We start from the raw sequence: 72,089 nt of genomic DNA on the forward strand, positions 1-72,089 counted from the left end.
CTAAGTATTTTATTCTTTTGTGGCTTTTGTAAGTGGGAATGTGTTCTTGATTTGGCTCTCAGCTTGAATGTTATTGGTGTATAGAAATGCTACTGATTTTTGTACATTGATTTTGCATCCTGAAACTTTACCAAAGTCATTTATGAGCTCTAGGGCCTTTTGGCACAGTCTTTAGGGTTTTCTAGGCATAGAATCATATCATCAGCAAAGATAGCTTGACTTCTTCTTTTCCTATTTGAATGCCTTTTATTTATTTCTCTTGCCTGATTTCTCTGGCTAGGACTTCCAGTGCTATGTTAAATGGGGATGGTGGGGACTCTTAATTTCTATATTATGGGTCTGCTTCTCGTAGGCATTGGAACTTATAACTCAAGCCAACCAACTAAGATAAAGGAATATTAGAGGGCATGTGCAGAGGATAAATAATCTGTGAACGATTAATGACTGCATGAAATATCGATGGGTGAGCCAGTGAACAGCACTCAAACTCACCTGAGTATTTGTGAGAGTAAACAGCTTACATAATCTCAAAAAAAAAAAAAAGGCAAAGAGCTAACTAACTGACACATTCTGCTCTTCCTGAAAATTTTAAACTTAAATCAGAAGCATGGAAAACTATTGCTTAAATCTTTACCTTATACCATGGTTAACAAAGTATAAAACGCCCGATTCTTTCCCAGGATAGTGGAGAGTTTCACAGTTCCCTTTTTTCTTTCATGCTGTAGCAACACCAATTATCACCTGCTGGACTCTTAATGGGGTGTGTGTGTGTGTGTGTGTGTGTGTGTGTGTGTGGTCACCGGAAGCTTTTGAAACAGGTAGTGGGGTATTGAATGTTTTTTTGCCATAGCAGTGTAAAAACAGAACAGCCACATGATGGAGGTTGTTTATTTATTTTTCTCAAGAACAACTTACCTTCTGACTAGCTGTGATCTTCAAGTGAGTTATTTAACTGCTCTGAGCCTCAGTTTTTATCTCTATAAATCTGAGAGTAATGGTTTTATCTCTCAGTGTTTTTGTGAGGATTAAATCATATGCTCTCTGTGAGTGCCCAGCGTAGACCCTCCATCGGAAAGGTTTCCAGTGAGTCTTTCTGTTCAGGACATTCATAACAAAAGCCTCCGAGCAGAGAACGAGCCCCTGGGGAGTGCCCACACAGTCAACCCCAACAGCCCAGTCTCTGAACCGTAGCCTCAGGAATGGGGATGCTGAGGTTCTGCCTTCTGGCAGTGGCACAAACAGACCCTCCAGAGACAGCGGCTGTGCACCTGTTGATTTGGGTTAACTACCCTGGGGGATTTCTCTTCCTCCAAGAATAAGAAGTATCACACTGCTGCTCAGGGTGTTAATTTCTGCCAGGGAATAAGTGAAGAAAAATTATTTGGCCACAACCCTGATTCTGATGTCTATTTGCTAGGGGCCATTTCCCTTTGGGAAGTGGGCTGGTAAGCCTGGATTTTCTAAAGTAGTTCAGGTCAAAGCTATTCCTTCTCTATGAGTCATTAACCCTGTTGAGGTAATAAGTATTTATTGGGCACAATCTTGTTGCCATGGGCAGCGTTAGGCTCTGGGAATGTGATGATGATCAAGATACACCTCAAGTAGCTGACAGTCTAGTGAGGGAGATGGATAAGTAGATGGACAATTAAATACATTCTTCTAAGTTCTGCTACAGCCAGGGAAAACTCAGGATCCCATGGGAGTTCATGGGAAGGGCAATAAAACCACTTTGGGAAAGTTTGGGAAGGCTTTTTGAAAGAGTGCTATGGTCCGCATGTTTGTGTCTCTTCAGAATTCATAAGTTGAAGTCTTTTTTTGTTAAAATTTTTTTTTTAACTTTTATTTTAAATTCAGGGGTAAATGCACATGTTTGTTACAGAGGTAAACTTGTTCCACAGGAGTTTGTTGTACAGATTATTTCATCACGCAGGTATTAAGCTTAGTACCCATTAGTTATTTTTCCTGAGTCTCTCCCTCCTCCCACCCTCCACACTAGGGTAGTTCCCAGTGTGTGTTGTTCCCCTGTATGTGTCCATGTGTTCTCATCATTTAGCTCCCACTTATAAGTGAGAACATGTGGTACTTGGTTTTCTGTTCCTGAATTAGTTTGCTAAGGATAATGGCCTCCAGCTTCATCCATATTCCTGCAAAGGACATGATCTCATTCTTTTTTATGGCTGTATAGTATTCCATGGTGTATATGTACCACATTTTCTTTATCCAGTCTACCATTAATGAGCATTTAGGTTGATTCCATGTCTTTGCTATTGTGAGTACTGCTGCAATGAACATACACGTGCATGTGTCTTTATAATAGAACAGTTTATATTTCTTTGGGTGTATACCCAATAATGAGAGGAAGTCAAATATATGTTGAAATCTTAATCCCCAAAGCATTAAGAAGTGGATCCTCTAGGAGATGATTAGGTCAGGAAGGCAGAGCCTTCATAAATGGGATTAGTTCCCTTATAAGTGAGGTCTGAAGTAGACCCCTCATCCTTTCCACCATGTAAGGACATAGCCAGAAGGCACTGTTGGTGAATCAGGAAGGGGGCTTTCACCAGACGTTGAATCTTCCAGCACACTGACCTTGGACTTCCCAATCTCCAGAACTGTGAGCAACAAGTTTCTATAGTTTCTAAGCAATCCAGTTTATGGTATTTTTTTAAAAATAGTAGCCCAAACTGATTAAGACAAAGAGGTAAGTTCAATTTGAGACACGAAGGATAAATAGGAGTAGCCAGAACAACAAGGGTGGGGATGACAATTCAAGCAAAGGGAATGGGCTGTGCAAAATCCCCGAAGCAGGTGCACACAGCAGGTTTAGAGGCTTTCCAGTGCTCATCGTGACCAGAGTGCCGCTGGAAAGCCTCAGAGAGGTGGGTCAGGAAAGCAAGGTCACAGACTGAAAAGCTTTGTTTTCCGTACTAGGGAGTTTGGATTTATTCCATGAATTGTTTCAGATATTCCAACAGTTTTGGGCCCAGTCTGCATCTCTGAGACAATTTCACACATCTAGAAGTTGTACACATCTTCCCTTTTGAAATGCACGGTCACTATATCTGCCTGCTCAGGAATGGTTGTGCTCTTGATGCAGAAACAAGATATCCTAGGCACACACTATTCACGTTTTTGAAGGCAGTCCCTTATAGATGTGCTCCATGGTCAGAACAATGCATCCCAAAATTCGATTTGGAGAAACTGACATCTATATACATAGCATGAAAAAAATCCTGCTGCTCCTGCTACTACCAATGATGTTACCTATCCTCCCATCTCTGAATTTTCAAGAGTTTAAAATGTGGCAAGTGCTCATTTCCTAGACCTCAAACTCAGGTTTGCAAAATAAAAGACAATTATCTTTTTATTTCCATAACTGAATTTGATTTCTACCTCCAGCTCCATGTCACTGACAATGAATGTTTAATCTTAGCCGTTTTAGGAAAACTAATTAATTCAACATTTTTCTCAATCAGATCACAGCTCCCCCTTTTCCTCCTCCCTCCACAATTGTATTTAATTTCGAGGAGACTTGACTACCAGGAAGCCGTTGGGAATTGTTTCTGATTCTTGGCCATCACGTCTTCTCTTCTGCATCTCTACCACATCCTCACTCCCATTGGCTCTGTTGTCAATGCCCATTTTGCTGACCTCCTTTGCGATATCCAAGTTTTCATCTTTTCCCTGGTGGTTAGTCCATAAAGTTCACTTTGCAGCCTCACAAGACAACAAGGGGACATTAGGGCTCATCAACCCTAAAAATCGAATGGGAGTCCAGGTGCAGTGGCTCACGCCTGTAATCCCAGCATTTTGGGAGGCCGAGGCAGGCAGATCACTTGAGGCCAGGAGTTTGAGACCAGCCTGGTCAACATGGCAAAAACCTGTTTCTACTAAAAACACAAAAATTAGCCAGGCATGATGCCACACACCTGTAATCCCAGATACTCAGGGGGCTGAGGCACGAGAATTGAGAATTGCTTGATCCTGGGGGGTGGAGGTTGCAGTGAACTGAGATGGTGCCACTGCACTCCAGCCTGGGTGACAGAGTGAGATTCTGTCTCAAAAAAAAAAAAAAAAAAAAAAAAAAACATTAAATGGGAAGCATCTGACCTACTTTTTTTTACTGCATGGGGCCTGGGAGGTCAAGCCTGTTTCCCCGGACCCTTCAGGCCAATTCTCCATCACTGTGGCTCCATGGTAGGATACAGATGGAGAATTCCCAGACCTTGCTTATTTGCCTCAGCCCTGCTAAGCAGGTAAGTGTGGGTTCCTTCTGCTCTTGGGCTTATGGTTCTTCCCAGCACCATGGACTTGACCCCAGAGGATCAGGACACAGAGGCTTCTCTCAGACCACTCCTAGTTTCACCCTCTTTCTACTTAAGAGATTTTAATCTAATATGAGTGGAGGTAAAAGCTGGCTCTGACTGGTCATGAAATCTTTTTGCTTAACTAAACTTTAGGCCCTGAGTCTTACTAGGCTCTGCTTTGGAATTCCAAAATCCCTTTCCTGTCAAACTTTTGTCTCTGCCATAAGTTCAAATGTTCATTTGGAAAAGGAAATCTAAGCATGATTTTTTTTTTCTTTTTCCTTTTTGCTGATGTAACACCCTTCCCCAACGGCAGTTGGAATAGAATGGCCTCCCCATTGGTCAAGGAAAGGTAGGCATAAAGCAGTCCCCAGGCAAAACTCTCATAGGTGATCTCTAATAGAATATCCCTCTACAAAAGAGTTACTCATTGAGAATTGTAAAACAAGAGGCACTCACGAATATTAGACTGGACTGCAGCATGGAGAAGACAAGCTGAGTGTTGTCCATGGCCTAGAATGCTAGGTGTAAGGGAACCATTTACTTTCTTCTCTGCTCAAGAGGCATTATCAGAATGTAAGTGATTGAAATGCTTGGAATACTCTGCCTGATAAGAATGTCTTTGTATACCACGTGGGTGCTCCACGTCTATATGACTGACCCTCATAGAAATCCTGGACATCAAGGCTTGGGTGAGCTTCCATGGCTGGTAATATTTTGTGCATAGGCACGTATCATTGCAGAGACAATTAAGCCCTGTCTGTGTTTTTCCACTGAGAGAGGACAACTGGAAGCTCATGTCTGGTTTCTCTTGTACGCCACCCTATGCCATTTTTATTTTATTTTTGCAGATTTTGAATCTGAATCCTTACAGTGTAATAAACCATAGCCATGAATATAACAGCTTTTCTGAGTTTTGTGAGTCCTTCTAGTGAATCACTGAACCTGAGGGTGGTCCTGGGGACCCTCACCACAACTGAGAACCCGCAAAGAGAGAGATGCCACCTCTTGCCAAGTCTCAGTCTCCCTGGCCTTTAAACATTTATTCCAGTTGGCTTTAGGCTGGTTCTTCTTCACGTTACCGCTTCTGGGAAGTTAAATTTTCCTTGTGATCTCTGAGGTCCCTGACTCTTGGACCACTGGCATAACTTCACATCCTTGTTGTTGAAGCATTCCATTCTCTGGCCACAGACGGCTCTGACTTCCTCATTGTCAACGACTCAGCTTCCATTCACTTCACCAATCCAGTCCTGTTGTCACCTCCTATACCTTGTTCCTCCCCATCACTTGGGATGACCCAACCTGCAAAATCTATATGCTCAGAAGTCTAGCTCTGCAACCCTTTTGGGTCACACATTCATGGGCCTGAGTCTTAGAGTCAGAGAAGTCCACAGTAATCTGACTTTTCTGAATTGCAGTTACTCTTCTGCAAAGTGAGAGAGTACTAAATGAGACCCTACATGTAAAGCTGTTAGCATGATGCCTGGTGCATAAATACCAAGGGTTACAATGAGAGCTACTGTTATCAAGTCTGTGATGGTTGATTTCATGTGTTAACCTGACAGGACTACGGGATGCCCACATATCTGGCTAAACATTATCTCTGAGTGTGTCTGTGAGGGAAGAGATTAGCATTTGAGTTGGTAGGCTGAGTAAAGCAGAAGACCCCTCCCAATGTGGGGAGGGGAGGCATGGCTCATCCTGTTGGCCCAGAAAGAACAAAAAGGCAGAGGAAGGTTGAACTCTCCCTCTCTTTCTGCCTGAGACATTGGTCTTGTGCACTTGGACTGGGACACGATCAGTGCTCAGACCTTTGGACACGGACTGGAATTTACACCATTGGTTTTCCTGGGTCTTTGAAGATGGCCAATCATGGGACTTCTCAGCCACTAATTGTGTGAGCCAGTTCTTTACAATAACGTCATAATAAATCATATATATACATGATATATTATAAATGTTCTTTATTATAAATGTTCTTAATTATAAACATTCTTCTCTCTATATATATCTGTATCTATATCAATATCTATCTATATCTATTGATTCTGTTTCTCTGGGGAACCCTGATTTATATCTAGTCAAAACCTACAAATACAAAACCTTATACCGAAATATGTGTTCTGATGTAACTGGCACGTGATTTTACAGGCTGTCAGACCTCACTTGGCCTTGCCCTTCTCCCCTTCCTCAGCTAGATTTAATCACCCGTCCCTGCAAGGGCACTCTCATCCATGCCCCCATCTCCTCTGTCTCCTTGTCCTCCTTCCACAGCTGTGCCTCCCTTCCATCCCCAATGCTATGTCAATCCAACTGATTCTTTTCTCCCTCTGTGCCTTCCAATGCTGCAGAAAAATCACATAACCATGCTGAATTGGTTCCATTACAAATTTATGAGCTTCCCAGCCTCAGCTGTGCTGCCAACCCTGCTCAGTCATCTTCTAATCATCTCTTGTTGACTTTCTCTCCCTTTCCTTTCTGTGGCTGCCCTGACCTCCCCTTGCTTCACCCAACCCACCATCACCCCCTATTCCCAGCCGAGGCTCTGCAGAGAATATGGAGGTCATCAGAAGTGATTTATTTCATGTATGTCCCTTCTAAGTTTTTACTTCTAAATTTGTCTATATTTTTACTTCCTTCATCATTATATCTGAAATTATTCTACTCTCACATCTTCACTGTCTCTTTCTTTCTCCGGGCTTTCGCCCAGCACATACAATTATGTATTCATTTCCCCTTTCACATGCTTTTCCCCCATTTCTTTCTACTTTGCTTCCTTTTCAAAGATCTGCCTTGTAGGTTCCTCTCTTAATCACTCGTCCACTGGTCCTTCACCTTTGCAGCCCAGTGGAATCCTATGGGGGAGCTTTAAAAAAAATCTCCATGATTGGGTGTGCATTGTGGCTCAGGCCTATAATCCCGGCACTTTGGGAGGCCAAGGAGGGTGGATCACTTGAGGTCAGGAGATCGAGACCAGCCTGGCCAACATGATGAAACGTCGTCTCTACTAAAAATACAAAAAATTAGCCAGGCATGGTGGCGCGTGCCTGTAATCCCAGCTACTGGGGAGGCTGAGGCAGGAGAATCACTTAAAATCCGGAAGGTGGAGGTTGCAGTGAGCTGAGATTGTGCCAGTGCACTCCAGCCTGGGTGACTCTGTCAAAAAAAAAAAAAAAAAAAAATCCCCATGATTATTCCTTATCCCAGGACAATTAAACCAGAATCTGTAGGTTTGGGGCCCAGGCGTTTGCATTTTCAAAATCTTCCCAAGTATCTCTAATGTGCAGCCATGGCTGAGAGCCACTGCTCCCTCTGCTTGTATTCAAATCTCAGCCTATGTCAATCCATCTTCTTTTTGCCACCTCCATACTGAAAATGAACTTCCTAAAGTCACCAAGGATTTCCTCATTCTGAAATTCTGCCACCACCTTCAGGCCTCAGGCTATTCAACAGTTATGAAGCATGTGATTCTTAATACACATTTTCAACCTTGTGGACTTCCAAGGCAATGTTCTGTCCCAGCTCTCTTCCCACTTAGATTTCTCTTTCATTGCCTCATTTGGCTTCTTTTCCTCTCTTGGTGTCTCTGTGCTAACCCACTTTATTTCACTTTACACTTTCTTCGGCAGCAGTGCCATCCACTCCCATCCCTTTCTTCTCTTGCCTTCTCTGTTCCTTTTCTATCAATGTGCTCAGCATTCCTCCTGCTCCCACTAAATTGGCCAAGCTACCAATACTTGGAGGCATCACTGACATTTTTCTACAATCCCCGAGGGCGGAGATCAGTGGGAAGAAGGCTCTCTCAGAGAGATGTGTGGTTTTATCCTTGGGGATAAAGAGAGCCCTGTTAAATCAGGGCAGAAGGTGACACAGAGCTGCCAGGGTGCTGGGGGTAGGGAGGGCATAGGGAGTATTGCTTAGTGGGTACAGAGTTTCTGTTTTGGGTGATAAAAACTTTTGGAAAGAGATAGTGGTGAGGGTTGCACAACATTGTCAATATACTTAATGCCACTGGCTTGTACACTTAAAAATGGTAAAAATGGCAAACTTTATATTATGTATATTTTACCACAATTAAAAACAAATTAAGAAAAGAAACTTGCAATGACAAGAGCTGGCCATGTGAAGACGGAGGGGAGGTGACGTTCCTACCAGAGCAAACAGCTGGTGCAAAGACCCCAAGGCAGGAATGAGCTTGGTTATTTTGTGGCTCTCTATTGTTCGGTACAGGATAACTCTCATGAGGTGTTAAAGATAAGTTTCTTTGTCCTAAAAAGACTCCAGAAAGGAAGTTGACTTTTAGTGCTGGTAGGGGAGTGAAGGGGTCTAAATGCAATGGTGAACTTGGGGATTTTAAAGACCTCTGACTGCATTCCTCAGGAAAGCCAAGGGGCTTGTGGAGTTGCTGGTTTGCCTCTGCTATCAGGCTGTGAGCATCCTAGGACCACCCAAGTCTGTGCCATTTCAGTTCTGTCTCCTAAATCTATGTCTACTTGTTGAACAATGAGCTAGGGTTAAAGTACTAAACCAAGAGGCAGCAGAAATGGATTACAAATGGGCTTGGGCTATAATCCCAAAAGACACAATCCTGAATGCCGTAAATCTGATGGTTGAAACCCTGAACATCACAATCCTGAAAGATCAAAATCCCAAAAACATGATTCTTAAAAAATTAATTTAAAAAATTATTTAAAAGATATTTATCAGGCCGTGCACAGTGGCTCATGCCTGTAATCCCAGCATTTTGGGAGGCCAAGGCGGTGGATCATGAGGTTAGGAGTTGGAGACCAGCCTGGCCAACATGGTGAAAACCCATCCCTACTAAAAATACAAAAATTAGCCAGGCATAGTGGTGGGTGCGTGTAATCCCAGCCACTCAGGAGGCCGAGGCAGGAGAATCGCTTGAACCTGGGAGGCGGAGGTTGCAGTGAGCCGAGATGGCGCCACTGCACTCCAGCCTGGGTGACTGAGCAAGACTCTGTCTCGAAAAAAAAAAAGAAAAAAGATATTTATTTACATTTTTAAAAAGAGGATGTATTTAAGAAACACAAAAACACAACAGAACACTTCACAGGCCACTCGATACAACAAAATAGACAACAGCAACATACATATTATTGCAAGCACAAACACCCAGGCTTACTAACTACAGTCACATGAATATGACATGAGCAGCAGATGAACCATATTCATAAAGAATCATGTCAAAAAGTGAAATATATAGATACATATTACTATGGATGGTGTTGCGTGCATCCAGCTTTATACCTGTGTTCACCTGAAATACCGTGACAAGCAACCTAAGTCTTTCAATGAAATCCATCAAAAACAGTGATGAGTCACCATTGCCTATGCAATCACCCAAAGGGCAAAGATCTTGAGAAATTTTGCCTTTCACAAATGAAGATGCACATAGAGGACATCTCTTCATTTACTGAGGAAGTTTCAACGTTATTAATTACAGGCATGACGCTGACACACAAAGTCAATGTTGCGATGATGCACTTTGGTGGAGTCAAATTTCTGACGTTCCAGGCAGCAGAAGAAAAGTCTGTCCCAGCTCTCAGTTTGCTGTCTACATTTTTCTCTCTGGACCCCCAGCCAACTGCCTGGTGCCTGCCAGCACTGAGGGCAGATCTTCCCCCACCCGTTCCACTCAGATTCACACACTATTCTCCTCTGGAAACACCCTTACAGACTCACCCAAAATAATGCTTTATCTGGATTCTAGGTATTCCTTAATTCAATCAAGTTGACACCTAAAATTAGGTTGACAAATCCACCCCTTGTCAACTTGGCGACTGTATGCATCTCTTTAAACCATACTTAATTTGCAAATAAAGACAATAGCAAGGTGTCAGTTCCACCTAATGTGAAGCCACTAACATAATGCAACTATCCCTAATACAACTGAAAGCACACTAATCCCTTCCCCAGAATTTGGCTTTCAGGATTTAAGCATTGGGAATTCTGTCTTTAGCGACTGTATTAGTCTGTTTTCACACTGCTATAAAGATACTACCCAAGTCTGGGTGATTTATAAAGGAAAAAGGTTTAATTGACTCACAGTTGTGCATGGCTGGGGAGGCCTCAGGGAACTCACAATCACGGCAGAAGAGTGGGGGAGCAGGCACATCTTACACGGTGGCAAGTGAGAGAGAGCCTGTGAAAAGGGAACTGTCAAACACTTATAAAGCCTCCGATCTCGTGAGAACTCACTCACTGTCATGAGCACAACATGGGGGAAACCACCTCCATGATCCAATCAATTCCCACCAGGTTCTTCCCTCAACACGTGGGGATTATGGGGATTACAATTCGAGATGAGATTTGGGTGGGGACACAGAGCCAAACCACATCAGAGATTATGATTGGCGCCAATTCAAATTCTAGCTCCACCATTAACTAGTTGCATGTTTATGGATAAATGGCTCAGTCTAACTGAGCCTCAGTTTCCTACTCCATAAAATGTAGGATTTGGATGATATTAAGGATAATAAATATATGGCACACACATTCTCTCCCACACACCAGGCAGCAGGGCCAGATGTTGATGTGTGGGCACTCCAGACTAATTGGCCCTCATCCAACCAATATTACTTACAAAGTTGTTCAATATTTATTTATCTAGGGAGGATAGAGAAGTTGAAAGAAAAAAAATTTGTATTGGCCAGGAGCAGTGGCTCACGCCTGTAATCCCAGCACTTTGGGAGGCCGAGGCAGGTGGATCACGAGCCCAGGAGATCAAGACCATCCTGACTAACATGGTGAAACCCTGTCTCCACTAAAAATACAAAAAATTAGCCGGGCGTGGTAGCTGGTGCCTGTAGTCCCAGCTACTCGGGAGGCTGAGGCAGGAGAATGGTGTGAACCCGGGAAGCGGAGCTTGCAGTGAGCTGAGATCGCACCACTGCACTCCAGCCTGGGTGACAGAGCAAGACTCCATCTCAAAAAAAAAAATTGTATTAATAAAAATTATATTTGCTAGTTTACTTCAACAAGGCTAATCAGAGTCACTGAAAAACTCCCTAAAATATTCCCTTTTTTGTGTGTTCTTGTTCTCTCCCCTGATTTCTTTAGTCCATTTCTTGGGAGTTATATTACAACCTTTGAAATGTATTTAATAAAACAAATTTCTTCTTCTGGGCAAAAGGCACTATATCATGAAATATTTCAATTGAGAATTTTAACAAAGTGGGACTTCATGAGCAAGTTGCAAAAGACATAAGCAGAGATGTGCTTTTAAAAGTTTCACTTCAGAGTGCTGTCTGCTTTGGTGGGAGTGGAACAAATTACATTTAACTAGTCTATCCCAGTGATGTTTTAGTGTTTCTTTCACATCAACATTTTCCAGCAGCTGCCCCAGAGGCTTGAGTTCCTGCAGCTGTCCAGGGCAGACATTACTAATGGAGCACAGCACTCCTTCCTGAAGAGCCTGGATGCAACCCCAGCTTCCCTGGCACCTGCTTCCAGTTATAGACCCTGCTGGCCATCCTTGGGCTGGGTTGACTCTGCAATTCCTTGCAGCTTCAATGTTTTAGGAGTCTGTGATGTTAAACTTTACATGATAATCTGAGTAACCATTTGTCTGGGACCTGAGAAACTGACATGTAAATTTGATTTTAAACATGTTTAAATGAATGTTTGTACAGAAGAAAAGGATGTGGAAAACTGAAAAAAATCTCTGTTAGGTATTTTCCAGGAAGTAACAATTGAAGACAATTTTATGAAAATAATCTGGACTAATGTCAAGCTATGTTGAGGGCAATTTAAGACCTAGAATTGGGAGGATGGGCCTAGAACCTGGATGGAAAGAGAGATCTTGTTTTTCAGAGATAAAACAGCATTGGATTGGGGGTGGAAGATGAGCTAAGAAGATCAACTGCAAAAACTTTATTTTTGTGAGCTGCATCCAGTGCCAATCTGAATTTAGCTAAAATTTGAAACAGCCAATGCTGTTGCAGAGTCACTTTTGTGCTCCATGTCTAATGAGGAATGTACTGATGGGAGATGAGCATTGCTTTACAGATCATCAGACACAGTTTTGAGTTCTGGCTTCTGTAATTATTTGTTGTGGGACCTTGAAGTAAAGTAATTTATCTCGACTGTTTGCTTATCTGTGCAGTGACGATACTATCACTTACCTTTTCATGTAATAAGGTTTAAATAACATCTTGTTGGCAAATCACCTAATTGAGTCTAGGAAGAAGCATTACAAATTGTCATCCAATGGTATTTACAAGTTGAGTGATTGAATCATACTTGATTAAGGAGAGCTTCATATCTACTTTCCAGTAGGGATTCTGGTAAAAGCACCATGGGGGGGACCAACAAATTTGGAACTGGAAACTGGGTCTGTGAATGTGAAATACGAATCGGCTGGACAACCCAGTAGAAAAGGGGGCCAAGAACAACAAGAAATCAACCACAAATTAATCAAGGAAGTGAAAATGGATACAATACTTTGTGTCTTTCAAATTGGGGAATATCTGTAGTCTCACTGCTAGGGGGATTATAAATCAGTATGGCCATTTGGGAAGGTGGTTTGGCAGTTTATCAAAGTTCCTTTCAGCATTGTGCCTCTCTCTCCACATAGGATGGTTCTGCCCTATACGAAGCACCAAGAGCTCAGAAACAACCTCAGGAAGAGAGAGGGAGCCCTTGCTCCAATTTATTTATTCTTAATTTATCAATTTCTGTCATATTACATATGTATTCCATTATGTCGTTTATTGGCTGCCTCACCTATTGGAATGTAAATTCACCGGAATGAACTTTACTGGAATGTAAGAGAAGACAGGGATTTCATCTCTCAGGTCCATAGGCATATGAACGTGAAGTTCAGAATATGAATACATAAAAAGATCCCACAAGGTTCTAGAAAGACCTGTATGCAATTGTTCTGCATTTTCAGTCAACAGTTGGCTTGGAGGTCTAGCCATATTGGTACTTATATATCTACCTAATTCTATTTAACTTTTGATTCTGTCAACATTGCTGTATTGGAGGGGTAGAAAACTCAAATTCTACATCCATTATGTGGGAAACCTAAATGTGATGCCCAGGAGAAAGGTGTGTTACAATCAAATATCGTGCCTGCCTAATTATATGGCCACTTCAAACATTGTACATGCCAAGTAAAATCAGCAAACAGCACACACACCTGAGCTATATTTTGCCTAAGAACCAGCACTTGGTGAACTTTGCTACTGTCTTCTCATGTATTTGTAATCTTCTGTGGGTAACCATTGGTGTTTTAAGTTACTTCCTCTTTCCCTCCCAAGTTGGTACTGACTTGGGTTACATACTTTGGGATAAACTTGAGAACACAGGAGATGGAAAAAGGAAAATCAAAATGTTAGTTGTGTTACCTTAAAGCTGATTGGAGAAAGAGGCTTTAGAACTGTGGCCAAATGGACTTACTAACCCCTACCTCCTAAAATTGGCAGACTCCTGGGCATAGTCATGAGTACCACTGCTTGGCTCTACCCTGTGGGCTGGACTGTTACCACCTGGCAGGTAAGGAGATAGGGGCATACTTCCTACAGCTGATAGACCTGATCAGACAGGGGCAAGGGCTGAGTCTTTAGTATAGTTACTTCTCTAGTTACTTCTCTCAAATGCACTTATCTTACTGTTCTTTTTTTTTTTTTTTTTCACTTATAAGTTGCTGCTCTTCTTATGCAGAGAAATCATGAGGTAGAGAAAAAGGCCAGGAGTGTTATTCTCATAAAAATTCCTCCCCATAGAACTATAAGACTAGTGGGGAGCTTGATTCTTTTAATAGTAACCAGTATTTTCTGTCTGGAAACATGTTCTTATCTCTCTGTCTTTTTAATACAGCACCTTAACTAAGAAAGCTCTTGCCCTTGGTCTCTGTTCACTTATTTTTCCAGCTATGTAACAAAAATCTTTTCATTGGTAGCTTCCACTATGCCTACAGGTCACACATTCTTTCTTCTAAGATAGCTTTGATTACTATTTCTAGTCTATCGGTTCTGATCTATTATCTTATTTATTATCATTTCTCTTATGGTTTTAAACTCTTGATTTTTAAAATATGTTGACTTTTGGCCGGGTGCGGTGGCTCATGCCTGTAATTCCAGCAGGTTGGGAGTCTGAGGCAGGAGGATTTCTTGAGGCCAGGAGTTTGAGACTAGCCTGGAAATGTAGCAAGACCCCATCTCTACAAAAAAATTAAAAAATTGCCAGGCATGGTGGCACATGACTGTAGCCCCAGCTACTCAGGAGGCTGAAGTGGGAGGATCACCTGAGCCTAGGAATTTGAGGCTGCAGTGTGCTATGATCATGACACTGCACTCCAGCCTGGATAACAGGGCAACAGAGTGAGGCTCTGTCTTTTGATGAAACACAAAACAAAAAAACTAAAATATGTTTACTTTCCATAGTTCATTTTTCCTTCCCATAACTTTATTTCCCTTATAAAACCTTTGTCTCTAGCCCAGATCTCTATCCTAGGCTTCAGATCCATACATTCAACTGTTGTCAAGTTTTGTGTATCAAAAAGAAGTTCTTATCTTCCCCTCAAAACCTTTTCTACCACCTGACAGCCTAGCTAACCTTTAGCTCATGTGGAGGTTAAAATCATACTGACTTCATAGGGTTCATTGGAAAGATTAGATCAGATAATGAAAGTGATTGTTGCTTAGACGTCAAGAAAAATAAGGACGTTAACATCCCACTGCAGAATTTAAATCTGCACCAAAAACCACAATGCACAGTTGTTATCTGTGACTTCTTCACTATTCTATGTTAGATTTGCTGTTTTCCTTTTTTCTTCATAGCTAAAAAAAGGTCACAAAGCAAGGAAAATTTCAGTTTTTTACATGTGTTTTAAAACATCTACATTCTTTATCATACTCAATTTATAGTTTAGGGGGATATAAAATTCTAGGCAATAAGTTTTCCCTCAGAATTTGTAAGGCTTTGATTCATTATATTCTAGCATCTAATGTTGCTCATAAGAGATTGTGTTTCTGATTTCTTATTCTTAGTATATGACCTATTAATTTTTCCTCTGTGGTTACTTTTAGAACCTTTTGTAAAAATCCCTGGGGTTCTGAAATTTCAAAGTGATGTGCCTTGTGTGACTTTTTAGTATTCATCATGAGTAACATTTTATGGGCTCCTTCCATCTGGAGTTAGGCCTTTCAATTCTGAAGAATGCTTTCCTATTATTTCCCTCAATGACTTCCTTTTCTTTATTTTCTTTGCTGTTTTAAGTCCAAGTATTTAGATATTGCAATTTCTTAAAAATACTTTTTTCTTTTCTCCACTATTTTCTACCTCCTGATCTTTTCACCTATATATTGGATATTCCCTCAACTTCATATTCTATTATCGAATTTTAGTTATCAAATACTTTACTTTTTTTTTCTTTTTTTATTTTATTATTATTATACTTTAAGTTTTAGGGTACATGTGCACAATGTGCAGGTTAGTTACATATGTATACATGTGCCATGCTGCTGTGCTGCACCCATTAACTCATCATTTAGCATTAGGTATATCTCCTAAAGCTATCCCTCCCCCCTCCCCCCACCCCACCACAGTCCCCAGAGTGTGATGTTCCCCTTCCTGTGTCCATGTGTTCTCATTGTTCAATTCCCACCTATGAGTGAGAACATGCAGTGTTTGGTTTTTTGTCCTTGTGATAGTTTACTGAGAATGATGATTTCCAATTCCATCCATGTCCCTACAAAGGACATGAACTCTACATTTTTTGTGGCTGCATAGTATTCCATGGTGTATAGGTGCCACATTTTCTTAATCTAGTCTATCATTGTTGGACATTCGGGTTGGTTCCAAGTCTTTGCTATTGTGAATAGTGCCGCAATAAACATACGTGTGCATGTGTCTTTATAGCAGCATGATTTATAGTCCTTTGGGTATATACCCAGTAATGGGATGGCTGGGTCAAATGGTATTTCTAGTTCTAGATCCCTGAGGAATTGCCACACTGACTTCCACAATGGTCGAACTAGTTTACAGTCCCACCAACAGTGTAAAAGTGTTCCTATTTCTCCACATCCTCTCCAGCACCTGTTGTTTCCTGACTTTTTAATGATTACTATTCTAACTTATGTGAGATGGTATCTCATTGTGGTTTTGGTTTGCATTTCTCTGATGGCTGGTGATGGTGAGCATTTTTTCATGTGTTTTTTGGCTGCATAAATGTCTTCTTTTGAGAAGTGTCTGTTCATGTCCTTCGCCCACTTTTTGATGGGGTTGTTTGTTTTTTTCTTGTAAATTTGTTTGAGTTCATTGTAGATTCTGGATATTAGCCCTTTGTCAGATGAGTAGGTTGTGAAAATTTTCTCCCATTTTGTGGGTTGCCTGTTCACTCTGATGGTAGTTTCTTTTGCTGTGCAGAAGCTCTTTAGTTTAATTAGATCCCATTTGTCAATTTTGGCTTTGTTGCCATTTCTTTTGGTGTTTTAGAATGATTGTATATCTAGAAAACCCCATTGTCTCAGCCCAAAATCTCCTTAAGCTGATAAGCAACTTCAGCAAAGTCTCAGGATACAAAATCAATGTACAAAAATCACAAGCATTCTTATACACCAATAACAGACAAACAGAGAGCCAAATCATGAGTGAACTCCCATTCACAATTGCTTCAAAGAGAATAAAATACCTAGGAATCCAACTTACAAGGGACGTGAAGGATCTCTTCAAGGAGAACTACAAACCACTGCTCAATGAAATAAAAGAGGATACAAACAAATGGAAGAACATTCCATGCTCATGGGTAGGAAGAATCAATATTGTGAAAATGGCCATACTGCCCAAGGTAATTTATAGATTCAATGCTATCCCCATCAAGCTACCAATGACTCTCTTCACAGAACTGGAAAAAACTACTTTAAAGTAGTCAATCCTAAGCCAAAAGAACAAAGCTGGAAGCATCATGCTACCTGACTTCAAACTATACTACAAGCCTACAGTAACCAAAACAGCATGGTACTGGTACCAAAACAGAGATATAGATCAATGGAACAGAACAGAGCCCTCAGAAATAACGCCACATATCTACAACTATCTGATCTTTGACAAACTTGAGAAAAACAAGCAATGGGGAAAGGATTACCTATTTAATAAATGGTGCTGGGAAAACTGGCTAGCCATATGTAGAAAGCTGAAACTGTATCCCTTCCTTACACCTTATACAAAAATTAATTCAAGATGGATTAAAGACTTAAACTTTAGACCTAAAACCATAAAAACCCTAGAAGAAAACCTAGGCATTACCATTCAGGACATAAGCATGGGCAAGGACTTCAAATACTTTAATTTCTAAAAGTTCTTTCCTTGTTCTTGGACAATTCTTTTGTGTGGAATGTTGTTCCTTTTGCAATTCACAGTCCAGGCAGGTGAAATATCTCCTTTCATTCTACTAAAGACGCTGATACAGATCCAGATAAAGATGTAGATCTTTCCTTTGCTCCTGGAGTCATTTCTGCATAACCCAGGTCCCTTATTTATACTAGTTTCATTTTCTCTCTGTCGATTAGAGGACATTTCAAGTGTCTGGTTATCCTTTGCTGGCCATTTTCTTTCCTGTGGCAAAATATACAGCATACAAAATTTATCATTTGAATCATTTTTGAGTAGACAGTTCAGTGGTGATAAGTACATTCACATTGTTGTGTAATCATCACTGCCATGCATCTCCAGAACTTTTTCATCATCTCAAACTGAAACTCAGTACCCATTAAACTCTAACTCCCCATTCCCCCCTCCCTGCAGCCCCTGGTAAACATGATTCCTCTTTCTCGAAGAATTTAACTATTTGAAGTACCTCATATAAGTGGAATCATCCAATAGTTATCCTTTTTGTGTCTGGCTTATTTCACTCAGCAAAATGTTTTTAAGGATTACCCATGCTGTAGCAAGTATCAGAAATTCATTCTTTTACAAGGCTGAATAATATTCCATCATATGTCTGGACCATAAGTTGTTTATCCATTCATCCATTGATGGGCATGGGTTGCTGCCACCTTTCGATTATTGTGAATAATATTGTAATGAAAATGGGTGTACAAAGATCAGTTCAAGTCCCTGATTTCAATTCTTTTGGTTTACATTTTTTTTTGGAAATGGGGTCTCTCTATTGCCCAGGCTAGAGTGCAATGGCTCTTCACAGGCATGATCATAGTGCGCCATAGCTTCAAACTCCTGGGTTCAAGCGATCCTTCTGCCTGAGCCTCCTGAGTAGCTGGGACAATAGTCATGTGCCACTGCTCTTGGCTCTTTCAGTTTACTTTTTAAAGTGAGACGATAAAAATTTATGAGAGGCCGTGTGTATGCATGTGCACAGATTGTCAGGGAGCTCACAGTCGATGAGTGGGTTTTCAAACAAACCATTCATTAGAGGATCCCAGGAAGAGAATATCTATTTCAAAGTCCTATTCATTAGGCTCATGCTTTCTCCTCTATATTTAGCAGAGATAGCTGAACGTTTACAGTATACAGCACAGCACTCAGGGGAGTGCCTGGAACTTGCTGAATGAATGGTATGTGGGTGTCATTCTTTCTCAACTTTCTCATATAATTTCCCCATATTCTGATATTTCACTGATAGTTTTAGTTGCAATTTGGGAAGTCAGGAATGGGATGGGGAGCAGGGAGCAGTCAAGTTATACATTTGTGCTCAATCTGCCTTGATACTTAGAAATTCCTTTGACACATTGCCTTTAGCTGGCCCTGGGAGCAGAGACCACATTTTATATGCACAAGCTACTTAGACAACTGTGTGGTTATTCCTGGAGTAAGTAAATGATAACAGAGCTGCCTGCAGGACATGAGGTGGGTGTGAGGGATGGGGAACTGAGAGGGAAGAGGCCTCAGGGAGGCTGGGCTTCTTGCTTGGGGGTCTCTCCTCCTCTTGTCTCCTGTTTTCAGATGCTCTGGTCTGACCCTTTCATGGGGCAAGCTCCCTAGTACTGTAGGTTTCATGTGGAAAAGGTAATGATTTATTGTGATGGTAGTTGAAAAGTAAGGCTAACCTCGGCCGGGCATGGTGGCTCATGCTTGTAATCCCAGCACTTTGGGAGGGTGAGACGGGTGGATCACCTGAGGTCAGGAGTTCGAGATCAGCCTGGCCAACATGGTGAAACCCTGTCTCCACTAAAAATACAAAAATTAGCCAGGCGGGTGGTGCACGCCTGTAATCCCAGCTACTTGGAAGGCTGAGTCAGGAGAATCGCTTGAACCTGGGAGGCAGAGGTTGCAGTGAGCCAAGATCGCAGCATTGCACTCCCGCCTGGGCAACAGAGCCAGACTCCATTCCAAGGAAAAAAAAAAAAAAAGTAAGGCTAACCTCCATGTGAGGTTTTCTCACAGACAGAGCCATGGTGCCATTATTATCTCCATTCCAGAGTTTGAACAAAGCACAAGGATAAAGTCAGGAGGGAAAAATGAAGTCTGAGCAGCTGGTGTTTGCTTCAGCCTCTTCCGGAGCCGCTTCTGAGCCATCAGGGAATAGGAAGGAGCTATTGCCATTCCCTGCACGGCCCCAGTGCGAGCCTGGGCTGTGACGCACAGATATGGAGGGACATTGTCGCTGGCTTCTAAGTGATATTCTTCTTCCTTCTAATCTCCCTATTCTGCTGCTGGGAAATTTATGTAAAATCAACGCATAGCTACTTAAGTTTTGCTCCCATTGATGTTATTGTTATTTATTTATTTACTCCACACATTCCTAGATGGATTATGTAAGATTTGACAGTTTCTTTCTTGAAGTCTTGCACTTTTATCTGCAGAATGCCATCTGCCATCATCAGAGAGCAGTGGATGTGGATGTGTCTCAGGAATTAGTTGATGTCCTGTGAACTAGATTTGCATAAGCTTCTGCAGCCTCTGCTAACGAGTGTAAGATGGTTACCAGGGCCTGCTATTATGGAGAGTGATTATTAAACATGCAGAAGTCTCAAGCTGGGCGCAGTGGCTCACACCTGTAATCCCAGCACTTTGGGAGGCTGAGGCAGGCGGATCACCTGAGGTCGGGAGTTCGAGACCAGCCTGACCAACATGGAGAAACCTCATCTCTACTAAAAATAAAAAAATAGCCAGGCATGGTGGTGCATGCCTTTAATCCCAACTACTCAGGAGGCTGAGGCAGGAGAATTGCTTGAACCTGGGAGGCAGGGGTTGTGGTGAGCCAAGATCATGGCATTGTATTACAGCCTAGGCAATAAGAGCGAAACTCCGTTCCAAAAACAAAACAAAACAACAACAACAACAACAAAAAGCATGCAGAAGTCTCATACTGTCTTAACGTGTGACAGAATTGAAACCAACTGTGCAAACATGCAGAAAAACGTTTGCCTCCTTAATGTTTTGTAAACAACTAGAAATCTGACATTTCTTCAAGGAAAGTCCCTCCTGCCCCACCTTTTATATAATTCTTGACAAGAGTTTTTTAAACATTTTCTTTTTATTTTTTATGGAGATAAAATTTACCAACAGTCAATACACAGATCTGAACATCGCATTTGAATTTACCAACAGTCAATGCACACATCTGAAACTTTGATGCTTTTAACAGATGTATCCATTCATGTAGTCAACCAACACCCATCAAGACACAGAACAATTCTTTGCCCCAGCAAGTTCCTTGTGCCCCATTCCAGTCAATCACCATGCCTTGCAAGCAATCACCACCTGCTTTGTATCACCCTGTTCCTGGACAGAGCAAGTTCCTACTGTCCAATAATGAGATGCAGACAGACTGGGAAAGAAGGGAGTTGATTTCTGCAACTGGCGACAGGGAGAAGTTCAGAGTAACTCACCAGACCAACTCAAAGTTGAAGGTTTTATTCTAGTGCTTATATACATTTAAAGTTTTATGCCTATGTGTGGAAATGCACCTACAAGTAGAAGTGTTTCATTCCATCTATATCTAATCTTTAACTAGGGTCTAGGGTTTGGAAAGCTTTCTCTAGAACCTTGGAAGGTTTTTAAATCTTAAATGGGCCCTGCAACGAAGTGTATGTGTAAGAATGCTATTCTTACTTGATCAGACTTTAGGGTCTGAGAAACCCCAGGTGGGGTCTTAATGGGGTTGATTTACATTCCAGGCCTTGTACTCAGGTACCAGTTTCTCCAGGTCTTTAATGTCTAACTTATACACTCATAAGAATTACAGTAAAGGGTTAGTGGAAACTGTCTGTTCTGGCTGCTCATGGAAACCTGGCCTGCCAAACCCTAGAGATTCGTGTTGCTGCCTGACCCTAGAGATTCGTGTCACCAGTTCTAAAACTTCACATAAATGCAATTGTCCATTGTCATCAGGCACTGTGCATTTCTTTTCTTTTCTTTTTTTTTTTTTTTTTTTGAGACAGAGTCTGGCTCTGTTGCCCAGGCTGGAGTGCAGTGGCGCAATCTCAGCTCACTGCAAGCTCCGCCTCCCGGGTTCACGCCATTCTCCTGCCTCAGCCTCCCGAGTAGCTGGGACTACAGGTGACTGCCACCACGCCCAGTTAGCTTTTTTGTATTTTTAGTAGAGACGGGTTTTCACCAAGTTAGCCAGGATGGTCTCGATCTCCTGACCTCATGATCAACCCGCCTCAGCCTCCCAAGGTGCTGAGATTACAGGTGTGAGCCACCGTGCCTGGGCCAGGCACCGTGCATTTCTTTGTGTCTGGCTTCTTTTCTCATCCATGTAATTGTATACTAGTAGTTTGTTCTTTTTATTCCTTAGTAGTATCATACAATACTTTCAATTTCATAATATTTTTTATACATTTCCCAGTTGATGGACTTTTAGGTTGTTTCCAGTTTGGGGTTCTCATGAGTGAAGCTGATAAAACACTTATACAAGTGTGTTTGTGGATATGTGTTTTCACTTGCCTTGGGTAAATATTTACAAGCTAAATAGCTGTGTCATAGGGTAAATGTAAGTTCACAATTCTTGTCACATTTATTTCTAATTGTTTTATCATTCTTTTTGTCATTGTAAATAGGATTTCCAACCCCTTCCATTTTCTAAATGTTTTTTTCTGGTTTATAAGACAGAGAATGATTTTTAAAATATTTGGTGATTAGAGTCTTTGTTAGTTGCTTTTATTGGTTCTTTTTTTATTGTCTTTTTATTTTTGAAATCCAAGTACTACCTGAATAGTCTCATCATAAAGGATTCAAACATTGAAAAGATGTAAGAAAGTCAAATACAAATGCAACCCTTCACCTTCACTCCAGCTCCTACTTTACCCCTGGAGATACTGAATAGTAACAATACAATGGGTTGCTTTCAGATTTTTTTTAAAGCACTTCAATGTGTGGTTTTGTAGGATATAAACAGCACAGGGTACCACACCTAGACATTGTAGATTTGTGTAGGCTGGAGTGCAGTGGCACGATCTCGGCTCACTGCAAGCTCCGCCTCCCAGATTCACGCCATTCTCCTGCCTCAGCCTCCCCAGGAGCTGGGACTAAAGGCGCACGCTGCCATGCCCAGCTAATTTTTGTATTTTTAGTAGAGACGGGGTTTCACTGTGTTAGCTAGGATGGTCTTGATTTCCTGACCTTGTGATCCACCCGCCTTGGCCTCCCAAAGTGCTGGGATTACAGGCGTGAGCCACCGCACCCAGCCGAAGATTCTTAAGTGTACATATTTGTACACACACATTATGTAAGTATTTATTTAGTGGTGATTTCTACATGTCCTGCTCTAGTTGCTGTGGAAGCAGCTGTGACCAAGGGAGACACAGTGCCTGCTCTCATGTGGCTTACATTCTAATGGAGGAGCGCAGACTGTGAATAAGGAAACATTTAAACAAGATCATATTTATTGAATTAAATGTTTAGTAGAAAATAGATAAACTCCTATGCTAGAAAATTACTACTTTTGGCCGGGTGCAGTGGCTCACACCTTTAATCCTAGCACTTTGGGAGGCTGAGGCAGGCAGATCACCTGAGGTCAGGAGTTTGAGACCAGCCTGGCCAACCCTGTCTCTACTAAAAATACAAAAACTAGCCAGGTGTGTTGGCACATGCCTGTAATCCCAGTTACGTGGGAGGCTGAGGCAGGAGAATTGCTTGAACCCAGGAGGTGGAGGTTGCAGTGAGCCGAGATTGCACCACTGCACTCCAGCCCGACAGAGTGCAATTCTGTCTCAAAAAAAAAAAGAAAAAAAAAGAAAAAAGAAAATGACTACTTTCAATTGCGGGTTTAAGGAAGTGTTTTAGGTAAAATCTGAGGGATAAGAAAGAACTGACTAATAGAGACCCTGAGTCTCTGAACTAGACCAATGATGGGGATTTCTTTAAAAAATTGAAATACCTTTTTAACTTTTCCCAGGCATTTTCATAGGGTGAAGACAAAGGGTACCAGGATGTGAAGCTGAGGAAGGATTTTCTGAGTCCACTTCTATCTACTATTAAGATGAACCCCAATTCTCCATTTTGGCAGTTGTTTATTGATCAATCTTAGATTTAAGAATTGTGGGGTTCTACCTTTTCTCATTCTTCCTGGGAATCTGAGTTGAACAATTAAGTTGTTCAATTATGGTTAAATGTTGAACAATTAGTATTAATCAGGTTTTTATTAAGATTTGAACAACATTGCCTTCCACGGTATACTCTCTAACAAGTACCTATTGTACAAGTGTCCTGTTTTTCCAATTAAGGACAGAACAATGGGAATGATTAAATTTTTAAATAGAAGTTGAGTAGGTTAATGTAATTGCCTGGTGGGTTCTTCTTGCCTACTGCACAGATAGAGTCAATTCACTGAGTTAGTGGTATTGCATTAAAGAAAGAGTTTAATTAATGCAAGGCTACTCAGGCAGAAGGTGAGAGTTTATTACTCAAATCATCTCCCTGAGAACTCAGAGGCTAGGGTTTTTATGGGCAATTTGGCAGGCAGGGGCTAGGGAATGGGTGCTGCTGATTGGTTGGGGGAGAAATCATAAGGGTGTGGAAAATGGTCCTCGTGCACTGAGCCTCTGGCTGGGGAGCCATGAGTTACGGGTCTTGTGGAAAATGGTCCTTGTGCACTGAGTTAGCCTCTGGCTAGGGAGCCATGAGTTATGGGTCTTGGTGGAGTCAGTAGGTTGCCAGAATGCAGAAGTCTAAAAAATATCTCAAAAGACCAATCTTAGGTTCTATAATAGTGATGTTATCTGTAGGAGCAATTGGGGAAGTTACAAATCTTGTGATCTCTGTCACAGTAAATGACTATAGAAAGGCAAGCTATGCCTACATTTTAGCAGAATGCAGGCCCCTCCCATAATCCTATTCGTGTCGCCTTTCATTAGTCTTATAAAGGCAAGTTTCAATCCCTGAATAAGAAAGGGGTCAGTTTTAGGGAGGGGCTACTATCACCCTTGTGGCAAAGTTAAGCTATGAACGAAATTCATCCCATAGTTAGCTTGTCCTACTCCAAGAAATGAATGAGGGTGGCCAGCCTGTGAGGCTAGAAGCAAAATGGAATCAGCCATGCTAGACTTTCTTACTGTCATCATCTTTGCAAAGGCAGTTTCATTAAGACAAAATATATCTAAATATAAGCCCACTCCACTACTACACATTGTACCTCCTGGTATTGTTTAGAATGACTTTTCCCCTGTCTTTCCTTTTTTCAGGGCCAATGTATTCTTCAATAAATAAATGTGACTTGATTTCAACACATAAGAATGAATGATTGAAGCGTCAAAGTTCTAAGCCATGGAGCATGGCTGTAAAAACTTTACTCCAAATACTTTTAAAAGCGGATACTATTTAATAACCATGTAGGTTATTTAAAAAGTTGAAGTGAAGCACTCATAAAATGTCTAATTTTGAGAATTGTAAATTCTCGTGTCCTTTGCCAAAGAAAGCATTTGTAAAATGTAATTGCCAAAGAGGTTGCTACATTATTTTTTGGAAGACTTAACAACTTAGCAAAATACATGAAAAGGCAACTTAGCCATCCCTTGAAAGACTCGGCAGGACTTTACCAGGTAATGAAGTGTGTCCTGTGTGTAGGGATTGGGGTTGAAGAGATATTTGGGGGAAGGACAGAGAGTTAAAAGGTGGAAAAGTCACTACAAGCAGATGGAGAAGCAGGGACGGAAGTGTGGAGGTGGAGGGAACACATCACATGTAGAAAGACAGCTACAGTTTGATGGGAAGTAGGATGGGTAGATTGTCAACACCATTAGATTGGGAGCTTTGTTTATCTAATTCAGGGGGTTGGCTAACTATTGCCTACTCGCCAAAAGTTTTTGTAAATAAAGGTGTATCAGAGCAAGGTCATGCCCTTTTGATTACATATTGTCTGTGACTGCTTTTGCCCTACAATGGCAGAGTGGTGCAGAAACCACCACTGCTGCTGCGGAAACAGTGTGGCTAACGAAGCCCAAAATATTTACTATCTGGCCCTTTCTAGATGAAGTTGTTGACTTCTGATCTAACTCTGCCATGTCCCCTGGTATGGAGATTCCAGTGTATTGCCTGGCGTGTGGTAGGTGCTCAATATACTGGTGATTCATATTGAATTGAAGCATTCGCTGGTATTCAGATAATGAAGGGGCCTATTGTGGTTCTTTTTGTTAAGAAGGTGGAGCTTTATCTTAATGGTAAAGCATTTTGAGCCATGTATTCATGCACGCATTCATTTATTCATTCTCATTCTTTGAGACTCACCTCTAGCCTGAACTGGCCTCCCTCTACTCTGTCTCTCTAGCAAACTGGGCAAAACATTGATCAGACTGTTTTTCTGTGGGCCGGTTTCTCCCCTAGACTGAACTACTTGAAGGAAAAGGGTATTTCCTTTGTCTCTGTATTCGCCAGGCATGACACAATGCCTGCAACCTTGGGGGACCTTGATAAATATTCTTTGAATGAATGAAACAAACATTTGTCAAGCACTATTTTGAATGAATCAAAAAATCCAGAGATAATGCTGATTTGAGGAGACACTTGTGTTCATAAGAATTATGTGGAAGTGCTTTATAATCTAAACAGAACTACACAAATGGAAAATTCTTTTATTGTTTAGAAACTCTTTCTACTTCTATGTATCTTAAGTGTGTAAGCTCCTTCAAGAATTAATGACAAGAAAACAGATGGAGTTTGGGGCCAGACAGATCTCAGTTCAAATTCTAGCTTTTCTTCAATTTCTAATAATGAGCAACTTGGTTTGCACTAGCCTAAACCAGGATCACTTTTTTAAAAAAATATATTTTTAAGGCCAGGTGCAGTGGCTCACACCTATAATCCCAGCACTTTGGGAGGCCAGGCGGTTGGGGGGCAGATCACGAGGTCAGGAATTCGAGACCAGTCTGCCCAACATGGTGAAACCCCGTCTCTACTAAAAATACAAAAAGTAGCTGGGTGTGGTGGCAGGTGCCCGTAATCCCAGCTACTCGGGAGGCTGAGGTAGGAGAATTGCTTGAAACTGGAAGGCAGAGGTTGCAGTGAGCCGAGCTCGTGCCACTACACTCCAGCCTAGGCAACAAGAGCAAAACTCTGTCTCAAAAAAAAAAAAAAAAAAAAAAAAAAATATATATATATATATATATTTAAAATTTCAATAGCTTTTGGGGTACAAGTGGTACCTGAATGAACTGTACACTGGTGAAGTCTAAGATTTAGTCTGCCGGCCACTTGAGTAGTGTACATTGTACCCAATATGTAGTTTTTTATTCCTTACCTGCCTTCCAAGTCTCCAAAGTCCATTATTCCACTCACTCTGTATGCCTTTGCCAACCCATAGTTTAGCTCAAGAGGCTCACCTTTTTAATAATGCAAATGCAAATGAAAACTTTTATTGAGTCCCATGGAAGAATGTTCATCCCTACTATTTGGATAACCCACATTTTTAAACAGAAGAATATCCCTGAGAAAAGTGGCTCTGCTTTTAGCCACTGAGTGTCTTTGGGAAGCAATAACGCACAGGGTTGTTTTAGAAAATATTTTGTCTCACAGATTTCTTTAGCGTTCAAAGTGAGTTTACATGCACTATCTCATTCAATCACCAAAATACACAGTGAAATATTATTAAATATATTACCCCAGTTAAACATAGAGCTACCTAGCAATTTCACTTGTAAGTATACACCCCAAATAATTTAAAACAGATATTTAAAAAAAAACTCGTACATGGATGTTGACAAAAACACTATTCATCATAGTCAATAGAAGGAGAAAGGACAAAATGGTGGAAAATGCAGAATCTTTGATTCCCGGGTGGCCATATGGCCATCCATGGTATGGAACTCCAGGTGTGCTGTGCTCAGTTACTAAAGAAAACATTAGCAGTGAAATTTAAAGATGAATTCAACTCCTGGGGAGTTGGTTCACTGGATACATAAGGAAATGCAAACCAACAAGGAAAAAGTGAAATATTTAAACCCTTGGTTATCGTTATCTATAGTAGCTAACATGAAAGTAAAAGAGTGCTGGGTTGGGCCTTGAGGCTGATGTGGGTCTGTCTGAGCTCATGTCACTAGCCTCAAAGCTACCCACAAAGGGGGAAAGTTATGCCCAAGGCAAGAGATCTGTGAGTACCAAGAAGGTAGTCAACACAGGGGAGGGCAAAACCAAGTAACTATGGAAACCAGAGGGGATAGTGTGAAGGAATTGTTCCATTTAGTAGATTGGTATCATCAGCTCACAGTGGAACCATTACTAAAGTGGGTAGTGAGAATAACATGTTTGAGATGTGTGTCTTTGCTTTTAAATGCTGCAGACTAAAAAAACGTTTGGGTTGATTCAGGCCCCACAGCTCACTATTGAATAATCGCAGATATGTGATTTAGACACACAGGTGGGTATTCCCGAGGGAACAGCCAGCCTGATGGGCTGGATAAAAGTCCTGTAAGGTCTGTTTACCCTGAGAAGGCAGACTGCTCAACTCCACCCACAAATGCCAAGTGGATACCCCAGGTAAGGCAGCTGGTGAGTTTTGTATCCAAGCCATGTAGGACTGGCTAATTTATAATGACAGGGATATTCACCCACTGAATGTGCCCATTCTCCAGGTCATGGTAAATGCTGTGGTTAAGGGGACCCCTTTTGCTTCGGCACCTCATTACAGCCGCAAAACCAAAAGACAGTCCAGGAAGCCTTACCTAAATTTGCTGTCTCAATTTCCCATTTGCTAACTTCAATGTCCAAAACACTGATGGAGTGAAACTCAAAGGAAAAAGGAAAGGAGAGAGTCAATGGAAATTTTGAAAATAATTATTAAGAAATGCAGTGAGTAAAATGAAAATTAATGGGTTAAAACAACGGTCTTAATACAAGGCTACAGAAGGTTGAGTGGACCAAAGTTAGCCCCTGCTAGTTCCCCGATACTAAAGGGCCTCAAACTGGTTTTCTATATTTACTCCAGAGTGGAGGGAAAAAAATCAGAAGGCGAAAATTCCAAAGAAAACGTCGGCCAACTATTGCTGGAGCAATACTGAGGCAGGTTAATCAACATAAAGAGGGAGAAAGGGCCTGGATCCCTTGGCTCAACTACCTGCTGGAAACGCAAAGCCTTTTTCTCAAGACAGGGTTAAATGGTCTTGAAGAAAGTTGGTCTTGGAGAAGAAAAGTTTCTGGGACTAGAAAATAAAATGGAAAGGTTAATACGTTTATGAAGGTTAGAATATTTAAACAGGCTTTATGTAAAGTACTTGTGTCTTCTTCACCTAAATGTTTTTATGAAAAACATTCTGATGGGGGACTTTGGGAAGAGAGGAATATTTTGGGACTTTGGGAAGAGAGGAATTCATACAGGTATTATAAGCACAGTCTAATGGTGAGTGTTTGGCTTGGCTTCTGGCCTTGAGGGAATCCAAAATTTCTTATAAAAGTTTCAGAAAAGCCAACTTAAAAGGAGCCCATGACTGATCACTATTTTTGTGACACTTTATGCAAATAATCAGGCAAAGTAGAATAAAACTAAAATTTATTTTGCAAATAAATCTGTCCTACTATGATTTATCCTTGGCAGAAATGGGGAGACTGGAGAGAGAAAAATTTAGATTCTGGCCCTGGCCATTGTTTTGAAGTTTTTATTATTTGCCTACAGTTTGGGCTGATCCTGAATTGTTTTCTGGCTGCAACAAGTCTCTAAAGAAGAACCAGGTTTACTTTTTTTTCACAATGCTTTTAGTTGCCTTCTTAATGGAATGGCTTCTTTTTTTGTTGTTCTGGCTTACAGATTCTCTTTTCATTGTAATCCTGTGTGCATTATATTTCTACTGAGGACTAAGCTCTGATTTTTATCTAACACAAATTTCTACCTAAGGGGTCTAGGGAGTCATGCCCTACAAAACATAAATTCTCATCAGATGGGTTTTATTTGACCCTATATATAGTGACTTACTTTTCTTTTCTTTCTTTTTTTTTTTTTTTTTGGAGAGAGTCTCACTGTTGTCACCCAGGCTGGAGTGCAGTGGTGTGATCTGGGCTCACTGCAACCTCCACCTCCAGGGTTCAACCGATTCTCCTGCCTCAGCCTCCTGAATAGCTGGGATTACAGGCATCTGCCACCACACCTGGCTAATATTTGTGTTTTTAGTGCAGACGGGGTTTTACCATGTTGGCCAGGCTGGTCTCAAACTCCTGACCTCAAGTGATCTGCCCGTCTTGGCCTCCCAAAGTGCTGGGATTACAGGTGTGAGCCACCATGCTCAGCCATGACTTACTTTTCAATCTCACCCTGGCACAACATTATGAGACAAGGAAAAAATATTTAACCCCAAACTACATTTCCTTGCCATACCTTTGCCCTGCAAAGTCTTTTGTGAGAACAATCCACATTCTATAGAGAATCTCCTTTCCCCTTTGTTTTCTTTTCTTCCTTTGTAGATCCAGGAGATAATAACTAAGAGCCAGGCACCCTTTTAGGTCTAATAAGAAATATTTTACAACCTGCTCTCTCTCTGAAGTCGGCTATCTGAGGATTCCTCTGCATAATAAAACCTGGTCTCCACAGTCCTTTATCATAACCTGAACATTCCTTTCCATTAATCCTAGGTCTTCAGAAAAACTCAACCAATTGTCAAACAGAAAATGTTTAAATTTACCTGTAGCCTGGAAGCCCCCCTGCTCTGAGTTGTCCCACCTTCCTAAAACCAAACCCATATATTTCTTAAATGTATTTGATTGATGTCTCATGTCTCCCTAAAATATATAAAACCAAGTTTTACCCCCACCACCTTGGACACATGTTCTTAGGATCTCCTGAGGGCTGTGTCACAGGCCATGGTCACTCATTAGTTGGCTGAGAATAAATCTCTTAAAATATTTTACAGAGTTTTACTCTTTTTGTCGACATTACAATTTAAATTACTAATGTTATGTATCTCATTGTTTTACTTCTGAGAAAAACAAAGTCACCGTATTCTGAAGACTAGAGCTGATTAAACAGCCTGTGAATCTCCCTGATTTGGAATCCCACTGGGCCTGATCTGTTTTTCATTGGCAAAGCACAGCTGCTAAAGCTATACCACATCAAGCATCCTCCCTAAAGGCTGAGGGAACATCGTGGAAGAGCGGGGAATGTGAGATTCTAAGAACCAGATTGTGGATGGAGTGTGTAGGTCAGAACAACTTGGGTGCCAATCAGCCATGTTGGCTTCTGATTAACCCCTGTTCTGAGAATGTCTGTAAGATTTCTAGTTTATCCATTGTTCCTTGTGTAACAGCAAGTACTTATCATAAATCCTGACCTTAGGTCCAACAACCTTGAGATTATAGTACTTCAAGTGTTCTACATATCCCTTCTGAATCACCCTTTCTTTATGGTATATAAGCCCTGGCTCTGGGGGGTAACGGCACAAGGATCTACCATCTTACCTTGCCGCTTCCTGAGACACAGTCATGGTTTCTGTTTGTAAGTCCCTATTAAATGTTCCTGAGAGACTGGATTTGTCAACCTCTTTCTTTGGTCTTTCAGCTTCCTTGGACTTTGGGAGTAGGTTTGCCCAGACCTAACCATGTTGGAACAGTACGAATAAACAAAATGTTCACAGTTACCACTGAAATTACACCACCTGTGATGAAAGAAAGCTGGGTGGGCATTCACTCAACAATGGCCATCCATTGCTCAGCATTATCTGTCCTAATGGCTTTTTTGTTTGTTTTTTTGAGATGGAATCTTGCTCTGTCTCCCAGGCTGGAGTGCAATGGTGTGATCTTGGCTCACTGCAACCTCCGCCCCCTGGGTTCAAGTGATTCTGCTGCTTCAGCCTTCTGAGTAGCTGAGATTACAGGTGCCCACCACCACGCCCAGCCACTTTTTGTGTTTTTAGTAGAGATGGGGTTTCACCATGTTGGCCAGGCTGGTCTTGAACTCCTGACCTCAAGTGATCCGCTTGCCTCGACCTCCCAAAGTGCTGGGATTACAAGAGCGAGCCACTGCACCTGGCTTTGTCCTAATGGCTTTTGCTGCCCATTATCCCCACCTCAAATCTTTTGTTAACATTTGCTCAGCCATTCTAGATTTTTGCCCCCAACACCCTTGACTCTTGGAACCTTGTGGGATGCTAAATAACTGGGGAAAGGCAGCAAAAAGGCAGATTGCTCACGTGAAACATCCAAGGGTTTATCATCAAGTTTCACCTTTGGCTCTAATCCAAAGCATATATCTCTTATTGATTCTGTGGATTTTCCAGTTTTCCTTCCATTTGAACCTCTGTGCTTGTGAAGGGGTCCTCAAGGGCTGGACTCAGCATGATAAAGGTTGGAGTTAGGACTTATCTGCAAGTGACCATCCTACATTTGAAGGTCAAGAGGTAAGAGGCAGGGGCTCACCTGGAGGAAAGAGGCAGGGGCTCAGAGAAGGCTTCTTCTTTGTGCTTGTGCTCTTTGCTCCCTCTCCCATATGGGATGGGTCCCACCTAAGTCTCCTGTGTGTACCATTTTCATCATTCTCCCTCATACTTACACTTGGTAGAAGAGGAATCTTCCTGCAGCATAATTCTTACTCCCCAAGAGGAGATTCAGTGGGGAAGATGCATTAATAACTCTACAAATCTCGAGATTGGACTCACTGTTATTATGGGAGAAGATCTGAATATGTCCTCTTATATCCAGATGAACTAGAACCATCTCATGGGACAAGATAATGAGCTTAGAGAGTTTTACAGGAGGAAAAACATGAGCTTGTTTTAGTATTATAGACTAATGCAGAGACCAAAGCTGAGAGACTCTATGTGAACCTGCCCAAATCAGTCTTAACCCTTAGTTCACACTCAATAATACTGGCCATTTCATTTATTTATTTCTTAATAGATTTACTGATTTTCTCAATGCTAAGCAGATGGAAGCTGCATCTGCTGAGGGGAAACATTCCATAGGTTAATTTCTTTCCTCCTGACTCAGAAAGAGGGAATTCCTGCAACTGCTGAAGAATTTTGCACACTCTAGTTTCCCTGCTACAGAAGGCCAAACATCCACTGAGTCCTTTCTGAAGGTGACTTCTTTGCTCTTTCCCCAAATGTCTAAGCCACACAGGCTCCTGCACTCCTCTCAGGTTTCTAAGTGAGGGGTAAGCTGTTCTGAGCACAGCCCAGGCACCCCACACAGCACATGAAAATTTGATGTGTGCAATAAAGCCTGTCTTGCTTAATGCATTCAGCCCTTTTGTCCGTGGGAGCTAATATCCTTTTGGGAAATACTGTGATTTCAGCTGAAATGTCGGGGAAGGGGAGGGCGGAGAGGGAATGTGGGACTCTGCCATACAACCCCTTACTCCAACCACTTAATAACTTGGCTAAAAGCCACGATCGATATAGAGCTGTCAGCTGGGCTCCAGCCCTCCCAGCCTTCCCAATCAATCAACAAGATTTAGTGAGCCACCAGTTGGAATCTATGTCACATAAAAAGTGTGGGTTCCTAGACCAGTCCTAGAGAGACTAATTAATTCCTCCTGGGCACTTGCATTAGTTTCCACTTGCAGAATAGTAGCCTATTGATGGAGGCCCAGCTGTTAGACCTTCCCAAGTGTACCTAGGACAAGTAGGCATTTTGCATGTGATCCACTCATTTCTGCATTTTTTCTCACTAAACATAACTCTTCCATCAGTTAATAGTCTATTTTTTTAAATGGAGTTGTGGTTGAGGAAAGGGAAAGATTGCAGTCTTACTAATGTGCCAAGTTTTTACATTCATTTTTGAACTTATTCTTCCATGAGGTATGCTATAATTTTTACTTAAGAGATAGTTGTAACTATGACTCATTTTTTTCATATGAGGAAATCGTGGCAAGGCTGCCCTTCCCTCCAGAGGAGCCAAGAGTGAACCCCGAGCAGTGGGCCTAAGACCTCAGCTCCCAGAAAACCTATCCAGCCTTGATAAGGATCAGGAAGGAGTCTCTGGAGTTTGGAATGAGACTGAGCTTCTCCAGCCTCCTCACCTCCAACGACAGAGTCCAGAGTCAGTTCTAGACACACACCCTTCTCTGCGCTTCAATGCTTTCAGCCCTACTACTAATTGCCCTGAGTCCTTCATAACAAATCTCATTTTCCCCTGTATCTCTGTTCAATTCCACTACACACAAGGCTCCAGATTCCTAGGTTACCATGTTTCTTAGCCCATTAACTCCCCAAATGCACTCCATATTCTCATGCATTTCCTATCTATCCTCATCTCATGGAAACCATCCATGGTGACATCAGGAATTCCTGGTCCATCATTAGCCAAATTCTGTGTCTTCAACCTTTCCTCTGGATGGACCTTTTTTCTTCTTGCTGTAACGGGGACCTGGCTTTCATTGAGGGAAGTTTTCTCTGCCACTCTCTAAGTGATGGCTTGCTTCTCTCCCATCCCTTTTCCTTATACCTCAGAGTCTCCTGGTTTGTCATTTCTTCTTTCAGACCAGGCTTTCTCCCACCTTCATTCAAATCCCCATTGAACTCTCATGTTATCAGGCTATGTCAGACCCTATCCTCCAGTACTACTTCTCTTGACCAAGCACTCAGGTCTCACACTTCTTGACAGTTTTGCATCCTTGAAGGCCATCTCACTGTCTCCAACACCACTCTCATCTTAATTCTTGAAGATTTCACAAACCGTTAGATAATTTTCTCTGTTCTTGAATTCCTCTCCTCCCTTGAAGTTATATTCTACCCTAGCTTGGCCATTCACTCCTGTGGTCTTATCCTAGAACTCTTCATGATCAATGATTACAACTTGTCATAATGTCTATTTTATGCAACTCTTTTTGACCACTACCTCCTATGTTTTAACTCATTGCGTCTAATAACTAACTCTAACAATTTTCCAATCTCGCAGGGACAGTCCATCCACTGATCTGATCATTCCCCTGCCCACTGCATCGTGATGTTATGGCTTCCCTCCTCATGCAGTTTAAAGTCCATGGCTGACTATTATTTTTATATCCTTGTATGTGCCTTCAACTTCCTTGCATGTCTCACACTGTTTTATTCTCCCTGCTCCATGCCTGCACCCATGCAGCTGAATAAGGCTTGAAAACAAAAAAAAAATAAACCTAAGATGATTCTTTTGTTGACTCATGACTACAAACATAATGTTGGGAGCAGTAATATATTTCCTAGTTCATCCATTCTCCTCTCTCAAATAACTGGTTGATATCTTCTCCTCTCACCTCAGAAATCCCCTAGGCTTCCTCACATACCCGCACTATTGGCTGATGACTTACTTCCTGTATCACTGGGAAAATGAAGCAATCTGAAGAGGGCTTCCTCAAATTCCCACCACCAAATCCATCCACTTACGGCATCTGCACCGTATGCTTTACCTTCTGGACCATTTTTCTAGATGAACTGTCTGTGTTCCCATAGTAAGCCAATCTTGTTTTTATACTTTCATTCTATCCGTTCTCCTCTACTCTGTGACATCACACTGGCGATTCTCCCTGCTGTCTTTTACAGTGTCAGTTTCTCTCCCTCTCCAGTAACACACTGTTACTTGTTCCATCTTACAGAGCAAAACTTTCTATTGGCCCCACTTCCTCACCAGCTACTGCCTACTGTCTCCGCTCCTTTTTGGATTTAGCAATAGCCTGGACAAAGTCACTTTGATGGAGTGATTGAAGCAAAAAACAAATTGGAGCAGGTTTAAGAGAGAAGGGGATTGGGAGGCCGAGGTGGGTGGATCACAAGGTCAGGAGTTCAAGACCAGCCTAGCCAACATGGTGAAACCCCATCTCTACTAAAAATACAAAAATTAGCCGAGCGTGGTGGTGTGTGCCTGTAATCTCAGCTACTTGGGAGGCTGAGGCAGGAGAATCGCTTGAACTCGAGAGGTGGAGGTTGCAGTGAGTCAAGATCATGCCACTGCACTCCAGCCAGGGCAAAGAGTGAAACTCCATCTCACAAAAAAAAAAAAAAAGGAAAGAGAGAAGCGGAGAAGAGGAATTGGAAGCAATTACACCAGCAGTTTAGTTATCTTAAATTTAGTGAGTTAAAGTCACAGGAAAAGAACCTGGGAACAGTAGGTTTACATTTATATGATGCTCATCAGAAGCCAGGCATGTTCACAGGACTGGAATACAGATGGAGGTAGAGAGATGCAGAACTCTGCTCTTTCTCTCAAAGAGCTCTGGCCTGGGACAGAGACAGGGATGAACAGAATGGGTTGGGCAGGCTGGGGACTTGACTGCATGCTAACAACCAGACAGAGGTCTTTGCCCTACCTTTGTCTGCCGTAGACTTCAACTTGTAGACACTCACAACTTTGCTTTCTCAGGTGTCCACACTGTTTCTTTCTTAACCTCACCTGAGCTGCACATCTTCCAGGCAGACCAGGCTCACCTAAGAGCAGACTTGACCCTGTGCTGAGATGGAGCATGCTACTTCACCCAGCCCTCGAGGCTGCAGGGCTGGAATCATATAGTGGGATTGGCCTTGCTTCTTTCCTGTGCTCTCAAGGGAGACGAACTGGGCCTGCCCTCCAGGTTTTGTCTCTTGAACTCCTGGAATATTTTTCTCCCCTCTAAGGGAGAAGAGCAGCTGCAGTTCTATCTATCCCTCCAGGTCTCAACCCTGCTCTTGCCATAACATGGATGCCCATGGATGGATCCTCCCTTTAACAGCCCCCTTCCTTTCTTTCTCCAGAAAACATGTTGGAATACAATTGACCAAGAGTAGGATGATTCTAAGGATGACTTTGGTGCGGCTTTGATTCAGCTTAAAAGTAAATTACTTGCAAATATTGACATTTTAACCACCACTAATAACTTATGACTAGCATTCTCCTCACAAGGAATAAGCCCACTCCCTGTAGTTGAGACTAAAGGGCTCTCAAGTTCAGCTAAAGTACAAGCAGGGTTCCCACAGGTCACCCAAATGGGCAAAAGGCCTGGGTGGGAACTGTAACTAGCCTGCAGGGGGCCAAAGTCTACTTTCCTCCAGTTCATTGCCAGTGTTGACTGCCCAGATATGACCCATCTTCTGAGTTTTCCACAAAAGCTGGAAATCTAGATTTTCAGGGAAATCTGCTTTATAAATGTTGATGACTAATTAAAAATCTTCAAAAATGCTGGGCATGACAAACAAAATACAACTGTAATCTGAGTTTGGCCTATGGGCAGATATCCAGCCAACTCTGCTCTCCGACCTCTGAGTCTGGGCATTCCCAAGATGGCCTCATCGCAGCCCTTGCAGCTCTGTGTGTCTACCTGAGATCCCACCCAGCTTCCCAGGTCAGTATTTCAGCACCATACCCTTATATCAAGTTTCTTCCTTGCTGTCTGGGGTGACTGGGAGAGGAGGGGCTCCTGCATCCCAGAGGTGGAGAGAAGTGAAGAGAGAGCAAAGTTGGTGTTTTTGTTTGTTTTGGGTTGGAGGAAGGAGTGCACACAGCCTGATGTGGAGCAGTCTTGCACTTCCCTGGGGTCTGACGCCAGAACAGCATCCGCCATTGTCCTGTTCCCCTGAGTCAGTGTACGGTGTGAAGGATGATGCAGAAGGATACTCACTCACTCACTCACCACTCACTCACTCACCTGTTCATTCATTTGCTTATTTATTCACTCATTCATTCACTCACCTACTCACTCATTCACTCATTCATTCACTCACTTATTCATCTGCGTATTCACTCACTCACTTACACATTCACTCATTCACTCACCTACTCACTCATTCACTCATTCATTCACTCACACACCTACTCACGTATTCACTTATTTATTCAGTCATCCATTCACTCACTCATTCACTTATTTATTCACTCATTCATTCACTCACTTATTTATTTACTCATTCATCACTCACCAACTCTTTCATTCACTCACTCATTTATTCACTCACTCACTCACTCATTCATTCCCTCAAACATTCATTCACAAAGTATTTATAAAACACCTGTCAGGACTCTTGTGGACATTAGGAATTCAGCAGGGGAAAAACAATCAAGAACCTGCCTTCCTGAGGCTTACATTCTGGTGAGGAGGCAGGGATGAACAGACAATAAACAAGTAGATGTGTCACCTAATATGTATCTGGAGCTGAAAACTGCTTTTAAGAAAAATAAGGCAGATAAAAGGCAAAAAATGATTAGTTTAAATGGAGGAAAGAGAAAGGCCAGTCTGAGGAGGTGTCATTTAAGAAAGATCAGGAGGAAGAGAGAGAGCAAGCCTTCTAAGTACTCAAGGGAAGAGCTTTTCAGCAGGAAGGAGAGCAAGTTTGGAGGTCCTGAGTGAGGGTGTGTTTGGCCTTCCAAGGAATAGCATGAAGACTCAGAGTGGCTGGAGAGAAGTGAGATGATGGGAGGGCACAGAGAGGACTGGAAAGGAAATCAAAGACCAGGCATTGGACCTTTGGGCAGTGACATGATGGGAGCCTCTGAAGGATGAAAGCTGAGGGGAGGCATGATCTGATTTCCATTTTAAAAGGATCCCTCTGGCTATGGTGTTGACAATAGACTACGGGGGCAGGCGTGGAAGCAGGGAGCTGAGTGAGCAGGCTGTTTCAGGGGTCCAGGACTGAAATGATGGGGACCTAGACTGGATGCCAGAGGGGGAGATGATGTCTGCTGGATTTGGTATATATGTATATATGTATATATGTATATATGTATATATATATATATATATATATATATATATATATTATTTTTTTTTTGAGACAGTCTCACTCTGTCACCAGGCTGGAGGGCACTGGTGTGATCTTGGCTCACTGCAGCCTCCGCCTCCTGGGTTCAAGCCATTCTCCTGCCTCGGCCTCCCAAGTAGCTGGGACTACAGGCATGCACCACCACGCCCATCTAATTTTTGTATTTTTAGTAGAGGCAGGGTTTCACCATGTTGGCCAGGATGGTCTCGATCTCTTGACGTGTGATCTGCCTGCCTCGGCCTCCCAAAGTGCTGGGATTACAGGCGTGAGCCACCGCTCCTGGCCGATTTGGTATATATTTTAAGAACCAAGTCAATAGGCTTTGCTGTCAGTTCTCTGAGAGCCCAGGTAGGCGTGTGAGGGGAGGTGCTCACATGCACACACTCGGGCACGTGTGTTGGAGCACAGGGCTGTGTGGGTACATGGTAGAATGCAGATACACGTGCTGGTACAGCAGCTTCACCCTTTCCAAGGGCAGGAGAGGCAGATCTCTGTTCTTTGGCGCTTCTGCTGTGTTCAGCTGCTTTCAGCAACCCCAGCAGCACTCCTCTGCCCCAGTGCTGCATCATTGTTTGGCTGCCAAGGCCAGACCACCATTCCCCTCTTCTCCCAGTAGCATCAGGGTCCTGAGACATACAGGGAAGTACTTTGTCTCCTACCCCACTCAGGGAAATTTTGAGAGTAAACACCCATCCCACATCCCTCTGCCAGCCATTGCTGGACATGCCTGTAGGCTCTTTTCCACACATCAGAAGCCAGGAGGAGGTTGAATCAAATAGAAAGAACAGACACATGTGACCATGCGGCCTCTTCGCCTCTTCGCAGCAGTGTTATTGACTAAAGCCTGGCTCTCTTCTTTTTCTTTAGTCCTCATTCCTTGAGTGAGTTCAGCCCCTCTTACAACTTCAAAACTAAAGAGTCACTCTCTAGGTGACTCCAGATGGGCCCTCTGGCTTGTATTCTGACTTCAAATGACACATCCATTTGATGGGCTTGAAGGTGGACATGAAGAATCTGCAGGAATTCTTTTCATACTCTTTCTAAGAGTCTAGTTCCTTGGATCAAGGGAAACTCTGCTTGTACATTTTCTAAAGTTTACATCTTAGAGCCTCCAAAAATACATATTTTCTCCCTCCCATTATCCCTTCATTCCATCTTTTTTTTTTTTTTTTTTTTTTTTTTTTTTGAGATGGAGTCTCGCTCTGTCATCCAGGCTGGAGTGCAGTGGTGCGATCTAGGCTCACTGCAAGCTCCGCCTCCCAGGTTCACGCCATTCTCCTGCCTCAGCCTCCAGATTAGCTGGGAATACAGGCACCCGTCACCAAGCCCGGCTAATTTTTTGTATTTTTTTTTTTTTTAGTAGAGACGGGGTTTCACCGTGTTAGCCAGGATAGTCTTGATCTCCTGACGTCATGATCCACCCACCTCAGCCTCCCAAAGTGCTGGAATTACAGGCGTGAGCCACCGCGCCTGGCCATTCAGTCTTAGAGTTATACTTAGAAGAGGCACAATTGGCTGTTGGAACCAGAAAGGGACTTAGATTTGCACAAATCTAGATCAAAATTCTTAGATCTTAAATTTACCAATTGTGCAATTTGAACTAGAGACATTAGTTTTCCTCATCATAGAATGAGGACGACAATATCTAACTTTAGAGTTTTTATTAAGGTTATACACGGTCTTCACCAAAGACTTTACAAAACTTTACAAAAGGATCCTAGTTGAGTAATGTAGGTATGTTGGGATCCCACAGAAGAGGAATTGTTCTGCAAATTTCTCTTCCCTTTTAAGGAAAGAGAGAACAGTGAGGTATTGATGACTTTGCAGAAAAGTTGAATCTCTGGGCTCTAAGCTGAACTTTTATGAGGTCAGGGAATATTTTCTGTGAAATCACTGGGTTCTGCACTGTGGCTGGCTCATAGTAGGGCTTCAAAACATATTGTCAGATGGACAGAAGAAAAGGAAGTAGGGAAGCAAGGGAGGAAAGGTTAGAAGGACAGAAGGAATGAAGAAAAAAAGGAGAGTTTAGTAGGAATCAATCCTGTATGTGAAGCCTTGTGAGATGTATGATAAAGTCTATTTCATTTTGTGGGTGGGATGTTGAATACTAGGTCAAGCTTTTTTTTCTTCTATGACAAACAACACAGAGAAAGGGGGAGGGGAAGTCTGCACAGAATTTTTACTATTATTTTTACCACCAGACAATTAGGCAGGTTCCCTTTTGTTAAAATTCAAAGATTTTTTTTTCCATCTGGGGAGAAATAGTTTTAGTTATATGGCAGCTTCAATTCTAAGCCAGAAAAATGATTTATGAACAGAAACATGAAACATTTCTTTAAGAATAACCATATAATTTACAGCCCCAAATGATTATATTAAGGGTTTAGTTAATGTTATGCCTTCTTTGAAACAGGGAGAAAGTGGCAGAACCACTGTCATGCAGTCATACTGAATAGCCAACCAGTGGGTGCTGCAAAGTCAGCTTTCTCTTGATTGCATTGGATGTTGGTTCCAAGAGCTGCCGCAGCTCCCCAAGGTTGATGTTGCCAGGGCTGAATGAATACGGCCTTTGCGTTTCCCTGGCTACTGAACTCAAAGTACAGTACAAGGCGGGTTCTCCCCACTTCGACTAACTAGTGGGAACAACATCTTCAGAAGCATCAGTTGCATTACTTATTAGCAAGTCTACTGCATCCTCTCCATTTAGAGAAAGGACCACCATGTCCTGGGAAGGAGAATATTAATTTCTTTCCTTCTTGTGCAAACTCCTTTAGCAATTCGCTCCTTCTATTCATCCAAAGAAACTTCTGGGGGCTTCTTTTATGTGTCCCCCGAGGCAGTTCTCCATGCACACGACAATGGACATAATGGCTGCTGTAGAAGGGAATCAATTTCTCCTTCTATTCATAGGAAAAAAAAGTCCATCCTTCTTTCCAATACCATTGCTGTTTCTTCTCCCAGGAGGAGGCATTGACTTACCCAACTGCTAACACTGGAGAAAGAAACCTTTCCTATGTAGCTTAGCCCCTTCTTGCTTCTGTTTAGGATCTTAGCTGTGTGCGCTCCATTCCTATTTTCTCCATTCAGTAAAAGTCCTGTCCTGCCTCCTTCCTTGCTGTGTGTGGTGGCGTGAGTGGGTGTAGGAGCTGAACTAGGAGGTAGTTTCCATTGTGGAGGGTAATTACACAGCAAGGACTAAGCATTTTTCCCCCATATGTCTTACCATAAATAAATTTAATGTTGTCATTACCATCTGATGTTTGTCTCAGTTGATTCTGACCTTGAAGGAAGAGGGGTATGCTCATTGGCACCCTTAAATTTAAGCATCTGTCTTAAAGGAGCTCATAGCCTAATTGGGAAGACACACTGGTAAACTGTCAATCAAATAGTAAGGGTGACCAGTATCAGTGAAAAGCAGAATGAATAAGAATTAGCCAGATGAAGTAAAATACAAGCAATCAGTATGACTGAAATATAATGGGAGATGGGAAGCAGGAGATCAGGCTGCAGAGATTAGCAGAAACCAGGTAATAAAGGGCCTCATCGGTCTTTGTGGAATAGTTTGGATTTTATCTTGAAAACAGTGGGAGCCACTGCAGGGCTTTAAGGAAGAGAGTGAACAAGTGAATTGAGCAGATTTAGAAAGATTTTTCTGACTCTTGGTATGGAGAATAGGTTGGAGAGAGGCAGGTTTGGGAGGGTTTTTTTTTTGTTGTTGTTGTTTGTATTTTTTGAGACAGAGTCTTGCTCTGTCACCTAGGCTAGAGTGCTGTGGCATGATCTGGGCTCACTGCAAGCTCCGCCTCCCCGGTTCACGCCACTCTCCTGCCTCAGCCTCCTGAGTAGCTGGGACTACAGGTGCCTGTCACCACGCCCGGTTAATTTTTTGTGTATTTTCAGTAGAGACGGGGTTTCACCGTCTTAGCCAGGATGGTCTACGATCTCCTGACCTCGCGATCCGCCCTCCTCAGCCTCCCAAAGTGCTGGGATTACAGGCGTGAGCCACCGCACCTGGCCGGGAGATGGGGAGGTTTTAGGAGACTATTGAAATTGTTCCAGGTGAGATGATGATAGCCTGAACTAGGGCATTGGCATAGGTAAAAGTGTTTGGATTTGAGACACATTTAACAGATAAAATTAAGAGGATTTAGTGAGTAGTTAACTAGGTAGAGGAGTCAGAGAAAGAAGACCTTGATGACTCTCAGGTTTCTGGCTTGGGTATTGGTGGATGGTGCATCTTTCAAGAAATTAGGAAACCCAGGAGGAAGAAACACGTTTGGAAAGGAAGATGGTGAATTCCACTTTGCACTATTGAATGTAGATGTCAGTGGGATATCCAGTGAGGGAATTTGCTTGGTAGTGTGTTCATCTCAGGGAGAGGTATAGGCTGGAGGCGATGGATGTGGGAGCCAGCAAGCTGCATATGACAGGAGAGATCTCACAGCACAATAGGTCAAATGGGAAGAGAACTGGGTAAAGGATAGAACACAAAGGACCACAAAGAACAGAATGAAGGCAATAGAGTCAGAGAAAGTCCAGTCAAGGGAGTAAAAGGAAAACCAGGAAAGGTTTGATTCAGTCTATACGAAGAATAGGGGAGCACGTTGCTTATGGGAACATGGAATGGTTCTTGGTAAGAATTGAGGAACTATTTGCATTTTGAGTCCATTAAGGTGGCTGGGGGCAGTGGTGGGACCAGACATGGGTCTTATTACCAAATAATCCAACCTAGAAGTCTATAGCATTCCTTTCTGATAGTCCCTCCTCCTTGCCCAGCCTCTACTTTAGGTCATACCTTTAAAGTAGCACTAGTTAGTTCTGAGTAGTTGAGGACACTCAGGGCCTCCAAGCAAAAATTTTAGGAAAGGTCTATTTATCCTTCATTAGCCGCAAAATAAACTGATATTCCATGGCCTTGCAGTTCAGGGACTGCTGGGTTGGTGTTTACATGTGTGGTGAGAAATGCTTCCTGCTGTCTCTTCTAAAGACACTCTCTTATGCTTTGCACTTTCTCCAGCCAGTTATTGCACATCAGAAACACCAGGGGAGCTTTCAAAGCTTTGGGCTCCCTGGGGTTCACCCTAGTCCATCTTTATTAGAATCTTCAGTGGTGGAGCACAGGCATTGACATTTTTTAAAAGCACCTCCAGAGTTTCTAATGGGTAGTCAGGACTGTGAGCTACTGATCCAGCCAGACTCAAACCCCATGAGTCATTAACCTTCACCAAGTTAAATAACTAATCCGCCACAAAGGAAAAATCCTGCAAATCTGGAGCAGCTGTCGATAGTGTTATAGAAAGTGATTTGTTTTCATCCTGGAGTCTTCCAGCTGCTGGAGAAGCTGAATAACCCTTTATGGGACTGGACAAATTCGAGAAGGACTAGGACAATGATGTCTGGGCTTGTCTTCTGGGTCCCCTTCAACCTCTGACTACAGTATTGCAGTATTGCTACCTAAAGAGCCAGGGTGGAGATTTCAGCAAACATTTGGTAATAAAATCCCAGGGGATTGGATCCTGCCGCATGCACACCCCTATGAAGATTCCACTGGGCCAGAATTCCACGGCTGCACATGTTCTGACTCGCAAATTCTTAGACCCATCTTCACCTGGAGAGAGGTCAAAGGTGATGTGCTGGTAATTGTGAATCTGCCTTAATTATGGCAAGTTAAGTTTTGCTAAGAGCAGATTTTTGGGTCCAGCACTGTCCTACACAATCTAGCCAATTCTAAGCCCCAATGAATCAAAGAACTGTTAAGCTCTGCCAATCAGCTGGGCTCCCACGTGTGACCTGCAGCCACTCACACTCAAGCATCAGACATTTGTCTGTATTCCTTTTGGTCAAACAGAATATTCACCACTCTCCAGTTCTGTGGACACCTGCCTAGGTGAACACTGGCAGCCATGAAATTCTGTCCCAGTGGAATTTTCACAGTGGTGTAACCCACAGGCAGGGTTCTTAAGGCTTCAAAGGGCAGAAGGACAAGCTCACCTTTCTCCTAAGCTATATCAGCTTTTTTTAATCCACAGGAGATGCCGATTTTCTGCGTTTGCAACAGCCAAATGAGTTTTGTCCTATGCACAAGACAAGTTGTAATTTATCAAATCCACTCATACTCTTTTCCCTTGCTTTTTACCCAGACAAAGAATGCAGCAGAGAGGTTATTAAATTCTTTTCTAGGGGTGAAATATATAAAAAAGCTGTGTGAGTCAGTAATGCACTCCAAGAATTTAAGTAAATTTGTTATGCTTGATCTCACTGTTATGAAGCCAAATTTGCCGCTCTTTACAAGATAATACACAAAAATATATATTCAGCACACACAGCCCCTAATATTCCCTGCTGCTCTCAACAATAGGAGCTGAGCTTCCTGCTTTAGCTCATATTTTTCTGAATAAGAGGAAATGTATGAACAATTTTCTGTTCCTTCGTCTTGTGCCTGGAATTTCAACCACATTCCTAGAAGGCTTTTCAGTGGTTCTTCCCCATAGTTCAGTGATTCTACTGGGCTACTGTATTTATTCACATTTAATGGTACAGAAAGTCCCACTTTTAGATACAATGCACACTTGGAAACTGTCTTAGAAGTGACTTGCATATAAATGAAATTGACTGCATGTATGATAATTCTGCCTTTGCTTATCTGGTTATCAAAGAAATAAATGTTTATAGAACATTTGTTTATGGAGCCCCTAATATGTTCCAAGCTCTGTACAGGACACTTCACTACATTAGTTCATGTAATTCTCACAGTAGCCTTGCAAGATAGATATTATCTCAGTTTATAGATGATAAGACAGTGTCAAGAGATATTATATTTCCTGCTCAAGATCAGACATTGCCAAATGTCCCCTGGGGGACAAAACTGCCCCTCAGTGAGAACCACTGACCTTGACCATAGGAGTGTGAAAGTAGCTGTACCTAAACACATCCACTTTCAAGTCTTCTTTGAGCCTCATAATGTCGAGTTCAGCCCTTTGCCGTCAGTGGCAGGCCGGCCCCATCTTAATGTGAATGTGCAAAGGTCAGCAGATATGCCATGTCAGGTAGGAAACAGAATTTTGTGTTAGTGCATTCCCACACTGCTATAAAGACATACCTGAGACTGGGTAACTTACGATGAAAAGAGGTTTAATTGGCTCATGGTTCTGTAGGCTATACAGGTTTCTGCTTCTGGGGAGGCCTTAGGAAATTTACATAGTAGAAGGGGAAGGGGAAGAAAGCACATCTTCACATGGCCAACAGGAGAGAGAGAGTGGGGGCGGGGCAGTGCTACACACTTTTAAACAAGCAGATCTCAAGATCTCATGAGAACTCTATCATGAGACTGCAATAGGGGGATGGTGCTTAACCATTAGAAACTACCCCCGTGATCCAATCACCTCCAACCAGCCTCCACCTCTAACATATTGGGGATTACAATTCAACATGAGATTTGAGTGGGGATACAGAGCCGAACCATATCAACTTTGAAATGTCATTTTGCTTCCACTGTCCCTGAGCTTTCTCTGCTGGGAGCTGTAGGCCGTGGTTATAGGTGACACAACTCTGGCCCTGCACCTTGTTGTACAAAGTCAAGGCACTGGGTGATCGGTAGACTGCACATTAGGATTCCTCTTGGAAGCCATTACTCTGTCAGGACAGCTAGCAATAACTTTGTTATATATGGAAGTGACTGCCAACCATGTAAATATATCCACCTAACTTCAAATTATATTCCCAACTCAATTTACCTTTAACTGTATCTCCAAAATGCTCATGGCCATCCCAGTGCCACCAGATATGAAAGAAGGTATGATGGAGGAGAAGTCAAAGAAGAAATACTGGTCCTGACCAATTGAGATTAAAATATTTGACTTTTGAAAATTTCACAATAACAAAGTGACTGTGGAGAAATATTACTAGGTCCCTCCAGGAATGTGGAAGTAGCCTGTGTAGGTGAAGGGTTGTGAAGCTTAAATTTTGTTAGCTTCACAGTAAAGACACCTTATTAGGCAGCCTTTGCTTACTCTTCTCCCTGCCTCTCATTATCTTGTTTGATATAAAAGAGTATTTGTGAATAAGCAAGGGTGACAGGTTATTTCTTGGCTTTTGACCTAGGATCCCTGGTAGTGTGAAACATGTAGGCTTAGTCTAAGACCTAGACCCCTTTTTAGATTTGCATATTTGTCAAAGGTGAAAGAATAAATTTCTCAAAATTTGTCAGTCTTGAGTTGAGGGATAGCAAGGACACATGAGCATCTGTCAAGATTGTCACTGTATTGGCCCCAGAGGTATGCTGTGGGGGGATTCAAGATGTATACAGCCAAATACAGAGGGAAAGAATGGAAAGTGCCCTAAAATCTTTTGGTGGAAGGTCTGCCCTGATAAGAACCTTGGAACTAATCGCCCCTATGACAATTTGCTGGTTTCCCATGGCCAGAGCCAGCCTTCTGGAGGCCAGCACTGAGAACACAGAAAAAGAGGGCTCAGGCAGCAGGTCAGCAAGAGACCAGCTTATGAGTGACCAAGATGGACAGCTTCTTCTCAGCTCCACCAGAGTTGGGCCAATTAAAAAGATGATCACAGCACTGCCGCCCTCAGGTGTGCGACTCAGTGGAGTTGAGGTGCTGCAACTCAATGGAATGGGTTGGGAAAAATAGAAGATAGAGAAGGAAGACAGAGCTGGTTGGGAAAAATGCAAGGAAAGTACAGAAAGGAATGACATTGTTATAATTTCAAAATCAGACTGGGAAAGAGTTAACCATTCCAGATTTATTTATTTATTTATTTATTTATTTATATTTATTTATTTATGAGATGGTGTCTTGCTCTGACGCCTAGGCTGGAGTGCAGTGGTGCAATCTTGCTCACTGCAGCTTCCACCTCCCCTCGCGGGTTCAAGTGATTCTCCTGCCTCAGCCTCCGGAGTAGCCAGGACTACAGGCATACGCCACCACACCCAGCTAATTTTTATTTATTTTTATTTTTTATTTTTTGTATTTTTACTAGAGACAGGGTTTCACCGTGTTGGTCAGGCTGATCTTGAACTCCTGATCTCAAATGATCCGCCTGCCTCGGACTCCCAAAGTGCTGGGATTACAGGCGTGAGCCACTGAGCCTGGCCCCCAGATTTAATTTGAAAAATCACATTGGAATATGAAAACTGAACGGATCATATTATTTTACCTACTCCAGGGCCGTTTGGAGGCTCAGAGCCAGAAATTAAAGTCAGCTCTAGATATTAAGAAAGCTACATTTATTTTATTTTATTTTATTTTATTTTTTTCGTATTGAAGCCTGGTATTTTTGAAGTATTTATTATATCTGTTAAATCAGGATCAAGCTACTGTTGCACCACAGAAATCTCTTAATTAGTTCCCTTAGACTGTATTCCCTGGGCTGAGTTTCTCCTGGGAGACTGGGAGGCTGGAGGGGTCAGGAGGAGTGATGTTGAAATGCTGGGACAGTTGGCTTAAGGAGAGCAAATGTGGTGCTCTCTTCAGTAAACAGCGCCAGACGACTGAATTTTGTGACCTGGTACCAGGAGTACTGCTGCAAGCATTGATGTGACATCTTCACCCAATCCTGAGTAGTACCTAGAGCAGATGCATCTCCCCTTCATCGTTACTCATCTTAAGCCCTGCCTTGGAGTAAAGATAAAGATGGGGCATGATTTGAAGTCTCTAGGGAGAGACTTGGAGTCTCTTGCTCTGCCTTAGGAGTGGGAGCTGCCCTCTTGGGACTAAAGCGAAGACTGCCTGGGTCAAAGTCATCATTTCTAAGCAGAAAATGGGCCTTTTACACTGTGATTTATGTTCTTCACAATTCAATATAACACAGCATCTTCTGCAGCTTCTATGAGAGTGTTTTTGAAAATTTCGTCCACTTGCACCTCATGAAAAATGCAAGTAGGTAGCACACAGAGCCCTCAGTGCTAAGGAGCATAGGTCTCGCCCCTAGAAAAGCCATATTTTTTTCGGCAGTGCCTAGACAGACCAGTTGCATCTGTTTTTGATGGGAAGCAAGGATGACTTCTCTTAGAAGTCGTGAGGGAGGAAATGGGAATCTCTCAGTGGGCTCTGGTTCTTACAGAAAGGAGAAATGTGTGTTCAGAAATAGGGAGAATGATCAAACACATGATGTTTTGTTTAGGAGTCTATGTAGCTCTTACCTTGCAACCAGAACTTCTGATCCAGAAACACATCTTCTATTCTGCCTACTACCTGGAGATCAGAGCCCAAAGGAAGGTGGGAGGAATGATTTTATTTCTTTGAATGAATATGCTTTCTAATATCCTTTTGCCTGGTGGCTCTTAGGTAGTCTTGCAAGCAGCCAGTGGGAGTGATACAGAGTTTGGAAGCATTGCACTCTATGAGGATAAAATGTAACAGAGACAGGAAGCCCTTTCCCTCTGCTAGAAACAGGGTGCAGCAGCTGATGTCCTAGTATTTGGCTACTGAGAGGGATGAGTAGCATTCATATTTTACAAGTGAATCTTGAGACAGTGGCATGGAAAAAAATCATGTGGGTGGGCCTTGTGCCTGCCAAAGCTTTGCATGTAGAAGACAGGCTGGCAGCCCCAGAGGAAGTGGCTGAGAGCATCAATGTGGTGTCGGGGAGCAGCTAAGATCAGGGAATAAAGAGACTTAAGGCTGATTCCCGGCTCTGCCCTCTCTTGCTTAAGGAGCTGAGGCCAATAACCATACCTCTTTTGCCTCAGTTTCCCGATCTGTGTATTTCATCCATCCAACCAGTATTTATTGAGCCTCTGCTCTGTACCAGGCCTCTGTGTCAGAGACACTGAGTAAAGAGATCTTGGCTTCAAGTTACATACCATCTGATGGGTCAGACAAGACAGCCTCTAAGACCTTTCTAGTCAGATGCTATTTGCTCGATCCTGAGGTTTAGAAACCCTACTGTGAGTTTCCTATAGGATCTCTTCCATACGAATCTCCTCTCTCTCTAAGCGCTTAGCAGAAGTTGTGCTTATCTCCCACGCCTCATTCTTCATCCTCCTGAAGCCCCATCCCCACCCCCTCCCCTTATCAGATGCTCAGGGGTCTCAGCTTTTCCCGTCTCCCAGTTAACAGGTTTCCCGTCATGACATTGCCGAGTCTGTGTGGGCAGATGGGACAAAAGAATTCAGGCTGAGTTATCTGTTATTGATTTGCATGTTTACACATTTAATCTGCTATTCCTTTCAGGTAACATTTGCCTATTAACAGCAATTTCCAGCACATTGATCCAAACATTGATCTCCAGAAAGATTTGATAGTGCTTGAAAACTCATTGATTACAGAGGAGAAATAAAGGAAAGGGAAGTGTCAGAGACTAACACTAAGGATTTGAGTCTGAGTGATTAAAGAAGAATGGCAGTATTAGCAGATAGGGGGATTGGAGTTTGAGAATGTAGTTTGTGTGTGTGTGTGTGTGTGTGTGTGTGTGTGTGTGTGTGTGTGTTTTTGTTTTTTGAGATGGAGTCTCATTCTGTCAACCAGCCTGTAGTGCAGTGGCGCGATCTCAGCTCACTGCAACCTCTGCCTCTCAGGTTCAAGCAATTCTGCCTCAGCCTCCCGAGTAGGTGGGATTACAGGTGCCCACCACCACACCCAGCTAATTTTTGTATTTTTAGTACAGACAGGGTTTCACCATCTTGGCCAGGCTGGTCTTGAACTCCTGACCTCGTGATTCACCCGTCTTGGCCTCCCAAAGTGCTGAGATTACAGGAGTGAGCCACTATGCCCGGCCGTAGTTTTTTTAAAACATAATTTTTATTAATCAAATAATTTGTGGAAATATTATCCTGAGTAAAATATAAAAACATTAGTCATTATTGGCTACCTCCCGATAAACTCAATTCCCTTCTTAGAGGTAAAGACATTGTTTTGAGAAGTAGTTTTATAGACCTTTCTCTATACACTTAAGAACTTAGAACAGTGCCCCCAGTGTAGTAAGCTGTATACAAATTAGCAATTGTTATTTTTCACTGCTGCTTGGATTCCACAGTAGGGATCTACCATAGTTTATTTATACATTACCCTCTATGAATATGCTACTGGGGGAGAGTTTCATTTTCTCCTATTGTAAACAATCCTCTAATGAATGTCCTTGTGTCTGCTTGTTTACACATGTACAAGTGTTTCTCTACGGTAAATGGGGCATTTTGGTATTTACTGTCTGGTATTTACTTGATGGCTATATTGCCATTTAGATATGTTGCCTTCAAAGCGGCAGTGGCCACCCACACAGGGAACTAGTGTTTGTGAGAAGAGAATGAACGTTGTTTGGAATATGTTGGTGTGAATTGTCAGCAGAGCACCTCTTCTTGAAGACCCAGTTGGAGAGAAGGTAGGTTAGAGTTTTAAGACTGGAGATGTGGATTATAGTGGCGACTCTGTAAACTCTCTTAGAAAGTGGGGACAGCGGGGAAGTTGGGTAATCCAAGCAAAACATTGCATGATTGGTTGAGGGAGGGCAAAACTCCTATTATTATGTATAAGGATATGGGATAAAAGCTCTCAGTTAGGATGACCAAACATCCTGTTTTACTGAGACTGAGGGAGCTCTCAGGACATGGGACTGTCAATGCTAAAACTGGATAGTAAGTCCCGGGCAGATGCAGATGAGTTGGCCACCTTACTGTGTGGAGGCTCAATTTCAAAAAGGAGGGACGCTATTTCCTCTAAAACGATAGCAAAGGAGACCCAAAGTAGATGAGTTCCAAGCAGTTAGAAAATGCACAGGTACTGGAGGGAGCAAGGCTCAGCTTCTATGCTAGGGAAAGTTTCTGATGCACAGGATCAGGGCTCAAGGTCTAGTACCATGTGGTGGTTTGGTTATAACCAACAGAAAATGGTTCTGGCTGACTTTGTGGGAGGGAATGTTGAAAGCCTATTAGAGAGTCACAGAAGGAGGAAAAGCTGGAGAGATACCCTTGCAACACTGTAGGTTAGGGAGAAGAAGCCCAGCTACCGTTTTGTGTCAGGGACACCCCAGTCAAAACAGTGGCACACAGACGACCTGGAATTGCCAACACTTTCAGTTCAGTTCAGGGAGGAAGCAGCCAACTGGCCCAGCCCAATACCTGACCAGGAGGGGGTGGGCAACCTGACAGCAGCCCCTCATGATGAATCCAAGAAGTAAGGGGGCTCCTTGGAAAAAATTGGGGTGTTGTGAGGAAGCAGACATTGGTACCAATCAAAAAGGTTAACAAAGTCCCACTATCAATCCCTAAAGACTGGCACTGACTTCCTACACACTCCACATGCCTCGTGTTTATTCATGTCTAGGTATATGTCTGCGCATATATTATGTGCATAGCAGGTGCTCAATACAATCTTGCTGGATATATAAACGAATGGATACTCCTACAGAGGAAAACACACTCCAGTTAGCAGCAAGGAAGATCAGTTCCTGTTCCCTTGCAAACCAGGAGCAACCACAGCCCACGCAAAGCCACAATCTCTGTCTTCACACCAGGGCAGGTCTCACCAGAGGGCATATAAAATGTCCTGAACATGCTGATATAAATCTGCCTCATAGATGTGAGTCACTTTATATAACTGACATCTTCCTAAGCAGTTGTTCTTAAGCTTATTTTTAGGAAAGATAAAATTTCAGATTCGGTAGGAGAGCTTACTGTTCATAGGAATAGCATACAGCAAATCTTTTTCTTTGTTGTATATGACTTCTTTTATAAATCTAGGTTATCTTTATAGATTAGATATTTTTAAAAGCAGAATAAACCCACTGTTGGCCGGCGTGGGGCCGGCGTTAGTTTATTTCAAAAAACCCATTAACTTCTTAGACCCAATTTCATATACACACAGCACCACTGATTGCTGACAAAGTGTTTCTGAGTGGAGGTCCTGGAGGACCACTTTGGAAACTCTCTGAATCCCCTTGGTAATTGGTTTTATCCATCTTTATTCTGACAATTAGTGCGCTGAAGTCCTTAAAATCAGTATGTTCTTGTAATTCCCTTAAATAGGATTTAGGCAATCTATTTGACTTCAGGAACCCTTTTCTTGCAGGGAATGCAAAAGCATGAACTTTATTCTCAATTCAGAGAACAGATCAACAAAATTTAGGTGTAATTTCAAACAGCAATCTGCATGGGCTCTTCACTTTCCAGGCACAGGGCTGGAGACACAGCCTGAGTGCGCATGAAGTCTAGTCTCCTCTGGCCAGTAATTAATTCGCTTCTCTTTTATGTTTGGGGATTTGGTCCTGTTCCTCCTCAAGAAAATTTTGCATTTCCTTATGTACAGTTGGACTATCTAGTGATTCTAGCCTGCGTTCCTCTTGATGACACATATTGACTTTCACCATTTCTCCATTAAGTAGGATTTGTGTCATTTCAGCATTTGTGTTAGCTTTTGTTTCTTGTTATTAGGGATTATGCATGAAAGCAGGAAGAAGTCTCAGTACTAAGATTCTGGGCCTGTCTGGACATTTCCAGTGCTTAGAGTTGAATGCTATAATATATCTAAAGGTGCTTTAAAAAACCAACAGGCCGGGTGCGGTGGCTTACACCTATAATCCCAGCATTTTGGGAGGCCGAGGAGGGTGGATCGTGAGGTCAAGAGATCCAGACCATCCTGGCCAACATGGTGAAACCCTGTCTCTACTAAGAATACAAAAATTAGCTGGGTGTGGTGGTGTGCGCCTGTAATCCCAGCTACTCGGGAGGCTGAGGCAGGAGAATCACTTGAACCCGGGAGGTGGAGTTTACAGTGAGCCGAGATCATGCCACTGCACTCCAGCCTGGGCGAAAGAACGAGACTCCAACTCAAAAAACAAACAAACAAACAAACAATAAAAGGTGAGATTATTGCATGGGATTGCCAAGGAAAAATATCTCCCACTTTGGGGCACAGGTCCAACATAAACCTTTGTCAATACACTTCTGGTGGTTGGATTTGAGGTGTCTCATTACCCACTTATAAGTTGCTGGCCAAGGTGCCTACGAAGTCATCACAATTCTCCATTCAGGCTGGTTTCTGCCTGTCATATGTCACCCCTTAAGCTACAGGGGCCAGGCCTATTTAGCAGAAAGAGGTTTCATTACCAGTAACACTGCTGACGCTTGAGCTCAGAGGTAGCAAGTTCCTCGCCCTGATGCTGCTGCTGTTCCCACCAGAGCCCTTGTCAAACATCATATGACATTCTTGATGAACCCAAATATGGGCTCGCAAACTTCAACTATAGGATGCTCCACTGATTATGGATGGGCTTATGAATTGAAACCTAATTAAAATCCTGGTGAAGATCATGGGGGCTTAGGAAAAGGCTTCCAACATCTGGCAGAAGACAGGGTCTGATGACCTTGGACATTTCTTTGAATTCTAAGGACTATGATTCCATACTAGGTGGGGAGCAACATCACTGTTAGTCCTCCCTTATATTAAAAGGGAACATATATATTTATGTGTAATACATAGCATGCTTTGCCTTAACGTGACATTTTTTTGCAGCTTGTCTCAGTGAAGCTACATAGGGCTCAGGGAGACCTTGCCCAGGTAGGCTTGTAGGTGCTTATTCTAGAAACCCATCTGCTACTAACTGCAGCTGTCACTCAGAGTGAACTCACTGGCTGATCAAAGCCCTCCTCTTTCTGAGCATAAAATGAAATCTGAAAAGCAAAGCCATGTTGCTGACACCTCTTGGGCAAAGCCTTTTATAGGGGGAAGTGTCAATGTTTGTAGGTCCCATTTTTATGTCCTGCTCCAGTCCTGGCAACCCCGCTGGCTGCTGTCAGCAGCCAAGAGGCACCAAGGGTGTGGAAAATCAAAGCTCTCTCTTGCCACCAGAGAGTTAAACCCCAAAAGGCCTGTACTGAATGATTACTTGGAATGCTGAAAGGGTTTTTTTATTCTCTTTCAGGTCAGCTTTGCTGATATCCAGGGGCTAAGTATAACTGTAAGCATGAACATTTCAATAAATATGTTTCCTTCAATTACCCAGCTGGACAGTTTAGTTCACCAGACCCTGCAAGCATACAAAAGCTGCTGGGGAATTGTTGTGATTTAGATAATTTCTAATCTCCTCTTTGCTTAACCTGCAGGGGCCATGGGCAGTCTCAGAGACCAGGGGGAAGAGAGAGGGAGGTGGGGAGAGCTTGTTCTCATCAACCTGAGATGTAGGTCCTTGGCTCAGCTTCAGGGACCGATGCTGCATTCACACCAAGAGGCTGAAAAATATTGTGCAAGGTGAAGGTACGTTGGTGGGGGGCTGGTAAGGGATGAGAGGTGGGGTGGAGAATGTGGAGCAGTCACAGGGAAGACGAGACAGAGCTGCTGCCTAGCTTGGGTGCTAGGAAGCGAAGGACCATCAATGGGGACTCAGATTTTAGTCTCTGATATTACACCTCACACCCATTCGGCAAATTTCAGAGGGATTGTTGCTGGTTCATAGAGATCACCATTTTGATGTGTTACTTGAAATGAAATTTGGTAGCCCACTTGCCATGACAATATTACCTGTGATGTCTGCTTGGCTAAGCTCATTAAATAGGCAGTAGATTTATACTTAAATTACTTGATCAGGGGACTAATGACTAGGGGGATGGCTTCTTGGTCATCATGGAAAAATTGCAAAGGACAGTGGAGAATCAGATCGAATTAGAACAATTGTTTGGGGGTTGAGTGAGCCTCTGTGGCCTGCGATGCTCTCCATGGGTGCACGTGTCCTGGGCTATCAGAATTCTAGATTTGTGGATATAATGGCAGCATTTAACTCTCCTCTTTCACTAATGTTTTCTGGGTGTCTGACATCTGTTTCTGCTCTAAAGGGTCCTCTGATTCCCCTTGAAGCACTGTTTCCTCCTTGTGTGATACAGTCTTATGGAAATGTCCTCATGGTCCAGTTATCCCATGACCCAGTCTTGGCCAGCTAGGTGATTCCTACACGTGACATGGCTCCTGGCATGGCCGGTGTTCCAGGGCACCCCAGTGGTCAGGTCCTAGCCAGAATATGGGACAAGTGTGGTGCCCAGGTACCTTCTTCTAGATCTGTTTTGGTTCCTAGCCTGGCTCAGCAATCTCTCTTCAATGCTATACAACCCTGAGATCCCTTATGCTTAACTTAGTTGGAATTGAATTTCTTGTTGGCAGGAGCCTGTGTTTTTTTATTGAAGTTTTTATTAATTCCAGGGCAGGGACTTTAGAGATCACAGAATCCTTCATGTGGTTGCTTTTGTCTTTATTTTTAACAGAAGAAGAAATTGAAGAGATCTGTGGACTGGCCAGGCATAGTGGCTCATGCCTGTAATCCTAACATTTTGGGAGGCCGAGGTGGGCAGATTGCTTGAGCCCAAGAGTTTAAGAGAAGCCTGGAAAACATGGTGAAACCCTTTCTCTACAAAAAATACAAAAAAAGAAAAATAGCTTGGTGTAGCATGCACTTGTGGTTTCAGCTACTCAGGAGGCTGAAGTAGAAGGATGGCTTGAGCCTGGGAGGTAAAGGTTGCAGCAAGCTAAGATTGTACCACTGCACTCCAGCCTGGGCAAAAGAGCAAGACCCTATCTCAAAAAAAAAAAAAAAAAAAAAAAAAAAAAAAAAAAAAAAGAGGCCAGGCATGGTGGCTCACGCCTGTAATCCCAGAACTTCAGGAGGCCGTGGCAGGCGGATCACCTGAGATTAGGAGTTCGAGACCAGCCTGTGCCAACATGGTGAAGCCCCATGTATACTAAAAAAAGAAAAGAAATAGAAAAATTAGCTGGGCATGTTGGCGGGTGCCTGTAATCCCAGCTACTCAGGAGGCTGAGGCAGGAGAATTGCTTGAACCCAGGAGGCGGAGGTTGCAGTGAGCTGGGATTGTGCCATTGCACTCCAGCCTGGGTGACAAGAGTGAAACTCTGTCAAAAAAAAAGAAAGAAGAAAGAAAAGAAAGAAAGAAAGAAAAGAAAAGAAAGAAAGAGAAAGAAAGAAAGAAAGGCCGGGTGCAGTGGCTCACACCTGTAATCCCAGGACTTTGGGAAGCTGAGGAGGGTGGATCACGAGGTCAGGAGATCGAGACCATCCTGGCTAACACGGTGAAACCCTGTCTCTACTAAAAATACAAAAAATTAGCCAGGCGTGGTGGCGGGTGCCTGTAGTCCCAGCTACTCGGGAGGCTGAGGCAGGAGAACAGCGTGAACCCGGGAGGTGGAGGTTGCAGTGAGCTGAGACTGCACCACTGCACAACAGCCTGGGTGACAGAGTGAGACTCTGTCTCAAAAAAAGAAAAAAGAAGAAAGAAAGAAAGAGGAAAGAAAGAAAGAAGAAAGAAAGGAAAAATGAAAAGGAGGTACATGGGTCAAACTGCCCAAGTTTCTATGACTTGACTTGAACTCAGGACTTCCTTAGTCCACTGCTCTCCTACAACCCACAGCTTCCTCAGTTTGAGCATCCTGGCAACTGTCTGGCCAGTCAGGTTTGTGACAGGAGCAGTGAGAGGGTCCATGGGATAGCACTCAACAAGTCTCTCCTCCTGCAGTGTGGGTTGGCTGGTGTGTGTGTGCACAGAAGAGGGTGGAGGGAGTTGGCAGCACTTTGGGGAGAGCAGGGAACACTTCAGAAAACACCTTCATTTGCCCTTTTGCTTGGTCAGAGGGCCCATGTCTAAATAGAAGTTTCCCATAATAAGGGTACATTAATATAAATGGGAAATAAATAAGCAATAGCCACAACATTCACATTTCAGAATCACCTTGGAAGAAAGTCCTCAGGATCCCCAAGGAGCTGTGGAGGGAAGTGGAGCTGGAGTCAGCCCTAGAGATGTTCTTGCTCCCTCTGCCTTATAATCTGAATTCAACAAGTCCCCCACCCCCTCCCCACCCCAAAACTCTGCAGCTTCTCTCTCTGACACTCATTTCGGGCTCTTGGCAGGAACCTGCCCTCTGACACTCACCAGGGCCCTTCCTCGCATGAATGGCCACACTAACGAGGGTGACATTTCCACTTCCTTCTGTTGTCTTTGTCTTCCTGCAACATCTTGGGACTGATCTCCTGGGATACCTAATTAAAAGGCCGACAGTGCTTTTACCAATAGTCATACTTGGAGCTGGGAATTGTATCTCTGTGAAATAACAAAGAGCATCTTTGGATTTGTCCTAGAGGCCTGTGTTCCATGTAGTCCACATCCATCAGACGGCAATGTAGTCCACATCCATCAGACGGCAGGCGTTGAGTACCAGAGAGGCATACCATGTCTATAATCTGAGGACATCCTGCATTGCGACACAAGGTAATTTTAATGATAACCCTGACTGCATTCATTTGTCCAATGATTAATTCACTAACCATGAACTGCCTTCTGCATGTTAAGTACTAGGTTAGGAGATGAAGATACATGGATGAGCAAGAGGGCAGGCTCTTGCTCTCAAGGTGTTCAGTATGTTTGAGACTTGAGCAACATCTATTTCTCCTTATCTGATACTTACACCTTACTCTCTTCCCGAGGGACCCTCTCGTCCCATTTTCTATCCACAGAGATTTGAAGGAAAGAACTGATTCTATTTCCTGGCTTAAGGGCTCGGCAGATGAGCCAGGTCTAGCCATTAGAGTACAGTTCCACAAATTGTACCTTTTTCCTACCCATAATGACTGGTTCAGAGAGGGAACACGACCCATCTCAGTCCCAGAAAGAGTCAGTCCTGGATCTATTCCATCATTTGCTCTGCTCTATTCCATCATTTTTGCTAGAGCTCTTGGAACTGAGTTTTTTCCTTCTACCAGTGTTTCTAAGAGGCAGGAGGAAAGCCTAGAGATTCTGGGGCTATCCTTCTTGCTGTTCGAGAAGAGACTGCTTGAGAATGAAGCCACAATAGAGGATAACAGATTTCTTAATGCATCATATAAGTACCTAGATCCAATCATACCAAATCTACCCATGAATGTTTCAATTACTAATAAATTATCTTTTTTTTCCTTAGGCCAATTAGATGTGGGTTTTTGTCTTTTGAAACAAAAACAGTTCTTACTAGAGTAAAACGGGAGCAAGATGAGTCGATCACTTATTATAACACATCGTGATAATAGATGTGTGCAGAAGTGCCTTGGAATCTGTAGCTGGGGAAGTGGGGCCACACCCAACCTGAGAGATTTGGAGAAGGAATCCCAAGATGAGGAATTACTTGGGCTAATCATAAAGAATGAGTGGGAATTGTCCAGGTACATTCCAGGAAGAAGGAAGAACCTAGATAAAAATAAACTAAAATTTATTTAGCACACTTTTTTCTGTTTTTTTTTTTGAGACAGAGTCTCGCTGTGTCACTCAGGCTGGAGTGCAATGGCATGACCTTGGCTCATTGCAAGCTCTGTCTCCTGGGTTCAAGTGATTCTCCTACCTCGGCCTCCCGAGTAGCTGGGACTACAGGTGCACACCACCACGCCCAGCTATTTTTTTTTTTTGTATCGTTTAGTAGAGATGGGGTTTCACCAGGTTGGTCTCAAACTCCTAACCTCAAATGATCCACCCACCTCGGACTCCCAAAGTGCTGGGATTTCAGGCGTGAGCCACTGCACCCGGCCTTAACACACTATTTTTAAAGAAAAGGGCATTACATTTCAGAAAGATTTGGATCTCAGATGACTTACTTAAAAACACTTTGGTGTTTAAAAGGCGAAACTTCTATTTTATGAGAAGTTAATAAATATGGGGCAGCTTATTCCTTTATGATGCTCTGTAACCGCTGCTGTATTGGTGAACTAATGATTTCCATACACACCCTTCTCATTCTTTAAGCATTCCAGAAAGGAAACATGCCCTCAGAAGAGAGTGGGATCTATGGCTGTGATTCACAAACCTGGATGTTCACCAGAATCACTTAGGGGAGTGGAAACACAGGCGCACAGACCCCCAACTCTGACGGAGGCATCTAGTGTTTTATTCAAATTTCTCAGATGATTTTGCTGTGTAGCCAGCTTTAACATTCACTGAATCTAAAGAGAGGAGAAAAATAACATAATGATAGAAAGCACCAATATTTGGAAGTTAAGCATATCTGGGACTCTATTCCATCATTTATTAGCCACACTGCAGTTTCATCACCTCACCTGTAAAACAGAAATAATCACATTCACATATTAATGACATTCACAAATAATTGTGTAGTGCTTCTTAGGTACCAGATGCCATCTAATGGATTTGGGATATATCAGTGAACAAAGGGGTGAAGACCTCTGTCCAGTAGAGACAGACTGTGAAAATAATTAAAAGAGTAAGTATTGTGTGTGCTGGAAGGCCATAGTGCCAAGGAACAAAGGAAAAGCGTAGTCCAAGAGAGACCAAGAGTGCAAGGGAAAGTAAGAGAGCAGGTCGTAATATTACATAGGGCTAATCAGGGTGAGCCTCATTGGGAATGTAATTTGAGTAAGGACTTGAAGGAAGAGAGGGAATTAGCTAAATTATTATCTTGGGCAAGAGCATTACTGGTAGAGGGATAGAATACTGGGTTTCAGAGAATGGAGTCAGGGAGGAATCTAAGTTTTTGGACAGTGAGATTGAAAGGATGTAGCTACTATACATTAAAATTAGGAATTGGTTTGTGAATAGAGCAGGTTTTGAGAGGAAGATCAGCAGTTCAGTTTAGGACATGTTAAATTTGAGATGTCTATTAAATATCCAAGTGGGAATGGTGACGATGTGTTGGCTATATGGATTTGGAGTTCAGACGAGAAGTCTTGGCTGGAGATATAAATTCAGAATTAACTATAGAAGTGTTTCTAAAGCATTGAAATGCTAAGAACCCAATAAGGCAGTGGGAACAGATAGAGAAGAAAGGAGGATAACATACTGAGTTCTGGAACTTTCTGATATGGAAAGAATAGGAAGAAGATAAAGAATCAGCTAAGACTGAAACTGAGGTATCCTAGTAGCTAAGTAAAGGAGTGTTTTAAGGAAGAAGAATGATACGGGGTGTCAAACACTACAGATGGGGCAAGTTAAGATGAGGGCTGAGAATTGACCCTTGGAGTGAAGATTACTGTTGTCCTTGACCAAAGAAACTTTGGGGGTAGGATCTGTTGGTGAAAGTGTGAGTCTTCATCATATGATTGTTGTGAGGATTATGTTGTACTAGTTTTAATGTTGTGTAAATTATTATCATAAGTGGTGTTTAGGAATAAATCTTAATCTTCCTTTTTGATCTTGAAATGCATTTCCACCTCTTCTTTCTCAACTGAAAGTATTGCCCAATGTTACAATACTGAACATAAATCCAGGGATTCTGATCGGGATTGTGTTGAATCTACAGATCAAGTTTGGAACAATGGAGTCCTCCAATCCATGAACATGGAATATCTCTCTGTTTATTTGATCTTTTTTTTTTTAATCAGAATTTTGTAGTTTCTGCGTATAAATCCTGAACACAATTTTGTCAGATTTACATGTAAATATTTCCTTTTTCAGTGCTATTGTAAATCCTATGGTGATTTTTAATTTCAAATTTTAGTTGTTAGTTGCTGTTATATATGAATGCAATGTACTTTTATATAATAACATTTCATCCTATGATCTTACTATATATACTGCATTACTAGTTCCAGGAGAATTTTGTCGATTCTTTGAGATTTTTCACATAGACAGTCATCTAATCTGTGAACAAGGACAGTTTTATTTCTTCTTTCCCAATCTGTCTACATTTTATGTCCTTTTCTTGTCCTTTTACACTATGACTTCCAGTATGATGTTAAATAGGAGTGGTGAAAGAGGACATCCTTGCTTTGTATTTAGTCTTAGGGGAGAAACATTCAGTTTTTCAACATGAAGTAAGATAGCTGTAAGTTTCTTTTGTAGATGTTCTTTGAGAAATTGAGAAAGTTTTCTTCATTGCTAGTTTGCTAAGAGATTTAGATTAGTTTAGTTTTGTTTTAACATGAATAGGTGCTGAATTTTGTCAAAAGCTTTTCTGAATCCATTGATATTATTATATGATTTTGTTCTCCTTTAGCTTGTTGATGTGATGAATTGTATTGATTGCTTTTTACAAATGTTGTTCCAGCATTGCATACCTGCAAGAAATCCCACTTGGTTGTGATGTATAATTCTTTTTATGTGGTTGGATGGATTTGCTAATATTTTTGAGGATTTTTGCATCCATTGTCATGAGAGAAATTTGTCTAATTTTTCCTTTCTTATAATGTCCTTATCTTGCTTTGGTATTAGGGTAATTCTAGCTTCATAGAATGAGTTAGGGAGTGTTCCTTCTGCTTCTACTTCCTGGAACAGATTGTGGATAATTGATGTCAATTCCTTTTTAAGTGTTTGGAAGAATTAAACAGTAAAATCATTCAGACATGATACTTTCTGTATTGAAAAGTTATTAATTATTGATTCTATTTCTTTAATAAATACGGACCTATTTGGAGTATATATTTTTTTCTTTTCTTTTCTTTTCTTTTCTTTTCTTTTGAAATGGAGTCTTGCTCTGTCACCCAGGCTGGAGTGTAGTGGCACGGTCTTGGCTCACTGCAACTTCCACCTCCCGGGTTCAAGCAATGCTCTGCCTCAGCCTCCCGAGTAGCTGGGATTACAAGCGCCCATCACCACGCCTGGCTAATTTTTGTATTTTCAGTAGAGACAGGTTTCACCATCTTGGCCAGAATGGTCTCAAACTGCTGACCTTGTGATCCACCCTCCTCGGCCTCCCAGAGTGCTGGGATTAAAGGCATGAGCCACTATGCCTGGCCTAGAGTATATATTTCTTCTTGAGTGATGTTTGATACTTTGTATCTCCCTAGGATTTGGTCTATTTCATTGAAGTTATCAAATTTGTTGGCATAGTATTGTTCATAGTATTTCTTAATTATATTGTTAATGTCCTTGGGGTCTGTGGTGATAATCCCTCTTTCATTTCTGATACTGGTAATTTGTATCCCCTTTCTGTTTTTCTTGGTTAGCCTAGCTAACAGTTGATCAATTTTATTGATCTTTTCAAAGAACCAGATTTTGGTTTTGTTGATTTTCTGTATTGTTTTCTTTTTAAAATTTTGTGGATTTAGGCTCTAATTTTTATTATTTGTATTATTCTACTTGCTTGAGGTTTAATTTGCTCTTCTTTCTCTAGTGCCTAAAGTAGAAGTTTAGGTTCTCAAGTTTAGATTTTTCTATTTTTCAACTGTATGTATTTAATGCTATAAATTTTCCTCAAAATGCTGTTTTTACTTTATCCCACAAATTTTGAAGCAGTATTTTTATTTAGTTCAAATATCTAAATTTTTTTTAGACTTCTTTTATCTATGGGTTATTTAGAAACATGTTTAATTTCCAAATATTTAAGAATTTCCCAACTATTTGTATTAATGATTGATTTATTATTTAAAGTTGGTTATTGATATCTTGTTTAATTCTATTGTCCTCTGAGAACATACTTTGTATGATTTGTGTTCTTTTAAAATCATGAAGGTATGTTTAATGGCCCAGAATGTGAACTATCTTGGTGAATATTACATCAGGACTTGAGAAGAATATGTACTGTGCTGTTGTTGGATGAAGTATTCTGTAAGTATCAATTAGATCAAGTGAATTAATAGTGTTATTCAAGTTACCTATATTCTTTCTGATTTCTATCTGCTAGATCTTTCATTTCAATAAACATTTTAAATGTCAATGTTTTAAATACATCAATTAAAAGACATATAGGATTAGAGTGGATTTTTGAGGCCAAAACTGATACAATGTAAATGAAAGAGAGGTGTTGAGATCTTCAACTACAATATTAGATTTGTGTATTTGTTCTTTTAGCTCTATCAGTTTTGGCCTCAAAAATTTTGAGACAAAAATTTTGATACTCCATTTTTAGGTCAATATACATTTAGGATTATTACATCTTTGTAACAAATTGGTCCCTTTATAATTAAGTAATGCTCCTTTTTATCACCCATAATCTTCTTTGAGCTGAAGTCTTGTTTGTCTGAAATTAACATAAATGTGCCAGCTTTCTTTGGATTAGTATTAGCATGGTATATCTTTCTCCATTCATTTACTTTTAACCTATCTGTATCTTTATATTTAAAGTGTTTTTCTTATGTTTTCATCCACTCTAATCATATTTGTCTTTCAACTGATGTATTTAGAACATTCACATTTAAAATGCGTATTGATATAGCAGAATTAATATCTACTGAACTAAATTCACCTTCAAATAACACTATGCCACTCAACATGTGGTTTGGCTACCTTATAGCAGAGTATTCCCAATTCCTTCTGTCCTTCCCTATGGTATTGCTGCCATTCAGTTCACTTCTGCATATTTATAGTTACCCAATACATTTAATATCATTACTTTAAAAATCTTTTAGATTAATTAAAAATAAGAAAAACGTAACATTTTATTTTACCTTCACTTATTTCTTCTCCAATGCTTTCTTTTTCAATGTAGATCTAGATGCTTTCTAAATTTTCTCTTTGACTTTGGTTTTCTGAAGTTTGACCATAATATGCCTAAGTGTAGATTTTTTACTTATCTTGCTTGGTGTCCTCTGAGCTTCCTGGATGTTTTGTTTGGTGCAAGTCGTTAAGTTTGAAAAATTGTCAGGCATTATTACTTCAAATATTTTTTCTGCTCTGTTCTTTCTTTTTTTTTTTTTTTTTAGTCGGAGTCTCTCTCTGCTGCCTAGGCTGGAGTTCATTGGCGCGATCTCAGCTCACTGCAACCTCCACCTTCCAGGTTCAAGCGATTCTTCTGCCTCAGCCTCCTGAGTAGCTGGGATTACAGGCATGCCCCACCATGCCCAGCTGATTTTTTTTGTATTTTTAATAAAGCCGGGTTTCTCCATCTCAAACTCCCGACCTCAGGTGAGCCGCCCACCTCGGCCTCCCAAAGTGCTGGGATTACAGGCGTGAGTCACTGAGCCTGGCCTATTTTAACATTTAAATTGCATGTATGTTTCCTTCTCAACTCTGTCCTTTTGAGGACCATTTTCTCTGTGCTCCTTTCTGCAAACCTTCACATATAAAGAAGAAACTTTTTCACACAGTTCAGTTTGCTACCCAGAGAAATCTAGAAACCTGTGGGTTATTTTTGGCTCCACTTTCGGCAGTTAAAAGACATAGAGAGAGAAATAGAGAAGAGGACAAAAGAGGAGGAGAAAAAGAGAAAGACTAACTCTTATACATATAATTTAATGTCTGTGAATCCAAGAAAGAGATTCTAGTATTCACCCTTTCCAGTTTTCATTAATCTGATGCTTGAGAGAGAGTACCTGTTCACTCTGTGATATCAAAATTTCCTGGTATCCCCCAGACTCTCTGGGACTGAAGGCAGGAGAGAGGAGGGAGGGAAGGTGCCATGGTTTGAATCCTTCCTCTACCCCTTTAGCTGTCTGACCTTGGGCAAGTAACTAAACTTCTCTGAGACTCAGAATTCTCATTGGTAAAATAATTAAACTTATTTTTATAAGGATGAAGTAAAATTATTTATGTAAAACACATGATCCTGTGGTGGGCACATGTTAAGACCTATTATTATTATTCATTATTATTAGTTGATATTATCATTCCAGGTTTGATATTATCATTCCAGTCTTGTACAGTAGTTCCTGGTGAATGGGTTTCTGCAAAAGTCACCTATTTCATACAAATATGAGCCCATGGAAACCTCTTTTATCCCCTTGATTTACTAACTTGTTTATATTTTTCCCCCTTTAATTTTTTGTTATTTTTTATTTTATTTATTTACTTTTTTTGAGACAGAGTTTCACTCTTGTCACCCTGGGTGGAGTGCAGTGGCACGATCTGGGCTCATTGTCGTCTCCGCCTCCCAGGTTCAAGCGATTCTCCTGCTTCAGCCCCCCGAGCAGCTGGGATTACAGGCGCATGCCACCACACCTGGCTAATTTTTGTATTTTTAGTAGAGATGGGGTTTCACCATGTTGGTCAGCTAGTCTCGAACTCCTGGCCTGAAGTGATCCACTTGCCTCAGCCTCCCAAATTGCTGGGATTACAGGCATGAGCCACCGTTCCCAGCCTTCCCCCTTTAATTTTTTAATCCTCCAATAAATGAGGATTTTTCAGATTGATTACTGTATTAGTTTGCTAGGGCTGCTGTAACAAAGTAACACAAACTCAATGGCTTCAATGACAGAAATGTATTTTCCCATAGTTCTGGAAGCTGGAAGTCCAAGACCAAGGTGTCAGCAGAGTTGGTCCTTCTGAGGGCTGTGAAGGAGAAACCTCTTCTATGCCTCTCTCCTCGTCTTCTATGTCTTTTCACCTAGTGTCTTTCCTCTCTGCATATCATTGGGTAAAACTTGTATCTTTTGAAAAGAACATGAGTCATATTGGATTGGGGTCCACTCTAATGACCTCACTTTAAAATTTAGTACCTCTGTAAAGACCCTGTCTCCAAATAAGATCACATTAACAGATGGGGGAGGTTTGAACTTCAAAATATGAATTTTGGTAGGGAAGACACAGTTCAATCTATAATAATTGGCTTGTCAATAACTTCTCTCTTCTGCTAGTTTTGTCCTATCTTGCTCTTTGTCAGTGCTCTCTAGTTTGAGAAATTTCCAAATTCTTTGTGAGGCTCAGTCACCTGCTCCACACACCTTTCCTTTTTTTAGAAGTTTGGCTCAATTTAGTCTCTGTTCTTGGACTGTCGTTACTTTTTCTGACTCTTTCTTGATCCATTGAGGGGAAATTCTGTCACTAGTTGGCTGTTCTCGTGCTCTTGCTGCATTTGTCTTTGTTTTTGAACAAATTCCAAAAATAATCCTTTGTAACCTGTAATTTTTATCTCTACATTGTCTTTTGTTTTGCTTCACATTGCTGGAACCATGACAGAAAATTCTCAGAGTAATTTCGATTAGCATATATTCATGGCAGGCCTATAAAGGTTATTTTATTCTTAGGCAGATGCATCTGTAATTTTGCGTCTCTCAGTACACATGGCTTCCAGCCTCAGAGCAGAAACCACTTTTGGACATGACATGGAACTCATGTATGAAATGGGCTTTGGAATGCTATATATTTTCATGCTTAGAAATTTTGTTTGATTTATTTCAATTCAACAAATATTTATTGAGCACCTACTATGCATCAAATCCTGGACATAAAATAATTCATAACATGTGGATGCTGATCTTCAGAAGCCCTTGATCTAGTAGAAAAGACAGATCTTGATACAGTGTGGCAAGTGATACTCATGATAAGCATAAAACGCTGTGCAAGCTGCTAAGTTTTGGATTTTATTTCATTTTTGAGAGTATCTTAGAGCTTATACATTTTTTTTTCTTGAGGTTTTTCTTGAAGTTTTTTTCATGGCTGTTGGTCCAGATGAATGATGGTATGACCTGACTTCATGGCTTTCCAGTGCTCTTGGGGTATATTTAAAATCTTCAGAGTTGGCTATTGGGGCCTGCGTGACCTGACCCTGCCCACCTCCCCTGCCTGAGCTGGAGTCACACTGCTCCCAGGACAATGTTTTCCTGCAACACTAGTGGCCTTTCGGTTGGTGAAGGCTTTATATTTTGTCCCTTTTCAAGATCTAAGCATAGGGTTCTGCCAGTGATATGTTTGTTCGTATCATTTGGGCAACAACTTTTCTTCCTCTGGCCTTCATAATAAAAGCCACTTCTCCAAAAGGGGTTTTGCCAGGATCCCCTCTCTGTATCTCAGTCAATTCCTCTGTGTTACTCTTTTCCTGTGCCTTTCCTTCATCACACTTACAATGGTTTATATCTACTTATTTGTGAGATTAGTTCTTTTATGTCTATTACTTCCACTGGATTATAAGATCTATGGGGTAGGAAATTCACCTCTTTTGCTCATCATTCTATGCCCAGCATAGTGTCTGACTCAAAATGAGATCTGTTAAAATTTCCATCTTTAATCTTTTACGTCTATCCTCATGTTCTCTCCTTACACACTGATTAAAGGGTCCCAGCTAGAACTTGCATCCATGTGCTCTGGCTCCAAATCTCCTGCCTTGTGCTGTAGTCTCATTCTGGGATCATCTGATTTACTTGTATGGCTAGAGACTCACTTCTGAAAATTGTTGTATGGATGTAGCTTCCAGAATGAGATCCTGTGCTGACATTTATGTTTTCTTTATTTCTTTTTGAAAAAAATATGCTACATTGAGATAAAGGGGACAAAGTTATGTGAAATTAAATGAACTCTTTGTAAGCATTATTCCTACAATTTGAGTAGGTATAAATAAGCAAATGGTAGTGCCTGTATGGGATGACCTGGGTCCCAGTCAGAAAATAGGCTTTATCTCATGCCAATTCCAGAATGTTATTGGTAGCTGCCTAGAGTGTTACATTGAAGATTTTGTTTAAAGTTCTGTCTTGCCGCACAATGAAAAAAAAATGGCATGGTTGATTAGCAGTATCTATTTTGGGAATAGGGAGGAGAGGCAGCACACACACAGACCTTATCCTATTGCCCTAGGCCTCAGAGATGGGTTAACTCACTAGAGTAACAAAATTGGAAACTCTACTCTGTATTTTCAGTATATGCTGAATGATGGGTTTTCCATTGTTCTTTTTAATGTATACATAATTTACAAACAGTGAAATCTACACTTTTTAGGATAGCATTCTGAGAGTTTTGACAACACACACAGTTGTGTAACCACCATCATGCAGTCAAGATTACAGAAGAGTTTTGTTATCCTCCCAAATTCCCCCTTACCCTTTTGTAGTCAGCTCCTCCCTTCACCTCAAGCCCTTGGTGACACTAATTTGCTTTCTATCTTTATAGTTTTGCTTTTGCAAGAATGTTATATAAATTTAATTAATGTCTGTAGCCTTTTGAGACAGTCTTCTTTCATTTAGCATAATGCATTTGAGAGTCATCCACATTGTTGCATGTGAACAGGTTTTAATTCAAGGTTAGTTAAGAGATCAATCAATGAAATAGATATTCATTTACTAATTTAAAAATATTTATTGAACTTATTGAAATTATGACCATTAATATGCTTGGTCATAATTTCAATAAGTTCAATAAACACAAATAAATATCCATAAGCATGGTCTTTTTCCATTCCAAATATCTATCTATCTATCTATCTATCTATCTATCTATCTATCTATCTATCTATCATCTATCTATCTTTATATGTACATCTCAAGGTAAGTTACCATAAAACAAATTCTAAATGACTGCTTAGAGGCAGTAAGTTCTGAAGGAGTTTGGAGGAGGGAGAGGTCTTTGTTTACAACTGGGGGTGTTTTTATAAAAGTAGATGGCATTTGAGTGAGCCTTGGAGAGTAGTTAGGACATCCCTTTAGAAATGTTGAATATCACTAACAAAGTATTTAAATATTCTTGTTTTGCTTCTCAGGAGTCCATTAGGCCTTTTTCACTTGCAGTCCAACCTTATAGCCATGCACAAGCACGAAAAAGGATATTCTGGAGAGTGAGAGATTTTTAAAATCATTTTTTACTATAATGAACATTTACTAACCATATACTACTCGTAAAAGTCAGTGCAAAGTGTTCTGGAGAATACAAAGGTAAAAAAGACGTTGTTTTACTTCTTTATCTGTCACTTATTTATACTACACTTTTCTTTACTCTATCCTCATTCCCGCCCCCCTTTCTTCTATCTTGTTTTATAAAGGATTTGAACCAGCTTCCAAAAGTACTCATAAAATAAATCATTAAAAATATTTGGACAAAGAGATAATATGAGAAAAAAAACCCAAAACAATCCAGGGGTAAATTTACTTACCCCCCAGGAATGTATACCAGATTATTTTATAGAGATACTAGAGATTGGGCTGTATATTTTCTGGAGGCTAAAGTAAGTAGGGAAATGTGTTTGGTTAAAAAACCCATATTGTCCAGAAGAAAAAGACAACCCACTTGTTTAAGGTTTTCATCTTGCTGAGCTGAGAAAAGATTTCTCCCTTGGGTCTTCATAAAGAAACCACTTTTTGATTCAGAGAATATCTTCCTGGCTTCCATCCCAGCAATAAATACAAGAAGAGCAAAGTTTGCTTGGTTGCTTCGTGCAGCATCCCTCAATGCAAGTCAATATTGGAACAGCAAAGCTCCATTATGTCAAGTAAATCTGACAACAGTCAGAGTGATGCCATCCAGATACACAGCTCTCAGATGGTGTGCTCTGATCCTAGGGCAAAATTTATCATTTCTAGAAAATAGATAAATAGCATGTCCTTCAGACAATCCTCCATAAATATCTATTCTCATAAATGGGGTTTTGATAGGATTTGGACAACAGAGACTTATCTGACACGTAACTAGAATACATCTATTCAGTGTTTCCATTAAGGGCTGATACACATATTTTGACAACCGATCAGACAGAAGGTAGGATATTATTGTTAATTGAAAATCGTGAAGACTATATAAGGTGTGTTTGAATAGGGGTTATTCCTCCTTGGTGCAAGGTGTTCTTATTCTAGAAGAAGGTGCTGTGCTGAGACCTTTAGATATATTCTGTCATTTGAACATCCCATAGCATCCCTTTATTGTGGCTTCTATTTTCATCCCCATTTTACAGAAAAGCTAACATTTTGAGGAGTTCAGTGATTTGTTCAACTTACAAGCTTGTAAGTCTTAGAGCCAGGATTCAAAATCAGGTCTCTCTGGAATCAGAAATCTGCAAATCTTTGTTTGCTTAAAAATATTTAAACATACAAAATTTAAGGTATTATGCATTGAACACTCATGCTCCCGTTGCCCAGCTTATGGTATAAAGCATTAAGAATAAAGTTGACACCCTCGTAGATTCTTCCCTGATCTCATTATCTTCTTGATTCTCTCCTCCTAGAGATAGCCCCTATTCTTGAAATTGATACCACTCTCATGAATGTCTTTATAATTACATATCATTATGTGTAGCCCCAAACAGTATTGTTTCGTGTATTTCAAAGCACTAATTTATACCAAATTGTATGGATCTTTCTTTAACTTATTTTTTGTTTAACTGTATATACTTATTTTATTTTATTTTATTTTTGAGATGGTCTTGTTCTGTCACCCAGGCTGGAGTGCAGTGGTACAGTCTCAGCTCACTGCAGTCTCAATCTCCTGGGCTAAAGTCATCCTCCCACCTCAACCTTCCCAGTAGGTGGGACTACAGGTGCATGCCACCATGCCTGGCTAATTTTTGTAATTTTTTGTAGAGATAGGGTTTTGCCATGTTTTCTTGGCTGGTCTCAAACCCCTGGGCTCAAGCGGTCCACCAGTCTCCGCCTCCCAAAGTGCTGGGATCACAGATGCGATCCACTGTGCCCAACCTATACTTTAGTTTTATCCATCTTCATAGATGTAGTTCATATCCATTCATTGTCACTGCTGGATAGCATTCCATTGTAAGACTTGCAATTATTCTTCTCTTGATGGTTACTTGAGTCATTTTTAATATTTTGCTGTTAATGAAAATCCCATTCTGAACATTCTTGTCCATATCTCCTGGTGGATATGTTTAAGAGTTTCTCCAGGTTAGTGGGATATTTTAGAATTGTGGGTGAAATTTTTTTTTTTTTTTTTTGAGATAGAGTATCCCTCTGTCACCCAGGCTGGAGTGCAGTGGCATGATCTCGGCTCACTGTAGCCTTTGCCTCCCGGGTTCAAGCGATTCTTCTACCTCAGCCTCCTGAGTAGTTGGGACTACAGATGTGCACCACCGTGTCCAGCTAATTTTTATATTTTTAGTAGAGACAGGGTTTCACCATGTTGGCCACGCTGGTCTCGAACTCCTGACCTCAAGCGATCCACCTGCATCAGCCTCCCAAAGTGCTGGGATTATAGGTGTGAGCCACCGGGCCCAGCTGGGTTGAAACTTGTTTGTCACAATAATTGGGAGGCACTACTGGCATTTAGCGGCTGAGGTCAAGAGAAGCTAGATGTACTGCAGTGTATGATACATTCTTATAAACAGGAATGTGTCCTGACATCTTGTGACTTTGAAGTATTTTGCCAGATATTCAGGTGTAAAATTTGTAATTATTTGAATCTATAAAATAAATTTATTTTACATAAAACCACAAAATACTCTACATAGGTTTAGTCCACATGAGCTTTCCAAGAATGTAGCTGACATGTAATTTTTAAAAAATGCACTTTCAGAACTTTACCAAGTATTCACTATTCTGGAAAATCACATCATCAACAGCAGTTCTACTGGTGTACTTGAATTACTCATTCAACACGCTTGTTGAAGTTTGCCTTAGCAATGGATGCATTAAGGTCATACTACACAAAGGTGGGTGTGTTCTAGTTAAGTTACCTAAGCATTTCCCATTGACTAGAAGAAAATGTTTGCAAATCATATAACTCACAAAGGATTGATACCCAGAATATATAAAGAACTCTTACAACTCTGTAAAAACAGAAAAACCCAAGCAACATTCTTTAAAAATGAGCAAACGATTTGAAGAGACATTTCTCCAAAGAAGATATATAAAAGTCCAGTAAGTGCATGAAAAGATGTGCAACATCACTAATCATTAGGGAAATGCAAATCAAAACTCAAATGAGATACCACTTCAACCCATTAAGGTGGCTACTACCCAAAAAGCAGGAAGTAAAGTGGTGAGGATATGAAGAAATTAAAACACTTTTGCTCTGGGAATTGTAATTGCAATTGGGTAAGTAAAATGGTGCAACTGCCGTGGAAAACAGTATGGTGGTTCCTCAAAAAATCAAACATAGATTCAGGATCATCATGGCAGATGAGAGGCAGGACTAGATTGCTGCTCTGACTTGGATGGACAGAGCAGCATGTGGAGGCTCGTATCATGAATTTTAGCTCCAGAACGACTGCAGGAAAAATCAGGAATCCCGAGAGGA

General features: G+C 41.6%; 1 long non-coding RNA gene across 1 annotated transcript, besides 1 other annotated feature; it reads right to left on the reverse strand.

Annotated features, from left to right (window-relative positions):
* Window positions 1–17,802: 17,802 nt before the first annotated feature.
* LOC105371536 (uncharacterized) lies at window positions 17,803–31,914 on the reverse strand. Its single transcript, XR_002958133.2, has 5 exons — window positions 31,838–31,914; window positions 31,107–31,240; window positions 28,780–28,864; window positions 28,388–28,451; window positions 17,803–17,888 (listed from the first exon to the last, which is right to left on the reverse strand). It is a non-coding gene; the product is annotated as an uncharacterized LOC105371536 (long non-coding RNA).
* Window positions 38,686–39,185: an enhancer, noted in NCBI's record as "H3K4me1 hESC enhancer chr17:10829767-10830266 (GRCh37/hg19 assembly coordinates)". NCBI's record gives its function as "activates a minimal SCP1, AML or CMV promoter by ChIP-STARR-seq in naive H9 embryonic stem cells {active_cell/tissue: H9 hESC(naive)}" and the evidence as "EXISTENCE:reporter gene assay evidence [ECO:0000049][PMID:30033119]".

Source organism: Homo sapiens, chromosome 17 (genome assembly GCF_000001405.40).
Source record: "Homo sapiens chromosome 17, GRCh38.p14 Primary Assembly".
Lineage (NCBI taxonomy): Eukaryota > Metazoa > Chordata > Mammalia > Primates > Hominidae > Homo > Homo sapiens.